Source organism: Girardinichthys multiradiatus, chromosome 2 (assembly GCF_021462225.1).
Source record: "Girardinichthys multiradiatus isolate DD_20200921_A chromosome 2, DD_fGirMul_XY1, whole genome shotgun sequence".
NCBI lineage: Eukaryota > Metazoa > Chordata > Actinopteri > Cyprinodontiformes > Goodeidae > Girardinichthys > Girardinichthys multiradiatus.
The window spans coordinates 18,664,716-18,728,379 of record NC_061795.1 but is presented as its reverse complement, the minus strand read 5'-3'; the positions used below and the strand labels follow the sequence as shown (position 1 = coordinate 18,728,379).

At 40.7% G+C, this 63,664-nt stretch overlaps 1 protein-coding gene across 2 annotated transcripts; it reads left to right on the top strand.

Moving 5' to 3' along the window:
• Positions 1 to 6,400: 6,400 nt before the first annotated feature.
• Positions 6,401 to 35,520, top strand: nuak1b (NUAK family, SNF1-like kinase, 1b). 2 transcript variants are annotated; one of them, XM_047346321.1, is made up of 7 exons: positions 6,401 to 7,612; positions 20,083 to 20,203; positions 25,633 to 25,784; positions 26,896 to 26,961; positions 27,059 to 27,178; positions 29,451 to 29,583; positions 31,237 to 35,520. In XM_047346321.1, the coding sequence occupies exons 1-7, from the start codon at positions 7,325 to 7,327 to the stop codon at positions 32,328 to 32,330; spliced, it is 1,974 nt and encodes a 657-aa protein (XP_047202277.1). In that variant the 5' UTR covers positions 6,401 to 7,324; the 3' UTR covers positions 32,331 to 35,520. The 2 variants fall into 2 exon arrangements, with proteins under 2 accessions (XP_047202277.1, XP_047202284.1); XM_047346328.1 differs by having other exon boundaries at positions 7,496 to 7,612; positions 20,087 to 20,203.
• The last annotated feature ends 28,144 nt before the right edge of the window (positions 35,521 to 63,664 follow it).

The window sequence follows — 63,664 nt, the reverse complement described above, 5'->3', positions numbered from 1 at the left end:
AGTACAGTTGCTAAACTTACACAGAGTCAAATGGTGGTAAATTTGTCTCAATATTATTCAAACAAAAAACTAATCTCAATCAAAAAAATTAATTGTGGTCAAAACCTTTGGAATATTCAATAAAAAAAACAATCTAATCTCAATCAAAAAATATTAAGTTGTGATCAAAACTTTCAGAGTTGTAACGATTCTTTTTTTTTTAATGGAATATTTTATGTTGGGGAGAAAAAAAAATTGTTTGAAAAAACCTCATGACCCATTTTTTCTCACGAAGAGAAAAAAGTTATTTGCAAAACATAAACTTTTATTTGCGCATGTCAACCATCTTTTTTTTAATTGATATTAGCTTTGTGTTTGATTGAATAATATTGAGACAAATTTACCTCCATACAGTCACAGCTCTGTTGAGCCATCCATTCCCTTAGCTCTCAGCTGTCATGACTTTATGGGATTCTTCTTAATAAAATTGATTCTATTAAAAATAAAATCTTTGACATACTCCCAAAGATGATTACTTCATCCTCAGCAAGTGAGACAACATTGGAAATAACTGCAGAACTTAATTTGTGTTTGGACTGTTTTGATCCTGTGGAGCTTCCTGAGTTATCAGAAATATTAGCTTCATCTAAACCTTCAACTTGTATGTTAGACCCAATCCCAACCAAATTATTTAAGGAAGTGTTCCCTCTGATTACCAGCCCCCTTTTAGATATGATTAATCCATCCTTAGTAAATGGATATGTACCACACGCTTTTAAAGTAGCTGCAATTAAACCTTTGCTTAAGAAACGTTCGCTTGATCGAGATGACTTGAAAAATTACAGACCTATATCCAATCTTCCATTCTTATCTAAAATTCTTGAGAAAATAGTTGCTAATCAAATGTGTGAGCATTTACACAGCTCACACATGACCTGTTTGAAAAGTTTCAGTCAGGCTTCAGAGCTCATCATAGCACTGAAACAGCTCCGCTGAAAGTCACTAATGATATTCTTATGGCCTCAGATAATGGACTTGTGTCTGTTCTGGTTCTGTTAGATCTCAGTGCTGCATTTGATACAGTCGATCACAATATTCTCTTAGAAAGGCTGGAATATGCTGTAGGGATCAGGGGAACAGCGCTAGGCTGGTTTAAATCTTATCTATCTGATAGATTCCAGTTTGTTCATGTAAATGATAAATCATCTTTAAACTCCAGGGTTAATTGTGGAGTACCACAGGGTTCAGTACTTGGACCAATTCTCTTTACTATATATATGCTTCCAATAGGTAAAATTATCAGGCAGCATAGAATAAATTTTCACTTATGCTGATGACACTCAGCTTTACTTATCCATAAATCCTGATGAGCCCAACCAGTTAGATAGACTACAAGCATGTCTTGAAGACATAAAAATTTGGATGACTTTAAAATTTCTGCTTCTAAATTCAGACAAGACAGAAGTTGTCGTCCGGACCGGAGTCTTTTTAAAAAAAAACTGCTTAGTTAGTCACTTAACCTGGATGGCATTAAATTGACCTCCGATAATAAAGTAAAAAACCATGGTGTTATTTTTGACCAGGACATGTCATTTAAATCCTATATTAAACAGGTTTCTAGGATTTCCTTCTTTCATCTCCGGAACATTGCCAAAATTAGAAATATTCTGTCCAGGAGTGACGCTGAAAAACTAGTCCATGCAATTTTTACTTCATGGCTGGACTATTGTAATTCTTTACTATCAGGATGTCCACAAAATGCAGTTAAAAGCCTTCAGCTGATTCAAAATGCTGCAGCAAGAGTTCTGATGAAAATTAAAAAGAGAGATCATATTTCCCCTATTTTAGCTTCCCTTCAATGGCTCCCTGTTAAATCCAGAATAGAATTTAAAATTCTCCTCCTCACATATAAAGCCCTTAATGATCTAGCTCCATCATACATCAGAGATCTGATTGTTCCATATGTTCCTAACAGAGCACTTCGTTCTCAGACTGCAGGTTTACTGGTGGTTCCTAGAGTCTCTAGAAGTAGAATGGGAGGCAGATCCTTTAGTTATCAGCTCCTCTCCTGTGGAACCAGCTCCCAGTTTTAGTCAGTGAGGCAGACACCCTGTCTACTTTTAAGGCTAGGCTTAAAACCTTCCTTTTTGATAAAGCTTATAGTTAGGGTGGCTTAGGTTATCCTGAGCTATCTCTGTAGTTATGCTGCTATAGGCTTAGGCTGCTGGAGAACATAATGACCACTTTCACTCTCTTCGCTACATTCTTACACTACTCTCCAATTTTACATTATTTGCTGTTATTTTAGCTTTTAACTTTGTTCTCTCTCTTTTCTCTTCCTAGAAGCTACAGCTGGCCTGACTCTGTGTCTACCTGTGACGCCTTTCTGGAGAGGGGCATCATCCAAGCTTCTGCTGGCAACAACTTAATGCTCACCCTCTACCGATGATCCACATGACCCTGTCTTTCAGAAGGCCGCTCACACTGAGCCTGGTTCTGCTCAGGTTTCTTCCTGTTAAAAGTGAGTTTTTCCTCTCCACTGTCGTTACATGCATGCTCAGTATGAGGGATTGCTGCAAAGTCAACGCCAGTGACTGTCCACTGTCTCTACATGCTCATCCAGGAGGAGGGAATGCTGTAAGTCACTGACTGGATGCAATCTGCTGGGTTTCCTTAGACAGAAACACTTTTTATCCAATTTGAATAAATAACTGAATCTGACTGCACTGTTCGATTGTTAGGATTAATTGGAATGTATGTACCTGACTGTTGTGAAGTGCCTTGAGACAACATGTGTTGTGAATTGGCGCTATATAAATAAACTGAATTGAATTCAAAGAGTTTTCTTTATTTTCATGACTGAATATTGTAGCTTCACAATGAAGGCATCAAAACTATGAATTAATACATGTGGAATCATATACTGAACAAAAAAAGTGTGAAACAACTGAAAATATGTCTTATATTCTTGGTTCTTCAAAGTAGCCACCTTTTGCTTTGATTACTGCTCCACACACTCTTGGCATTCTGTTGATGAGCTTCAAGAGGTAGTCACCTGAAATTGTTTTCCAACAGTCTGGAAGGAGTTCCCAAAGATGCTTAGCACTTGTTGGCCCTTTTGCCTTCACTCTGCGGTCCAGCTCTCCCCAAACCATCTCGATTGGGTTCAGGTCCGGTGACTGTGGAGGCCAGGTCATCTGGCGCAGCAACCCATCACTCTCCTTCTTGGTCAAATAGCCCTTACACAGCCTGGAGGTGTGTTTGGGGTCATTGTCCTGTTGAAAAATAAATGATGGTCCAACTAAACGCAAACCGGATGGAATAGCATGCCGCTGCAAGATGCTGTGGTAGCCATGCTGGTTCAGTATGCCTTCAATTTTGAATAAATCCCCAACAGTGTCACCAGCAAAGCAACCCACACCATCACACCTCCTCCTTCATGCTTCACGGTGGGAACCAGGCATGTAGAGTCCATCCGTTCACCTCTTCTGCGCCGCACAAAGACACGGTGGTTGGAACCAAAGATCTCAAAATTGGACTCATCAGACCAAAGCACAGATGTCCACTGGTCTAATGTCCATTCCTTGTGTTCTTTAGCCCAAACAAGTCTCTTCTGCTTGTTGCCTGTCCTCAGCAGTGGTTTCCTAGCAACTATTTTACCATGAAGACCTGATTCACACAGTCTCCTCTTAACAGTTGTTCTAGAGATGTGTCTGCTGCTAGAACTCTGTGTGGCATTGACCTGTTCTCTAATCTGAGCTGCTGTTAACCTGCGATTTCTGAGGCTGGTGACTCGGATGAACTTATCGTCCGCAGCAGAGGTGACGCTTGGTCTTCCTTTCCTGGGGCGGTCCTCATCTGAGGCAGTTTCTTTGTAGCGCTTGATGGTTTTTGCAACTGGACTTGGGGACACTTTCAAAGTTTTCCCAATTGTTCGGACTGACTGACCTTCATTTCTTAAAGTAATGATGGCCACTCATTTTTCTTTACTTAGCAGCTTTTTTCTTGCCATAATACAAATTCTGACAGTCTATTCAGTAGGACTATCAGCTGTGTACTGTATCCCCCTCCTGCACAACACAACTGATGGTCCCAACCCAATTTATAAGGCTTGAAATCCCACTTATTAAACCTGACAGGGCACACCTGTGAAGTGAAAACCATTTCAGGTGACTACCTCTTGAAGCTCATCAACAGAATGCCAAAAGTGTGCGGAGCAGTAATCAAAGCAAAAGGTGGTTACTTTGAAGAACCTATAATATAAAACATATTTTCAGTTGTTTCACACTTTCTTGTTCAGTATTTAATTCCACATGTGTTAATTCATAGTTTTGATGCCTTCAGTGTGAAGCTACAATATTCATAGTCATGAAAATAAAGACAACTCTTTGAATGTGAAGGTGTGTCCAAACTTTTGGTCTGTAAATATATATATATATATATATATATATATATATATATATATATATTTACATATATATATTCTCATTGAGAGCAAAGTGGAATGGAAGCCAAATTCCTTGTTTGTGTGAACAAACTTGGCAAATAAAACCGATTCTGATTGTGTATGTCAAATGTTTATTAATACCACAAGAGGGCAGTGGTGGCTGTCTTTGAGCACAGGACAGCAGTCTCGACAACACAGTCCGAATGAGGCCAAGAGAATAAAATAGAGCAGATACTCATCTCAGTCTGTTGCTATAAGTGGAAACTCCATTAGCCTTGTTTATTAAAGACAGATGCCATGTAAAAAAAGTCATGCCTATTTCATGTAAGAACCAGAGAAAAAAGCTTATAACCTGCTTAAACAGATGATGTACCGAAGCCTTAGGCTATTTCCTGTAGTTAGTGGCTGAATTATACAGTGTACACAACTACTTCAAAGGCATGTTGAGATTTGAAAAATAATCTATGCAATTCAGCTTCAAAATGACCTGAATGACCAACTATTGTTTTTTTTTTTTTTTTTTGCTGCATCAAAGGTTTAGGACTATGACATTAAAGTACCCTGTCTAGCAAATCAAACAGTGAGAGAGTGTATGTATATTGTGCAGAGATTGCAGAATGTTGCTTAATTGGATTCCTGAGGACTGTTTTGGTATATAATTTGAGCTCTGGGAAGCATAAAGAAAAAATAATACACATATTTGATTTTTATTTCATTAAAATAGATGTTGAGAAACATTGTTCTTAAGCTGTTTACTCACGCAATTGTTCACAAAGCGGTGAACCTCATCCCATCCTTGCTTTTGAACAACTGAGCCTTTCGGGATCCTCCTGCTCCCAGCCATGAAACTCACTTGTTTCCAGTTAAGCTGTTTACCTGTGGTATGCTCCAAACTAGTGTTTTGTGAGCATTCCTCAACTTGAGGTGCAGTGTGGAAAAGGGAAGACCTCACTCTGACTTGACTGAACAGCTAAAGAACTCAGTTTAGTGTCTGCTAGTCATTACACAAAGCAGCAGCTTCCAAAGTGGCATCCCATTCATCTCTCTGCCACACCCAGCAGTTCACCTATATATACTGTCAGACCCCATCTTCTCAATTCAAATCAGCCTATCACATCATCCTTCCAGGGAGGGAAAAGAAACAAAGATGATTTCATTTCAGATAAATATAGCCAACATTAACAATCATTTATCAATGAAGAAATGTAAACTAATCATGGTCATGTAAGTCATTTCATTCTTCTGTTACTTAGAATTTCTGCACTCCATGATCATCCAATCAAACTCTTGGTCTTTCAAGCTCACATAGTATAAAAGAGCTCAATTTCTTTACTTGCAATAAAAAATAGTTGCCACAGAGGAAAAACTCACATGGTAATGTTTGGCCTGAGTGACCTAAATTCAACAACCATACATTTTACCAGTACAATAGTGCACACTGGGATGTTCAGCACTCCATCCACAACACTCAAGAACCTCTATAAAATAGCAAGGAAAGGACTTAGTGCTTCCTAACAGGGGGGAAAAGCCTTTTCTGTCCTACCATCACAAATGTAAAAAAGAGTTTACTAAACGTTAACTGGAACCATTACTTTGGTTAGGTGAAAATGAGATTGAGCTGCTTCTTGCAAAACACTGCAGGTGGGTTTGGTGTTGAACACAGGATGAAGATATGGAAACGTGCAATCAATGCCAATTATGTGTTGATGGTCTTGATTTGGTATGGTCCAGGCTTTTTTATGGCTCTCGGTGTTTTTTTTTTTTGTTTTTTTTTTTGTGGACCTTGACTGTTTTCTCACGTATTCTCTGACCAGTTCTTGCTTCTGACAGTTTGTCCGTTTATTGTTCGGTATGTGCTTAAAACTGGATGGACATGAGGTGGGGTGGGGTTATGCGGCCGACACTGTAATACCTGGCTACGCCCCTGTGTTGGTCATAATCAGAAGGCAGCAATGTATATGGGACAAGACCGCTGGAAGGAAAGGCAGGAGAAAGCAGGAGGAGGTCTCTCTTAACTCCGCCTCCGGTCTCGGATCATCTCGCATTCCTTCCCCACGGCCCCTCACGCCGTGGATAGAGAGAGGAAGGGAAGGCGCAACACCAGAAGGGCACGCGAAGAAGGAGAAGAGAAAGAAGGGCGCAGCGGAACGATCATGGCAGTATCCACAACGCGTCAGCGTGAGACTGAGTCCGAGCACAGCGTACTCCCATCGCCGCCGAGCAGAGCCCGGAGCATGCAGACGCACAATAGACAGCCTCTTGATGAATGAAAGGAGCCGTGTACCTGGGCCGTGGACACAATGAGGGTCATCTTCACCCAAAACGCCGGTTTCGTCGCAGCTTTTTCGCCTTTCTTGTGATGTTGGCAACGTGTAGGACGACAGATGACGTGAACAACATAGAATTGACCACAGATAGATCGTGCCAATTTATTTGTTTTTTATTCTTCAATAGGACACAGAATGCAAACATAATACAGCCAGTATTTGTTTAAAACGAAAGCGTGGTCAGACTGCGACATGCAACCTGCGGTTTAAATCTGAACACAAAATAGTCTATGTTTTACTAGCTACATTATTGCCATTATAATTTAATTTGTATGCCTATTAGGTATTATAGTGATCCTCTTAGAACAGAGCGCTACATTAGTAACCGATTATTAAAACGCTATTAAAACGTAAATAGGTAAGAGAAATGTCTGTTTACTTTGATCAAAGCCAAATGATCAACCAAGACAATCAGTAAATAGTAGATTCTATATGTATTAATATCACTTGTAATTTATTTATTTATTATTACTAGTATTAGGTCTATAAGTATTATCGTATTGATTAGTTTAAGTTGATAGTTTAAAATATTTAACAGTGAGAAGCTTATTTAAAACGCCTCCCTACTGAAATGGAGACCGCTTATTTATCACCCCGTCGGGGGGGCACCCGTCCCGAGTCCCTGAGAGGTCCAAGCGCAGCGGGCAAACCGGGCGCGGGTGTCCCCTCCCCTCCAGCCTCACCTAACGGTGGCTCACCCGAGGAGACCCCGTCACAAGGTGAGGGACGGCGGAACTCGGGCGTGAAGAAACACCACCACAAACACAACCTCAAACACCGCTACGAGCTCCTGGAGACGCTGGGCAGAGGCACCTACGGCAAAGTCAAGAAGGCCATTGAACGGCACTCCGGCAGAGAGGTGAGCAACTGTAAATAACTTGTCAGTGCGGTTTTTTTTTTTTAGTGCGCCCCAGACGCCTGTTTTGCACTCATACCGTTAGAAGTCTCTGCAAACGATAGTGGCCTCAGAGGAAGTGCAGAGTTGCAGCCACAAGCGTGTGATTGTCCTCCTGCCATCCCGTTGGGAATTCCCCATACGCTCAAAAATAAGACCCATGGGGCCAGAAGTTGTGCAGCACACGCCTTGTCCTGTGCACTGCCTTCCGACCGGATGTTAGAGTTCAAATCCGGCTACTGACAGACTGATGAGACTGCTGTTAAGTTAACCTCAAAATGATACAACAGAGGTCATTTTCCTTTGTTCCAGTATGGTTTGGTCCAACGCAGGGGCGTTGCTTCAAATAAAGTAGTACTGGGGCACAAGATCTTAATATATATAAAGTCCAGATCCTTATTTCCAATTTAAATACTCTGGCTTTGTTACCAATGTGCTGCAAACAAATAAAGAATATGAAAAATGGAAACAAGAGGGGCAACACTTATAAAAAAAAAAAACCCTGCTTTACTACTAAATGATCTAGTAAAACTATATTCCCCTTTAGGAGCTGAAAGATACATTTTGTCTAATTTACTGCTTCCAGATTTGGACACTTATATGCAACATTTCTTAAATGTTGAGATAGCTCTTTTCTCACTGGCTTCACAATGCAATCTTGTCTGCACAAACAGTACAGTGCATAATTCATTAGTTTTTCCTTTTTCCTTTATTTTTTCCCTCATCAAACCAGACTTCTTTGTAACTGTTTCAAGTAGATTTTATAGGCACTTTGTTGTGTAACAGTGGCAACTTTTTTGTGGAAATCTGAATGCAAAGTTTTACTAGGCCACAGAAGATGCATCCTGGGGCAACTGCCCAAATGAAATGGGTCTGGCAACGCCTATGGGCTGGTGGTTGTCAAACACCACAGTAAACATCAAGCTTTCCAAGTTTCTCCGTACTATTTTTGAGTAGTATTGTAACAGGACTTGGACTTTTTCATTTTGTTGTATTAAGTCATAAAAACCTAAAAGGAGAAAAAAAGAAACATTCTTAACTGATTGGCATTGCAATGATGGTAAAAGGGCGCAATTAAATTAAACGTTCCATTTTTGCCTAGAGATTAAAATATTCCAAGTTGGAAAAATGTATGACAAAGTTCCCCTAAAGTCAGCATTCCAAATGGGAACGTTAAAGGTTTCCCACCAACCCTGACCCCAGAATCCAAAATGGCCTCCGTTGTATCTCAAGTGATGACTTCAGTGAACAAAGTTCATTTGCAGTTTTAAAGATTCATTATAGTTAATGTCAGTGCACACTCCTTCAGTGAACATGTGGCTACTTTATTTGAAAGTAAAACTTGCAGAGAAATATGTTGTTATTTAGCTTGTATAACAAGCTTTAGCAATTAGCAAATCCCATTGATTTTGAATTTAACTGAGACACTTTAGGTTAGATGTCATTCCCAGATTCAAGTTTAATTTAAGATTTTGAGGAATTTGTCTTTTTGGCTGTTGGTCCATTTAATCATTCGCATTCTTTGCTCTTGTTCACCTTGCAAATACTAGTGCCAAGTATCCATCTGAAGACCCATAAATGGTGCCCTGGTACCACAAATGGTACTTGTACCACAATTTATGAACCATGGGTTTAGTCAATGTCCAACATGTTTAAATATGGCAGAAATTAATTTTGCTGTCTAACAGTTGCAGATAATTAAAATTTTTGGAAACCTACTTGGTAATTCTTTAAAAAAAGAAAACTTGTGTCAGTGCACACTCACACACACACACACACACACACACACACACACACACACACACACACACACACACACACACTCTTGTTTTGCTATATGTAGTGAGGACCATGTGTTGACTCCCATTGACTTCCATTGATTTTCAGTCATTTTCAACCCTTTTTATGCCCTAACCCTGACAATAACCCTAAACCTAACCATTACCAGTGCATGCCTAACCCTAACCTTAACCTAAAGTCAATTCACACCTTAGTCCTAAACCTAACGGTTAGCAAAATAGGTCGTGACGACCAGCAAAATGTCCTCACTTTGGTACAAACGGTCCTCAATTTGATGGTGAAATCGGGAAAATGGTTCTCACTGTGATGCCAAGACAGGAACACACACACACACACACACACATTTAGGTCAGCTGGCCACTTTCTGTTTTCTTTTTTAAACCTGATAAGTTGTACGCATTATAGCAAACCCACCCATTGGTAATATATCCTTACAGGCTTGAACATCATGGCAAAATATGACCTCAACGCCCACTCTGGCAAGACATGTGGAACTTTCCATGAAACTCTGTATACAGGTCATTACTGGCATCCCACCTACCTCTCACTGGTTTCATAGGTCCTGGCAAATAAACATCATTTGACATGTATTTGACTTTGTTGACTATTTAACTGTAAAAACATGGGTTTGAATGGTTAGCTTTGAAAATTTCTTTCTACATCAGCTAAAAAAAAGTTCTAGTTTCATATTTTGTCATGTATTTCTAGTATGGGGTAGTAAGAGATTTTTGTGATGTGATACCTTGAGGAAAAATAATAGTTACATGGTATGATTGTTTAAAGCAAAGATCAGTCAGTCATTTTCTACCGCTTATTCCATAGTGGGTCGCAGGGGAGCTGGTGCCTATCTCCAGCAGTCTATGGGCGAGAGGCAGGTTGCACCCTGGACAGATTGCCAGTCCATTGCAGGGCAACACACAAACAACCATGCACACACTCATTCATACACCTAAGGTCAATTTAGAGTGACCAATTAACCTAACAGGCATGTCTTTGGACTGTGGGAGGAAGCCAGAGTACCTGGTGAGAACCCACGCATGCACAGGGAGAACATGCAAACTCCATGCAGAAAGACCCCAGGCTGGGAATTGAACCCAGGACCTTCTTGCTGCAAGGCAACAGTGCTACCAACTGCGCCATCATGCAGCCTGTTTAAATCATGCATCGTGTTTAAAGCAAAGATGTAAAACAAAATTCCTAACATAAGTTAATTGCTTTTATTGAACTTGAACACATTTAAATAGCATGTGTTATTGACTATTACAATTCTTAAAATATAAAATGTATTTGTTAAGATGATTTTGATACATAGATGCAAAACTATAGAACAAACACTTGATAAACTTAGAAGTTTTCAGATTCTAACTACAGAATAACATAGCTTATGGCCATTTTACTATTTATAGAGTAATACAAGAACTAGAAAATTTCGGAAGAAATTTAGACGGGGCCTGCCTCTTGGTGCGTTTTGCTCCGACCAGAGCTTGCTATTTTTTATTTATTTCATTGTCTATGCTATTATCAGCTTAAAATATTACTAGTAACTCTGGAAGACTGAGGCTTTTATTTTGAATTTTTCAGTAAGCCTTATTTTAAAAGGCCAACACTGGGTGAGTTCCAACATTAGTGTGAAGCCCAGTCCTGAAAAGATCTATTGTTTAAAATGCAAAGGCTTTTATTTTGTAGAGCATGTTTTGTCTTATTTTGAAAGTCCAGCATGGTTGTCCCTTCAGGTCTGGGTTAGTTCCATTAGTTATACAGAACCTGTTTGCTATTTAAAATAATTTTCTATGCTCTTTTCAGCTCTCAAAATCCATAGTAACTATGGGGGGTTGAGGCTTTTATTTTGAAAGTTTCAGTAACCCATATTTCAAAGGAGCAGCATAGTCCCATTTCCAACACTGGGTGAACTCCAACAGTAGTGTAATGCCCAGTTCTGCAATGATCTATTGTTTAAAGTGTAAAGGCTTTTATTTTGTAGAGCATGTTTTGTCTTATTCTGAAAACCTAGTATGGGTGTCCTTTCAGATCTGGGTTACTTCCATTAGTTACATAGAACCTGCTTGCTCTTCTAAAACCATTGTGTATGCCATTATCAGCTTTCAAAAATCATTAGTAAGTATGGAAGGTTGAGGCTTTTATTTTGAAAGTTTCAGTAAGCCTGTTTCAAAGGACCAGCATAGTCCCATTCCCATCACTGGGGGAGCTCCAACAGTAGTGTGAAGCCCACTCCTGCAATCATCTGTTGTTTAAAGGCTTTTATTTTGTAGAGCAGGTTTTGTCTTATTTTGAAAATCAAGCATGGTTGTCCTTTCAGGTCAGGGTTATTTCTATTAGTTATATAGAACCTGCTTGCTATTGTAAAACCATTGTGTATGTTATTATAAGCTTTAAATAATCATTAATAAGCATGGAGTGTTGATGAAAGAAATTGACCTTGATGAAAGAAATTGACCTTTAGGGTTAATCACTGTTGTGTGGATGTTGGAACAGCAGTACTTGCTGTTTAAGTTCCCCACACAACATGGCCGCCATGTAGTTGCCTCCTATGAAGATGGACAAAGGGTTAGGGGTCGGGTCAGGTCATGTTTAAGCCATAGAAATGACTGAAAATCAATGAAAGTCCGCCTCTGTTAATGCGCTACGGGCCGCATTAACGGAGGCGGAAGAAAAATAAAGATATAAAGAGTCCAGTTTAGAGGTGCATAGTAATAGGTGCCTCCTATGCATTGCTATGGCAGGCCCCAACTAGAAAATTTCGGAAGAAATTTAGACGGGGCCTGCCTCTTGGTGCGTGCTTCTGGGACGACAAAGTTTCTCTGGCCGTTATTTAAAAATCATTATGTATGCAATAATCACCTTAAAAAATTACTAGTAACTCTGGAAGACTGAGGCTTTTATTTTGAAATTTTCAGTAAGCCTTATTTTAAATGGCCAACATAGTCCCATTTCCAACACTGGATGAGCTCCAACATTAGTGTGAAGCCCAGTGCTGCAATCATCTATTGTTTAAAATGCAAAGGCTTTTATTTTGTAGAGCATGTTTTGTGTTATTTTGAAAGTCCAGCATGGTTCTCCCTTTAGGTCAGGGTTAGTTCCATTAGTTAAATAGAACCCGCTTGCAATTTAAAAATCATTTTCTATGCACTTGTCAGCTCACAAAATCCATAGTAACTGTGGAAGGTATGGGCTTTTATTTTGGAAGTTTCAGTAAGCCTGTTTCAAAGGACCAGCATAGTCCCATTCCCATCACTGGGGGAGCTCCAACAGTAGTGTGAAGCCCACTCCTGCAATCATCTATTGTTTAAAGGCTTTTATTTTATAGAGCATGTTTTGTCTTATTTTGAAAAATCTAGCTTGGTTCTCCTTTCAGGTCTGGGTTATTTCTATTAGTTATATAGAACATGCTTGCTATTGTAAAACCATTCTGTATGTTATTATAAGCTTTAAATAATCATTAATAAGCATGGAGGGTTGATGAAAGAAATTGCCCTTTAGGGTTAATCACTGTTGTCTGGGTGTTGGAACAGCAGTACATGCACAAAATGGCCACCATGTAGTTGCCTCCTATGAAGATGGTCAAAGGGTTAGGGGTCGGGTCAGGTTTAAGCCATAGAAATGAATGAAAATCAATTAAAGTCAATGCAAATTCCTCAGAAAGATAGTAATCCATGCATGTGTGTGTGGGTGTGTGTGTGTGGGTGTGTGTCCCAGTGTGAGACACAGAGAGGCAGAAAGAAAGACAGAATCCCATCCAGACATATACCGTAGGAGATACACAGAGCTATAAATAGAACAGTGAGGAATGAATCAGCCAATCAGCAAAGAGCGTCAGTGTAACTTGACACCTGCTGTTTCTCACTCACGCAGCACCTCTCTCTCTGTCTCCCCTGGTCTAGGCTTTATAACATGGAGGCGCATGCTCCCGAACGACTGGCCATAACTCGGAAACCGTAGGGGCGATCGATGTCATTCTTGGACCGTTTTTATCAGAACGGACAGGGGATCGAGAATATTAACACATTTTTGTCGAAAATCTAATAATAAAGGCACAACACTGGGTGAAAAGAGAGGGAAAATGGAGAAAAAGGCAAAAATTCCTGAACATGCTCCCGAACAAAGTCTAATATCTCGGAATCCGTACATGGTATTTGAAATTTTTTTAAACTGTGGGCGACAGCTATCCCTCGTCCCCAATCATGGAGATTTTCATAGCTCTATGTCTTTTACAGTATAAAATAGGAGGATGGAAAGACATGGTGTCACTCATGGATTACTGGTCAAACTGTCATTGAAAATACATGGGAGAAGGCCTACAGAAATCTGCTGACTCTTGGCGATCGAGGGGGTTTTGACAGAAAACAATGAGACCTAGAACAATGTTGAAGTTATTGTGTGAAAGCAGAGGCCCGGCCCTACAATCTGACTGAAAATTGTGACTTTAGAGCGAAATCTGTGGCCGCGAGTGCCAGTTAAAAATAATTTTTTCCTGAAAAAACCCCTTTGTACACTCTAGTTAAACTGCCATCTGCAGAGTGCGATTTTCTTGCAAACTTTGTGTCGCTTGGAGTGTAATTTTAGAGAAACCGTAGCAGTTATCAACAAACTGTTTTCACTTCCGAAAAGCCGGCAGATTTTTCTACAAACTGAAAGTCAAACTGTGTTTCTAGGCGAAAGTATGGCGATACAGTAGAGCCTCAAAAACAGTGAATTTTGAGGATTCCTCCGCCCCTGACTCCATTCATTCCTATGGGGATTTTGGGGGGGTGGTTTTTCGTTAATTACGTCGCCACAGTAACTCGAAACACCAATAAAAGTAATAGCACACCTCACGGGACCGAGCCGGACGTTTTGATGTATATATTGTGGGGGTGCGCGCTGCGGTTCGGGCCGCATTAACGGAGATAGGTTTTGACCAGGTGCCTGCCATGCATTGCATGGAGCTCTCCTATGCATTGCTATGGCAGGCCCCAATAACAACCTGGTTACATTGTAGCTTGCCAGCAGCAGATTTAAAGTTTTGAATGATGGGCAGGGCTCCTTTTAAGTTCCACACCATCACTGTCCATGTTTTTCACCACAATAAAGGTGCTGAAAATTGTGATGTTTACGATTTGGCCTCATTTTCCTGACTTTTCTTCTTTTACCAGTACACATTGTCGCCAGCACACTGTGAGCTTTACATCTCAGTCAGTAAAGATCTACATCAGGTATGGGCATTAAGAAAGCAGTTAGAGTCTATCCAACTGGCTAAAATATATTATCGTCATGCTGATCCTGAATGCCTGAAACTTGAATCCATTGCTATTTTAAAGATGATTGTAATTCCATTCCATTCCGTATAGAGTGGAGCTCTACCAGAAAAATTGTGTTTCTTGAAAGCGAGGAAAAAGTGTAGCAGCCTTATTTCAGCCAGCTGACTTACAGTGTGCAGCAACATAAGGGGTGAGGCACAGCTCCAGTCCCCTTGACCCATTGTCAAAAAACTTTAAAATGCAGAAGGATTATGTCAGAAGATTTTAGGAGTTCTGAAAATTTAACTTTTAAAAACTTTAATATACATAGGTATCAGGCTCATTCCAAATTCCTATTAACTACTAACACAAATAAAAAAACTTTAAGGTTTACAGTTCTGAATTATGTCCTGTGTGATGTGGTTTATAGTTTTTCTGACACATGCATAAAGGGTTTGCACATGCAACAATAACGAAGCATGACTTCCTCACAGGCCACACGCGTCTGACGTTACATGGTTAGAGTTTACTCGACCTTTAACCCAGAGGAAGTCACTTGTGTCCATATGGTAAATACAACAGCCCATTTTAAACTCGACTCATTCCTCAAATTCAATCACAGGAACAGACAGACAAGATAAATTGAGGAAGTTGTGCTTCTGGGTGCATCTGTGTGTGTGATGGAATTAACTGAAGGCTCTGGATGAAGATTGATTAGATGTGGGGCCATTCAGTGTATGAGCGAAAGTAGGACGGGAGTGTTTGCTTTAATCTGAAAAGCCGTATGTTGCCATGCTGGTTAGAATAGTTGGAATCCAACAACTATATGAAGTTGAACTCTTTCATCGTGTGAAAATGTGACAAGTTTGTTTGATTTAGGATGGTTGGTGAAGATTTGATGCTTGCATTTATACACTGAAACACACTGTTTGAGCCCCTATGTATTAAATGACATCTGTAGTAAAAAAGATGTGGTGACAGGCAGACCTGAAATGAACACAGACACATGAAAGGTCATCCTCAGCAGGAAATGAGATGGGAGGGAAGGTTAATATCCTGTGTAAAGGAATCATCAGAGACAGGAGGAGGTGAGCTGTTAGCACAAGGGATAGAGGGAACCCCAGCACAATAATAAGAGACGGACTGCCAGAGTTGAATGGAATAAAGAGTCAAATAAATGTGATCTTAAAGCACCAGATTACATCATTCTCCAATAATGGCTTCAATGGGGAGGTGCATAGAAGGGAAAGAAACTCTGACATTCCTCTGCTGTATGTTGTGCCGCCAATGAGGTATTATGATTCCTGGCTGTGTTTGAGAATAAAGTTCTCTGCAAAAGTGACGGGCCTCTTCCTCCCACTCCTGCTCCCTGTCCCATTCTCTCCTAATGACTCAGACGCGCAGTCAGCACAACAGATGATCAAGATCCTTAGGACGGGTCAGTTTATGATGAATACTTTATCTGTTTTAATAGCCTGAGAAAGCCCTGGAAGATGTCAGGCTCTACTGAAGCAAGGCGCGGACTTTCACTTCAAACAAACTCTGTTCGGAGTGTAGGTTGGGTAATGGCGGGGGGGCTTAGGTCTCCCCACACCTGGCATGGGCAGCAGAGCCGGACTGTTTACTGTGACTGATGGTAATAGGGGATCCACTTAAGAACAAGCGTAGCTGTGTCAGCCAACCTGGCAAGCAGTTGATCCACAATCCTGTTAAATGATCCACGTCGAGTTCTGGGCATGGGAACATGAGGAGCTCCATGATGGTAAAACCTGGCTTTGTCTCAAACCCAATGAGGGAGAGCAGGGTCATTCAATAAGTTACAATAAAATTGCAGCTGAAGATTGATTACTACCATTCTTGGAGGGAAAATTATAATGCTGTGAAAACTTATTTGCTCTGTTACAGATTTTTTGTTTTTGCTTTTTTGTCACGCTTAAATCTTACAGACCATACAAGTGGGGATGTCGGACTAGGATAACTTGAGTAAATACAAATAAAAAAAAGTTTTCAAATGATGATTTGGCCCTATGCAATATATAAAAAAATAAAAATAGTTACCCCCTAAACCTAACAATTGGTGCAACTGCCATGAAGCAGTTGCAATCTATGTAGATCTAGCTTCTTTTATTATTAACACTTACTTTCCAGACATTTTTTTTCTTTACTGTTACCCGATGTCTCTACCACTCTCCCAAGAGCTTTAGCATCTTAGCCACTATGAAAATATGTCTGATGTGGGCATTAAGGGAGGTTAGAGTTCCTTCAATTGGCCAGCTGTGTTATAGATATGCAGAGTGTGAATGTTTAACTCCTGAAACATAATAACTCACAAAATATTGAATCCAATCATTCCTTTGCGATTGAGATATTGCACACACTAATATTGCGATGACGATGGAGGTTCAATATATTATGCAGCACTACTGGGAAGGTACACCACTGTTTTGTGAGTGTCTCTCCCTGATGTTTGCTGAAGTTTCAACGTTTTAGAAATGGCTTTGTAACCCTTTCTAGACTGCTAGATGTCAATGACTTTGTTTATTATGTGTTCTTGAATTTCTTTAGATCAGGGCATGATGTGTTGCCTATTTCGATCTTTTAGCCTACTTCGTGTTTTTAGACGAGTTGTATTTAAGTGATTTCTTGATTCTACATGTTTGGTAGTAATCAGGCCTGGGTGGTGCTACTGAAACTGAATCAAATTAAATGCAGTATTAACTGTAAATTCATGATTTGAGAAGTTAGGTAAGTACCTTTTCACATCATAATTTGAAAACTGCCTTTTCTATTTATCCACGTAATCTTTGTTCAATTTTAACTTTTATGACGATCTGAAACATTTAAGTGCAAAAGAAAAGAATGCAAAAATTGACTTTTTACAGCGCTGTATTTAAAGCATTTTTGATGTTCATATAAAGTAGAGAATACATTTTGCACCTACTGTATGTAAGAAATGTGACTCATATTTTAGAAATAAGTGAGGTATAAAAAAGCCTAATTTAACAAAAAAAAAACCCGAAACAAATTAGGAACACAGCATGCAAATCTGATGCTGTGTTTTGTTATAGTTTAATGTCTTTAAATTCTGTGTAATCAAGGCATGGTCTGGAATGGAGTTATTCCGGATTGGGGTTATTTTTATTGATGTACATGGTAATTAGCTTGGCACTCGCTACCGCTTGTGGTTTTCCCTGCGTGGGCTCCCTCAGAGGCAGCAGCTTTGCAAGGAGAGGATAAAAGTTTAAACTAACAGTATTTAGAGTGAACAGACTCTATACTGGCCTGATCAAAGAAAACCCAGGACTTGATCCAGGATGTTTAGGCTGCAATTAGCGTGATGTGCTAGCCTGCATACTCTCAATCGGTCTATTTGAAGAGGGCCGCTAAATTGTCAATTATAAGGAGCAGAGGCTAGTGGTTTTTAGGTATATAGTTGCAGCTTTTGGCAGTCCAACCGCACTGAACAATCATCAAATCAAGTGTTGTTTGTAGCAGCTGTATTTCCGATTTAAGGCCCATTTAGCAAGCCAAATGAAATTAATCACTTTCTCAACCTCTGCTCATTCTCCTTATTCCTGTTGAAAACTCCCAACAGGACAGCTTCACTGGCTGCTATAAATTGAGGCCATGAGCTATTCTGAATAAGAATGACTAAAAGTGGGTTGCCATGTTGTAATTAATGTCCTGTCAAGGACTTTTTGAAAGGCAGAGAGGCTGTTCTGTTAATAGCAACACTTTTGGAGGCGCCCTCTTACTTTTAGCACATTAGCATGTTGGCCTCTCCTTTTATAGATTCAGTTGATGATAACCTTTTGATTTAGTGTGTAGTACATCCAAGCACAAGCAAACCCGGCAAAGCTTTGCAGTTGGATGGTGAACATCATACTTACTATCAGACAAGAGATGCACCAAGAGTTTTGTGGCCAATTTCAGATATTTATTTGTAAAGTGCTGACCCGCCGATGTTGATTTAAGCTGATTTGTATTTCTGTTTAAGAGGTACAAAATAAGATATATAAACATTGCAAATAATTTTTTTCCTGATGTCTGCAAGATAGTTGTACAGTTAAAAAAAAGAGAGAATGATCACAAGGCTGATGATTTAAACTGACTTTAGCATCTTATATTAGCAATTAGCATGATTAGCTCATTTTGCACTATCGACAATAAACTGTAGTCTGAAATGTCCAAAGGTATAAATACATTGCTTTTATTTTCTGAGTAAATTGACTCAAAGTAAATTCAACTCATCAGAAATTAGACAAAAATATCCCTAAGTCAGACGGCTCCTTTTTAATGTCGTGTACAAAATGACCAAAAGTGTAAAAGGAGCTCAATGAGCAGCACTTGCTAGTTTTCTGTTGCAGCATCTTGAATGATTAGCCGAGATGCCTCTGTAGAACAGTCTTTTACTGCTTTTACTACTTAAACCTTTCGTGCTTCTTCTGACTTCCCACAGTAACAACTTTCACACTGGAGAGTGTTGTGTTTAGGGGTACCTGCTGGTGCAGTCACCTCTAAGACAAAATGTGTGATTTTTCAGTTGTCATCAGGCTGATTTGCGTTTGGAGCACATCAAGCTGCAAATCATCCGACTCTGATCACCAAGTGATTTCTTGATGCATCTCTACATTCTCAGTATTTTCTTGCTATTGAAGACACCATACCCCTTCTCCAAGAGGTTTCATCAGGTCTTAGCTAACTGTTGTAGTATTTAAACATAGAAACCTATTAGAATCTGGAAGAATGATGATCTGCTGACATTAAATTCCAGGAGGATACTGAGATTATGATTATAAATTGACATTTCCATTTAGCAGCAAGCATTGCTCTGTGCCAGGATGGCTGTAAAACTGCATCTAAAATCAATCAGTAGTGCTATGAGTGAACTGCTCATTTTCAGTAGTATAAATTGAGCAGTAGATAAGTGAAGGAAGTTGTTTTTCATACAGCTTATTACCCAGATTGCTGATAAGGAATCCAATGTGCTTTTGCCTATAAATGTGCTCCTTAATGTTTTTGTTAGAAGGGGATTGGGATACTTATCATAGCCTCATTTGTAATGCTGATTGATATGTTTAAACATATAAGACAAGGTTCCATTACGATATATAGGACTATATGATTTATGGCTTCTTGGTTCACATATTTTGACTGAGAGTGTATGACTTTACATAGCGTGTAGCATGTGCTGTCAAATTGCTGTGTGCAAGATAAAGGTCACTGGCAATGCATTTGCTCTTATTTAGCAATTTCCTTGTAAAATTAAGCTTATTTACTAGGAAAACAGGAAATCTGTGTTTAACTGTTAGTAACACTGGAGCCGACAGATATGTCAATTTGAAGCTGCTTTAAGTTGTCTGATGAAAACGTTTTATTTATTTTTTTGTCTCTGTCCAGGTAGCGATCAAATCGATTCGAAAGGACAAGATCAAGGATGAGCAGGATATGGTGCACATCCGCAGAGAAATCGAAATCATGTCATCCCTTCGCCACCCACACATCATCTCCATATATGAAGGTGAGCGTCTGGAGCATGTCTGGAAAATATAAATGCTCTGTGAAAAAAAAAATAAATCATGTCCTGAACGCACACGGGAAAAGACGCACAAATCCAGCATTCATCCTTCCTCCAACATATGTAGCACTTGTGGCCAAGCTGCAGGACTGTCATTATTTTGACATGTATATGTCATAATAAGTCCCAGGTTACAGATCTGGGATGTTATTCATCTCCTCTGTCTGGCTGCGTGGACCAGTAAAAGTCAGGAAGGTTTTTGGTGGTGTGTGTCTGGATTTCTCGTAGCGTGCGTGTGAGTGTGTCGTGGGATGGGGGTGGGGATGGATTGCTGATATTCTAAGGGATCTCCTTTCCCACATCCAAGCGGTCTCATCCCTTGTCTTCTGTGGTCTTGATCTCAGAGCCAGACATCTGCTGATACTTAGAGACAACTGCAGCTGGTAGCCAGACTGTACACGGGCACGTGTGTGTTTACACATATGTGTGTCCCGGTGTAATTGTGTCAATGTTAGAGGCTTTGTGATTTGTGCGTGCATGTGTCTATGACTTGGAAATCACTAGAGTGACCTCAGTGACTTAGGCCCGCTCCCAGTTTGATTCTGGTCCAGTGCTATGCAGTGGGAAGAAAATCCCTAAGTCTTCCCTGGAGCAACGGCAACCATAAGTCTACTTCAGGAAGCAACTCTGTAAATACCAAAGCTTTCACATCAGGCCCAGACAGCAAGACTATTTATTTTTTGGGACTTCCGTTTTTCAAATGAGCCCTTTTGAATGACCTTAACCTCAAATTCTTTGAGGTCGCACTGAATTTTTGAGGTACTGTATTTTTTTAATTTTCATGAAGTCTGGGCCACGTGTTGGTATTAAAGGTTACTAGAGGGCACAGTTTGAGTTACTTGTTCATGATTTGTGACTTTTTCTCTGCCCGCATCGACCCACTTTAGGACAGTAGCACCAGTGCCAAAAGAGAAGTTAGGTGTCATTGCCCTATCAAAATTACCCACTGCCCTTTGTTCAAGTACAAAGTCGCTGGATCATTATCACTAATGTGTGTGTAAACAAGCAGTTCGCCATGGGAACTTGCCAGTAATCAGCTAATGGCAGCAGAGTTTTATGTTTCTTGTGAGGGAATGATTTAAAGAAGATGCTGCTTTGTAGACTCTGAGGAGCCCTTATAGAACTTTTTGTTAGTGTCATCCTCATTTATAAGCAACCAGCAACACTAGCAGTCTTGACCAGACATTGTTTTCACTCTTTGGTGTTTCTCCTCAAAGCCAGGGTTTACTGATGTGGCCTGGCCTCAACCCAGGGTTCGCTCACTTGCTGCAGATATATAGGAGGCCCAGAGATTTGTGTACCCGGCAACACCCTCTTACAACAGCCCCTGCTAACTGCCTTGTGTGAAGCCAAGCTGAACCAGATGTGTGTGTGAAGATGGATTTTTACCACTCCCTTAGATTTTGCATTTGTCAGCATGCTGAGTGGGGTATTTAGAAGCAAACGTTACTTCTTTACATGTGCCCTCCTTTTTAAACAGTCAGCAATAGACATGGGTGTAACTGAACAGTCTAAAACTAAGTAAAATTATTGTTTTAAAAACATTTGCTTACATAGAGATTGACATCTTCCTAGCTGTACAAAATATACGTTTTTAATGTGTTATTTTTACACTAAATATGAATAAGAGTTAGTTTTAGCGCTCTTTCCAAGGCTTACTACTACAACTACTACTACTAATAAAAATAAAATACTTTATTAATCCCCAAATGGGAAATTTGTGTGTCCGGCAGCATATAGAAATCACAAAACAATACACACAAATACACAAAAAATCACAATACCACAGTATTAGTCATCCTAATTATATGTATAAAGTGCACATGGTCAACATGAAGTGCTGCACAGTCTTATTGCAGCAGGAATGAAGGATCTCCTGAATGTCTCTGTTCTACAGGGCAAAGAGTTGAGGCTGTTACTGCAGCTGCTTCTCTGAGCTGCCAGAGTCTCATGCAGAGGGTGTCTGCTGTTGTTGAAGATGGCCTACATCACACTCCTCATCCTCTTTTTTTCACCAACTCCCCATCAGAGTCCACTATCCCACCCATTGCAGACACACATTTTCTGATCAGCTTATAAAGCCTGTTATGATCCTGCACAGCGATACTGTTCGCCTTACAAACAACGCCAAAGCATACAACATTGGCCACAACAGTTTGATAGAGAATGTACAGGAACTGACTTCATACATTAAAAGATCTTAGTGTTGTAAGAAAGAAAACTCTGCTCAGTCCTTTTTATATGCCAGATTTGGGTGTAAAGCCCAGTCCACTTGGTTGTTGAGGTGGACTCCCAGATATTTATAGGACTTAACCACCTCAATGTTCCCTCCATCAACTGTAACAGGCTGATGTTGAGGTTTCTTCCCACCAAAGTCCACAATCATCTCCTTGGTCTTCGAGGTGTTCAAATTGAGACCATTGCTTCTACTCCAAACTGTAAAAGCGTTGATTAGATTCCTGTACTCCATATCATCTGCCGGTTTTATGACTATGGAATTATGTAATAAACAAAAAGTGTGAAATAGCTGTAAACAATTTATATTTTAGTTTCTTCAAATAGTCACATTTTGCTTTAATTGCTGATTTGCTCTCTCAGCATTCTCACCATGAGCTTCATGAGGCGGTCATCTGAAATGGTTTTCCAAAGAGTCTTTAAAGAACTTCCTAGAGCTTCATTGAGAGACGGGCAAAGCTCAATGTTTCAGTCATCCCTGCTAAGGGTGGCTACTTTAAAGAAACTTTAGCTAAAATATAAAACATATTTAAAGTTCTTATATAATTTTACATTTTTTTATGTACAAAGTAAATAGTCAGAAACATAAAGAAAACCATTAAATGGGATGTGTCCAAAACTTTTGACAAGTTGTGTGCATGTGTATGTGTGTGTATGTAGAGACATTACCCCTTTACATACTGCAATCGCTCTGTTAGGTAGTCATGTATACAAACAAAGGATCAACCCCCATCCTCTCTATTTTGCCTCTTGGGATCAAAGGCTGGATTGTATTAAAAGTACTGGTGAAGTCATAGAACATCAGCTTTACATACCCCCCTGTATCATCTAAAAATGAGAGGGTTTTGTGTAGCATGTATAGGACTGGATCATTAACCCAAATGTAACTCCGACTGTAATGGGTCCATAGCCTGCTGTACTTGTGGTTTAAGCACCCGGAGTAAAAGCCTCTCAAAGGTCTTCATGTCAGGGTTACTAGTGTGTGGTATCAAATATCTTTATCTTATGTATAGGCCTTTATTTTTCATTTTTTGGCAGTAGTTAGACAGGAAAGAGGGCAAAGAGAGGTGGAGACATTTGGCAAAGGTCCCCATGCCCAGGACTCGAACCCGGGACAGTCCCATTGAGGACAATAGTCTCTGCACATGGTCGCGCGCTTATTACAAGGGATATTGGCAGCGTTGACATTTTGATGTTCTGTGTTGTGGAAGCTGGGTAAGATGCTTATGCATGGTGGCATTGGTCAGTCATGGTTGAATAATATCCAGAGTATGAACTGTACAATTTATGCTAATACCTTTTTATCTCTTTGAAATAAGCCTTTTATCAACAAAGTCATATGCACAACAGGTCCAAATTAGTTAGATGTGAGGGTCTGACATAAAAGCAAAGTTCAGTAGGTGACCAAGAAACTGTAATGTTGGCTGGCATTCCCAGCGAACCATAACAACCATACTTATGTAAGCCAGGTAATTACTTCACCACTAGGGGTTAAAGGTAAATGGGAGTGCAAGATGAGAATTGGCTCAACCAAGTACAAGCTCATCAAGGGTCAGTGCAAATGTCACCCCAGCTCCCCACTCTGTCCACCAATCAGACAGCTAGGTTGTCTGTGCCCTGCGGAATGCCATGGTTTAAAAGCGTCTGCTATTTCCCAAGCAGCCAGACATTCACAATCAGAGAACATTAACATCACTCAGCAACTGTGTGTTTTTGTAGAGGATTATATCTTTAAAAGGACCCTGGGAGGGGAATAAAGAGGGGGACATACTATGAAGGTGCTCACTCAAGGGTGTAGAAAGTAGAGGCCTTCATCCTCAGTGACCCTGCTGTGTGGGAAAATCAACATGCACAATACGCAGCAACATGACTGACTTTGCTGCTGTCACGTCCTCATTTTTTTCTTTCCCTACTTACCTAACCACTGTCATTCCTCTTTGACAAGTTATGTTTCCAAGCTGGAATCTTACACTGATAAGCCAAAAATATGACAGAGAATTATGTGGTTAATGATTTGCAGCTGGGTAACATGCTGTGCTGTCACAATTTTACGTTCATAAAATCTCAACTTAAGCTCCATTGATCCTCTTTTTTTAATTACTTTGATCATATGTACTCAGAAAGTCAGTAAAATAGCTAGGCTAGCTTTAGGGAACAGTACCCATACTGATATTAAGAGTGTAATATTTTCTGCAATTACCATGTGAATTTGTCTGTTAGGTTTGAGACTCTTATTAGGAATTGCAAAGGAAGTAGTTCTTGAATTGTGTTTACTGAGTTGACTAATACTTCTAACAGCTCGATTACATAAGCATTAACAAAGCCTACTCCAATTTTATATAGTTTTACCTGGCAGCAATTTAGGCACTTGGTAGAAAAAGGGAAATGATTTGTAAGCACTGCCAGAATACTGCCATTGGCTAACCATTAGCCGCTAACAGTGCTAACAATTGGTTCTAGCTTCCTACCTATGTTAAATAGAGGTAGTTCACAGTTTTCAAGTCTGGACTATATTTAATCATCTTTTGTACAAAACCTAAACTACTAAAGGAAAGTCTGTTGTGCAAAGTTCGTGAGTTGCCCTGGCATGTTAACAGAATTGACTAAATAAAACTACTCGTGAGGCTAGCTGAAGGCAAAGTGTCACATAAGAACTAAAGAAACCTTCGCCATTTTGGGATATTTTTGTGTATCTGCATTTGAGACACTCAGTAGAAAAACAAACTAAAACAAAGGGACACATAAAATCCATTTGACAGCACTGTGAGAGTCCAGATTCTAGCTAAGGGTTAGTTAGTCCAAAACATGGGCGTTCTTTGTTTTCCCAAAAATATGATTTCAATTTATAAAGAGGAAAGGAAAAGAAGAAAGAAAGATTTAGATAACATCATGGTTAAATCTTTCAAATACAAATGAAGTTGCTGATTTAATGTTAATATAGAAGATCTTATGTGTCATGTGCTAATTAGTGTTTGGAGCAGGAAACTATAAGGCTTTGTTTCAGTTTGGCTCATTATGACAGTTAGGAATATTAGACCTGATTGTAAAAAGTGGCGACATGATGTAAAGTTAGTGTCTTCAATCTATTATTTAAATAATAATATAAAAGTTCGCCCCTGCTTGATTTATTTTTGCAGTGTTTGAGAACAAGGACAAGATTGTGATTGTCATGGAGTATGCCAGTAAGGGAGAGCTGTACGACTACATCAGCGAGCGTCGCCGCCTGAGTGAGCGGGAGACACGACACTTCTTCAGACAAATAGTCTCCGCTGTGCACCACTGCCATAAGGTGAAAAAAGCACATTAACCAGCTTTTCATAGAGATAAATGCATACTTTTAGATCAAACTGCATGTGTCTTTACCTCTCAGATACCATACAGGCTTTGGTTTTCAGGTTTATTCTAACAGGAAGCATGCTGCACAAAGTCAGCCATTTAGTCAGACAATCTGCAGGCGCTGCACTGCATGCTTTTCTTGGCGCAAAGGTGTTAAATAGTCATCTGTTTTACTTAAGTGAAGAAAAAACATGGGCCATCTTAATTCAGGCTTATACTCCTTTTATAGGCCACACATTCGTTCTGTGCTCACACTGATAAGATGTCCCAGGACATCCTCTGAGCTTTTCCCCTGGAGATTTAGCACCAGCCACACCCATTTCAGACTGTGCTCCACACCTCACCAACTCCAGTAAAAAAAAACAAAAAACATAGGTCACAGGGCTTGTTTGGATGCCCCCAACGCTTGTCATGTTCGTCCCAGCTGGAGATGGGGGCTGACGTCATTGTCCTCAGATAGGAGAGTCCCAGACAGCCATAAATGATAAATCATCACCAGCGAGTGCAGCCTCCTGCTGGGTGGGATGGTGTGAGTCACCAACATGACAAGCAATCATTTCTCCCTCATATCCACCAATCAGAGTCATGTGAACATGAGCAGCATGCCCGACAACAACCAATGCTCAATGCCTCGCAGATCAGCGTGAGCTGGTGGGGGGTTGACGAATGAAGTCATTCCTCCACATCTGAGCTTGGCTCTGCGTACCACATGTTAATTCCTAGATGTTTCCTTAAACCCAGCCATTATCAGGGTTGTTATTTTAATACCAGGTTCTCTGAGTGCTGTGAGAACATCATTTGCACATGGCCCACAATTACAGGCTTATGTTTATGTGACACATGTGAGTTAATTTAAAGTGGAAATCACAGCAGATGTCAACAGAAGGACCCCAGAAGGCACAGTAGCAATTAAAATCAAACTAGACCAACCAGCTGCCTTGATTTCCCCAGAGAGTCACAAGCTATGTTAGTAAGAGTAAATCATTATGCAACACAATGGGCTGATTATGAATAATGAATATGTTGATGCATCACTCAGTTTGATTCCGCTCTTTGAATTTCAGAATGGGGTGGTGCACAGGGATCTGAAACTGGAAAATGTGCTACTGGATGAAAACTGTAATATTAAGGTGAGTTGGTCCCTTGTACACGCATCAAAGGTTCTTTAAAGGTTAATCCCTCACACAAGAATCATGCAAATCCTAACACGCTGCCATGTGTTCACAGATTGCTGATTTTGGGTTGTCCAACCTCTACCACAAGGACAAGCTGCTGCAAACCTTCTGTGGAAGCCCCCTTTATGCTTCACCAGAGATTGTCAATGGAAGACCATACCGTGGCCCAGAGGTGAGGCTAGCAATGATTCAGACAGTTATGATTTATGCTCAGTCATATAGTCACACACCTAAATATAGATTTTGGTTTGAAGTTTTCACACTGTCTCTCGCAGACGTTTCCATTCTCTCTAAACATTTAGCCATTTTGTCATGTTACACCCACAGTGTGGAATATATTTTAATAAGATTTTATGTAACGCAAAGTAGTGCATAATTAAAGTAATATGTAGTTTTAAAATTTTGTGTCCATTTTATACATTTGTAGTCAGCTGCTCTGAGTCAATACTTTGTAGAACAAGCTTTCAACTTTATGAATTACTGCTGCAAGTTTGTATTGGGTACGTCTATACCAGCTTTGAACATTTCCAAATAGAAATATTTATCTGTTTGCAAAGTATTGCAAAGTACCTGAGAAAGATTGGATAAGGAGTGTCCTTAGACTTTAATTCTCAAGCATAGAACCAGCTTCTCAATTAAATTTAGCTCTGGGCTTTGACTGGGTCATTCTGCGGGGTCCCCACATAGTCTGGAAAATTCTAGATGAAGTATGAATTTTGTTTTTAGAGTTTTCCAGGTCTTTATTGGTAAGGAAAAAAAAAATAACACTATGAAAAAAGAAATTGTATTTCCACACTTTATTCCCCATCCCATTGTCTTTATAAGGTTTGTATATTATATTCTTTAAATTAATATAAAGGACCAAGAACTCTGCAATTTTTACATGAAAGACTGGATCCCTGATTTTAACACATACAATGTGTTAAAACCATAACTCGTACAGGGACATTTCTTACTGTGATGTGATAAGATGTGAAAACGTTCTATGTTAATGAAAACACTGTATATGCAGTGTAGATTTTGGTTTGAAGCTCATATTCTGGATCTCTCTTATATCTTGTTACTGTTATTCCTGAACTCATTGTATCATGTTGTAGTCTATTCACAAAAGTGTGGGTAGGCTTCATTGTTAGCTTCTTTAATGAGATTAGTCCACAGCCAAAGGGAGGTCTCTCTTGAAACTATACAGTGAGTCTGTTTCCCTCCTCTGGACTCCCTCACTCCACCACTGAGGTCCTTTTGAAGTGAGGAGTTGGAGGGTGCTGTCAGCTTACATTACCTTAAGATAAATATGACTGGAATCAACAACAAAGCCTTATAGAGTCTTCAATTTGGAGTAAAATCTTTTGTAAAAAGATTTTAAAAAGCCTCACAATAGCACTAAAAACTATAACACTACTTATGTCTCAGTTGCGAGATCTATTCAAATCCAACTATCCAGATTAGTGTGAGTCATTATAATTTACTCAGGGTTGCGAAAGTCCATTTGTAGTCGAAATTACAGAACCACTGTTGGGGCAAGACCGCAAATTGCAGAAAACACAGGCATCAAAAATAGAACACAACAAAAGTATGCACCCGGTCTCGCCCTCCATAGTTGACCAATGGCAACCGAAGAGTGAAGCATTCTTGATGCAGGTCCAGAGCCTAACAGGAAGTACACCAGCTCTTTTACTGGTCTTATCTGATTTCCTCTTCCTCATCTATGTCTCAGAGGTTTAGTTACTGCCGGTGGAAGGCACACAAATGTGTGAGTGTTCGTTGCAATCTAAAGTCAAAGCACAGAATCTGTCAAATCCTGCCATATACACAGACGTCTAGAAACAGGTCATGAGCTTTTATCCAGTAAACCGTCAAGAATTCAAGATATCAGAGCACAGCTATCTCCTTGGTCTTATTATTTTTTAGCCCCCACCACTTTGCTGTGTGGCCCTGCACCTCTTAACGCCACAAAACATGAACTCTTATATAATGTCTTAGAATGTCACATTGCGTTAAGTTGGCGCTTCGAATGTTTTTGGTACTGCCTGACAGAGCAGGCGAGAGAGGGGGCGACTAATCTGTGAGGAAACAATTTTCCCACCGTATTACCTTTATTTGCCATCATTTCATCTGACAAATGTGTCAAAAGCTTTTAAGCAGTGATGTTGTTGTAGATTAATGTAAAAATAAAAGTGAATGGAGTGTTAAGTGTATTAAGCTCACTATAAATATCTAGACCATTACTCTGAGCCTTAATCAGATGTTGAGCAGACCTGAGCTCATTTCACGTTTTTATGCCATGAATCATTAAACAAAACACAGTTTGGAAGACTGCTCTTTGCTTGCATAACACATCTCAACTTCTTTGTGTATTTTTGGCCACATCCAACATACATACAGCACATGCTGAATTGCTTCTGACTAGCTGGACAGGTTTGTGACCAGGATTGTGTCCTCACCAGGTGGACAGCTGGGCTCTCGGAGTGCTGCTGTATACCCTGGTGTATGGAACCATGCCTTTTGATGGGGGAGACCACAAGAAGCTCATTCGCCAGATTAGCAATGGTGAATACAAAGAGCCCTCTCAGTCTTCAGGTAGTGTACAAACCACCTCAGATTTTATTGCACCAGTACCCAATTTTGTCGTTAATATTGAGAAAAATGTCCATCTAGTAATGTAAGTAATGTAAAATATTAACTTATTGATCTACAGTAGTTTTAAAAGTGCACAGACTTGTGGCTGATTTCCATTCTTCTGTGTTTTGTAAATGTTCTTGACAAGCTGACTCTGGCAGAATTATGAATATTTCTCTACAGCCTTCCCGCCTTGAGTCGTCATTACATATTTAAAAACAGGGTTTTACTAGAGAGAGAAAAATGATATGAAGATCACATTTTAAGATTTCTTTAGCAACTTATATTAGCAATTAGGACAATTAGCATGGCTAGTGTAACTAAAACTGCAGTCTCTGCATATATTCTAGACACTGTAAATCCTTACCTTAACCCTGTCATTTCCAAAAAGCTGGCAACATTTCCAAATACATGTTCCATGGCAGGTAGATTGAGATCTTAAAGGCATAGAACAGAGCAAATTTGCTGTGAAAAATTTAGACTTCCTGACATCTGCTCTGCTCTGTCCTGCTCTGTTTTGCTTTCTCGCAGCCTAAATGACATGTCTGGACACGCCAGAACTTTTGTTTCCTTTTAAAGTAGCTTCTCACATATCTGTTGCTTCCTCTGACTGCATAAACATTTCACTGATACTGAAAATAGCTAACTTTGAGTCTTTTTCCTACCGTAACTGTGCCCACAATGAAATGTGTTATTGTTACTGTGACTTGGTTACACATTCTCTAATTGGAAAAATATTGGATTTTTCAGTTTTAAAGGGGGTATATCATGCTTTTAAATTATTCCTTTTCCTATTTAAATCATTCAGATGTGGTGTATATAAAGTAGAACTGCAGTGCTTTGGTTTGAATTTGTTGTTATTTTAGCTCCTTAGGCATTCATTTTACAAATTTTTTAAGCTTCCTTTGTGACCCTCTCATTTTGCTGCGGTCTCTTTAAATGCAAATGAGGCACTTCAGATCCAGTACACACCCATCACTGTAGTAACAAAAGCTGTAATTCCATTACTAATGTTATTGATAAAAATTTTACACAAACTACATGTCAGATACCTTAAAATGTTAATGCTACCACAAATTGAATGAACACAACTTTTAAATAAGACCCCCACATAGTTAACAAGTTAGCTAACGCTAGCATAAAGAACATCAGTGAATGCATTTGGATGATGTGTTTCCAAAGTCCACTGCCAAGTCCACAGAAGTCCATTACCATCTTTAGAAGTTCCACAGAAAATATTGTGACATAATAGAGAACAAAACATAGCAGAAAATGGAAAAATCTGAACAGACTGACCAAATATAATGCAAAAAGCATCTAAATAGATCATCGCAAGATCTGGAGTGACTAAATTCAAATTTTTTAGACTTTCAGAGACTCCCAATACACAAAAAATATGTTTAAGAGCTAAAAAAGTGGATTTTGCATGATATGTCTCCTTTTCAAATTCAGTCAATGTTCAGCGCTGGTGAAAGTGAAAATCGGCTGTTTCGGTTACCAGCCAAAATCTCGATGGATCTCTAATTGAAATGCCTCCAGTATCACCTGAGGTCTTACATTTGTCTGTAATCTCAATGTTTTATACAATCTGATAAAATATTTTGTTGCTCATAGATGCCCGTGGACTGATCCGGTGGATGTTGATGGTGAACCCCGAGCGGCGAGCCACAGTTGAAGACATAGCCAATCACTGGTGGGTAAACTGGGGCTGGAAGAACAGCGTCTGTGACTGCGAGGCCCAGCACGACCACGGAGGCTCCCCCATGCTGGCCCGCTTCATCGACTGGCAGAATCGCACTGAGCCACGTAGTACTGGAGCCAAAGCTGCAGCTGTGCCCCAGGTCCTGCGCCAGAGGCCCAAGAAATCAAAGAAGGAAAACATTGAGGCTGGCCAGTCCCAGGAGGGAGCAGAGGACAAGCCAGGTTTGAAAAGACCCAAGGGCATTTTGAAGACCAGGGTTACCGAGGAACAAAGGTCGACTGGTCCTGAAGAAGTACATCTGAGTCAAGCGGTGCTGTCTCAACAAGTGGATGGTAGACAGGAGACTTCGAGCCCTGACAGAGCGGAAGAGGAACCAGTTTTGGGAGGTGGCTCGCCAGCTAAGATAGTACCATCTCTACCAAAGAAAGGCATCTTGAAAAACAACCAACAGCGGGAATCAGGGTACTACTCTTCCCCAGAGCGCAGTGAATCCTCTGAGCTTTTAGAAGGTGCCAGCATGTCTCTGTTAGCCACTTCCCCCCCTAAGCGGATGATGGGAAGAAAGGGCATTCTTAAGCGAAACGGCAAGTACTCTACCTACAGCGGACCGCCTTCATCCGCAGCAGTGGCTGGAGTCCTAGGTGAGCATCCTCCAACGACCGACTCCGGTCTGTCCCGCAGTCAGAGTCGGCCCTCCAGCATCGTGGGGGAGGACAGCTCTGTCCTGTCGCTGTCACCGAGTTCCCTTAGTGGAGCCGAATGGCATCCCTCCACATCACACCTCCGCCCCAATATCAGGGCTTGCGTCTCAGCAGAAAACCTGCTGCAGCTTGCCAGCTTCAAAGGTCTGCAGACCACGCCACCCATTCAGGGGTCCAAGTTTAGCCGTGGCTCCAAAATGAAAGGCTCCCCAGGGGACAATGGCAGCTTCTCCCTGCTGGGGGATTTGGAGGACATGACTCAGGTGTACCAGCAAGCCCTGGACATCAGCAACAATCTCACCTAATGAGCGGGTAGCAGAGTGAGATGAAGCAAAGGGATTTGATTGGGAGTCTGTGTGTGCATTAAAGAGTGTGTGCAGCATTAACGACCAGTGTGTTACTGGGATACCCCTTCAGGAGACTGGAGCTGAAATCTTGTTGCAAATGATATCCCTGTGCCTACACACTTGCACAGACAGATGCACACATTTAGGTGTACTTCTCCGGAAATTAAACCTTTAGGCTTCGTAAACAGGAGAGAGACTCCGAGCTGGCACTGGAGAGAGAGAGAATGCCACCCAATATGCTGTCCACGCTCGCCGTACACTCGGCTGTGTTCAAAATGTTTACATATTTAGAAAGAAGGCAAGTTAAAATCACAAACGCAGCAACCAGAAACTGGTTGGCTATCCTTTCTATACACCACCCATGTCTGAGTCTGAGTAAACAAAAGCACCTTAAAACTCACACAGAGCACATGCTTTTGTGATCTTTACTTCGTTTAAAAGAAGAAACAAACCAGGGTCTTGTTCTGAATTTTTTTAAAAAAGTCAGTGGTTATTTATTATTAATATTTTTAAGCTTTAGTTGTAGGTGCCAAACTGGTGGGTGGCTGGTTGATACAGGAATCTCCTTGTCTCCAACTCTTTGGGTGAAACTGACATATATAATTATGTTTGTCAGTAATAAACATATTTTTACTCAACATATATAACCATGCTTGTGTCTGTAACACACAGGCAAGTATACCTTCTTAAAAGTGTATATCCTATATATGCATATGATATGAGGAATATGTAGGAAGTGCCTTTTTTGATTAATAATAAGAAATATGTATGTTGTTTCCTTAAAGCAGAAGGAAAAGCCAGGCCACCCTGAAGCCAGTTTTATTTTTTTATGTTGGTGAATGTGGAGAAACCCATGGCCTTCAGAGCACACCTGTCTGACTTTCTTTAATGTGTGGTTTAAAGATTGATCTTAGGTAGTAGAGATCAAACAGTCTGGTTTTCTCCTTTTATTTCCTCCCACATATATCACACAGTTTAAATCCAAAAAGACAAAAGCTGCCTCCTTGTTCCTTTTCAGCGTTTAAGTTCATTGCTTGTTTCAGACAGCAGTCTAGACTCTACTGGACACACTTTTGCTAGAAGCACAAGGAATCTAGCGGTGCTTCTGTAGTCATTGATAGATATGCACCACTCGGAATTCTGGGGCCGCTGTCCGATACTAACGATAGCTAACATTGTCTACTTACCTTGGTAACATCATCCAAACCGAAGAGTGTTAAGGTTAGTGGAATCTTTGATATGGTGTGTTCACTAATAGGAAAAAGATCTGATTTCTGACATTCCGACCGGTCGGTCACTGGTCAGGGCTGATCCACCTAAAATTCTCAGATTCTGGTCTCGGTTCATCTTTAGGCCCTGTATCTCTTTGGATTGCTGTCAGATCGATGTGGTTTCAATTTAATTCATGTTTTACCAAAGATGTTTCAAGTGTTTTCCATTGTGGGACTGGTTAATATTTTACCCGCAGCTTTTAGAAAGAGCTAAGTCAAGCATTTTTTGTTTTTGCTTGTCGATGACACAGCAAATTCCTCAGACAAAATGCTGGAGACGTGTTTGTTCTAGAGATCTCTTATCACCCCACCCCCAACCTAACTCAGCACAGGTGGAATCTGCGGTCTGTTTCAGCCTCCCAGCTGTGTATGCTTGTTCATTGTGTCCACTGAGCACAATTAGCCCAACATTGTTTTTATTTGAGCGTGAGAGGGAGGCAGTGCATGGAGAATTATAGCTGCAGGCAGAAGAAAAGTGTGTGAAAGCGAGAGATGTGATGCAGAAGATAAGAGGGCTAAGAAGTCATTTTTGACGGACTTGCAACGTAGAATAGCAGGACAAAAGAAAGTGAGTAGAAAGAGTAGGTGGAAAGTTTTTGTTTTGTACCAAAGATCTGATGAGGCTTTGACAGGATTGGATGGGCTAAAATGAGTCCCTTTGGCTTGGGATTTCCCCTTTGGTGAATAAATCCATCCCCACCATGGCTGTACCTCATGTATGTTTTATTTGTGTTCATTTTTTATTGTTTGAGATGCTGGAGCCTGTTGATACTGCTTGTCTCAGAGGTTCATGGCATGACACGTTTCTTCTGTGTAACCGTAGAAAATATTTTACTCTTTTAACAGCAGCACAAATACTGGAGATTTCAGAGTATCAAATGATGTAGATGGAAAAAACATGCAGTCGGTGACCCCAAATAAAAGAACACATGTTGAATGTTTTCAGTGGTCAGCTCGCGTGAAGGAAAGATCCTGGGGTGCTGAGTTTAATGAAAGACCCACTGCTTATTATATTGTATTTTATTGCTTTTTTGTATTGCATTTTAATGTCAACTGGATTTACAGTGAAAAACTTATACTATGTTAGTATTTTGGTTTACTACGCTTCTGTTTTTGATTTTCCAAAATGTAAGAAATGTTAATTGCTTTATGTATGGCAGAAGAATAAATACTTCCTTCCTTGAAGTATTAGAATTTCTCTGAAACAGACGTACTAATATGACGTGAAATTAGTGTTGTAATTTCATTTCCCGCTGTTTTGACACACTGAAATGTCAGAGCAGCATTAAAGAGTGTGAAGAAAATCAACCTTTTTGGAAAAGGTGGGAAAAAATATAATTTTTTGAACTAGCCAAAGCGTGGGAGGTCCAAAATACTGAAAGAAAAATAAATCAATGGAAATTATTTGATAATGAAAGTTTAACTGCCCAACTGGAAAAAACTGGTGCAAATTTGTTAGTTAGCAGAAAGTCTAATCATAGGAAAACTTGACTGTATTGTTATGACAATAATAATAAATTTAGTATTATTATGTTATTTAAGTGTTTTTGTTACTGCTCATTATTTTTTAATGTTTTATTAATTTTGTTTGTGGGTAATCCTGGACTGCCAAGGTTTATTAAGTTGTGTGCCTTTGGTATATTTCATGATTAGTTTTTTTTTTATAATAAAATGATTGTCTTTTTTGTACTTATATTTATTGATCAAGCCATTTTAGACAGTGTGTTGAGATTCAGGCTGCACTGTATTCAAAAAGCTTCTATGAGTGGTTTCATCTCAATTGGTAAAACGTCTGTAAAACGTCGGAATTAATTTTTCAGGTCAACACAATGCCCTTGTTGTACTGTATAAATCCAAATTAAAGGATCTCAAAACTTTCCGTGGTTTGGTTTGTGTTCTCTTTACATTCATTCAATGACACAGGCAGGCATGAGATACAAAGGGTACAATAAGATTGAGCAAAACTATCGCAACTTCAGAAGAGATGCATCAAAAAGAGATCTCCAATCTCTGATTTTATTGATAATTATGATTATGAGAATCCCTCATGACGACTACAGAATCGAGGCACGTGACGTCGCCCGTTACGGCGGAGCCGGGGTCCCACCCTGGAGCCAGGCCTGGGGTCGGGACTCGTCGGAGAGCGCCTGGTGGCCGGGTTGCTCCTCGTGGGACCCGGCCGGGCCAAACCCGAACGAGAGATGCGAGACCATCCCCCCGTGAAGGACCGGTGCAAAGAGGATTGGGCGGCAGACGAAGGTGGAGACCTCGGCGGCCCAATCCCCGGATGCTTAGGCTGGCTCTAGGGACGTGGAATGTCACCTCGCTGGGGGGGAAGGAGCCTGAGCTGGTGCGGGAGGTCGAGAGATATCGACTAGAAATAGTTCGCCTCCACGCACAGCGTGGGCTCTGGAACCCATCTCCTCGAGAGGGGCTGGACTCTCCTCTACTCTGGAGTGGCCCGCGGGGAGAAGCGGCGGGCTGGGGTGGGTTTGCTTGTTGTCCCCCAGCTTAGCCGTCTCATGTTGGGGTTTACCCCAGTGGATGAGAGGGTCGCATCCCTGCGCCTTCGGGTTGAGGAGAGGTCTCTGACTATCATTTCGGCCTACGGGCCGAGTGGTAGTGCGGAGTACCCGGCCTTCTTGGCGTCCCTGTCGGGGGTGCTGGATAGTGCCCCTCCTGGGGACTCCATTATTCTGCTGGCGGACTTCAACGCCCACGTGGGAAACGACAGTGACACCTGGAGAGGCGTGATTGGGAGGAATGGCCTCCCCGATCTGAATCCAAGTGATGTTTTGTTATTGGACTTCTGTGCTAATCACGGATTGTCCATAATGAACACCATGTTCAAACATAAGGGTGTCCATCAGTGCACTTGGCACCAGAATACCCTAGGCAGGAGGTCAATGATCGACTTTGTTGTCATATCATCAGACCCCCGGCCGCATGTTTTGGACACTCGGGTCATGAGAGGGGCTGAGCTGTCCACTGATCACCAGCTGGTGGTGAGTTGGATCCGCTGGAGGAGGAGAAAGCCGGACAGACTTGGCAGAAAGCCGGACAGACTTGGCAGGCCCAAGCACATAGTGAGGGTCTGCTGGGAGCATCTGGCGGACCCCTTGGCCAGGGATGTATTCCACTCTCACCTCCAGAAGAGCTTTGACCAGATTCCGAGGGATGTTGGAGACATAGATGTTCTCCACATCTATTGTTGATGCTGCTGCCCGTAGTTGTGGCCGTAAGGTCTGTGTTGCCTGTCGTGGCGGCAATCCCCGAACCCGGTGGTGGACACCAGCAGTAAGGGACGCTGTCAAGCTGGGGCCAAGCTGGGGCCAAGCGTGCCGCGGCCCGGGCGGTGGCAGAGGCAAAAACTCTGACCTGGGAGGAGTTCGGTGAGGCCATGGAGAAGGACTACCGGTTGGCCCCTGGCAAACCGTCCGGCGCCTCAGGAGGGGGAAGCAGTGCTTCGCCAACACTGTTTACAGTGTGGGTGGGGAGCTGCTGACCTCGACTGGGGACATTATAGGCCGGTGGAAGGAGTACTTCGAGGATCTACTCAATCCTGCCATCACGCATTCCCTGGTGGAAACAGAGGCTGGGGACTCGGGGTTGGACTCATCACCCAGGCTGAAGTCACCGAGGTGGTTAAAAAGCTCCGCGATGGCAAGGCTTTGGGGTTGGATGAGATTCGCCCTGAGTACCTCAAGTCTTTGGATGTTGTGGGGCTGTCATGGTTGACACGCCTCTTCAACATTGCGTGGCGGACGGGGACAGTGCCTTGGGATTGGCAGACTGGGGTGGTGGTCCCCCTACATAAGAAGGGTGACCGGAGGGTGTGTCCCAACTACAGGGGGATCACACTCCTCAGCCTCCCTGGTAAGGCCTACGACAGGGTATTGGAGAGGAAAGTCCGGCCGATAGTCGAACCCCGGCATCACGAGGAGCAGTGTGGTTTTCGTCCCGGCCGTGGGACACTGGACCAGCTCTATACCCTCTACGGGGTACTCGAGGGTTCAGGGGAGTTTGCCCAACCGGTCCACATGTGTTTTGTGGACCTGGAGAAAGCATTCGACTGTGTCCCTCGTGATGCCCTGTGGGGGGTGCTCCAGGAGTATGGAATCAGTGGCTCTTTACTAGGGGCCATCTGTACGAGCAGAGCAGGAGTTTGGTTCGCATTGCCGGCACTAAGTCGGACTTGTTCCCGGTGCATGTTGGACTCCGGCAGGGCTGCCCTTTGTCACCGGTCCTGTTCATAACTTTTATGGACAGGATTTCTAGGCCCAGCCAAGGGCCGGAAAGGGTCTGGTTTGGGGACCGGAGGATTTCCTCTCTTCTTTTTGCAGATGACGTGGTCCTGCTGGCCCCATCTAGCCAAGACCTACAGCATGCACTGGGGCGGTTCGCAGCCAAGTGTGAAGCAGCTGGGATGAAGATCAGCTCCTCCAAGTCCGAGGCCATGGTTCTCGACCGGAAAAGGGTGGCTTGTCCTCTTCAGGTTGGAGGGGAGTTCCTGCCTCAAGTGGAGGGGTTTAAGTATCTCGGGATCTTGGTGAGGGAAGAATGGAGCGGGAGATTGACCGACGGATCGGTGCGGCTGCCACAGTAATGGGGGCGCTGTGCCGGTCCGTTGTGGTGAAGAGAGAGCTGAGCCGAGAAGTGAAGCTCTCAATTTACTGGTCGGTCTACGTTCCTACCCTCACCTATGGCCATGAACTTTGGGTCATGACCGAAAGAACGAGATCCCGGATACAAGCGGCTGAAATGAGCTTCCTCCATAGGGTGGCCGGGCACTCCCTTAAAGATAGGGTGAGGAGCTCGGCCATCAGGGAGGGGCTCGGATTAGAGCCGCTGCTCCTCCACATCGAGAGGAGCCAGTTGAGGTGGCTCGGGCATCTGTACCGGATGCCTCCTGGACGCCTTCCTCGGGAGGTGTTCCAGGCACGTCCCACCGGGCGGAGGCCCAGGGGACGGCCCAGGACACGCTGGAGGGACTATGTCTCTCGGCTGGCCGGGGCTCCCCCCGGAGGAGCTGGAGGAGGTGTCTGGGGAGAGGGACGTCTGGGCGTCTCTGCTGAGTCTGCTGCCCCCGCGACCCGGTCCCGGATAAGCGGAAGACGACGAGTACGAGTACAAATATGATTTCTCCTTAAGAACTAAAGCTTGATACCATTGACGATATTTGTATTACTTTGTTGTTGAATTTAAATAGAAATGTCTTTATAATAAAAAAAAAAAAATACACTGTCTTGTGAAAGCATTCACATCCTTTTAACTTTTCCACACTGTGATGTTACAACCACTAATTTCTGTGTATTTTGGTGGCACTTTATATGATAGGCTGGCAGTAAGTAGTGCTTCATTTAGAAGTAGAAGAAAAATGTTTTTCAAAACTAATTACAAAAAAAATCAGAAAAATATGGCAGGCATATATGTATTCAGCCCCCTTTACTCTGATACCCTAACATGAGAACCAAAGCAACCAATTGTCTTTGAATACTTAAAGTCCTGGGTGTGGCATAGCGGTAGAGTGTATTACCCAGAGGCTTCAGTCCTTGACACTGCCGTCCCTGGTTCGATTCTCGACCCTGGTGACCTGTGCTGTATGCCTTCTCCGTCTCTTTACCCCACTTCCTGTCAGACTACTTTAAAAAAATTAAAGGCCACTAGTGCCGTGAAAGAAAATTTTTGTAGTTAAGGCCAAAGAGGTTTATTGGAGCACACAACTGAAAAAACAGCATTATGAAAACCAAAAGGAACAAAGCAGAAAGGTCAGAAGTTGTGGAGAAGTTTAAAGTGGGGTTTGGTTTTAAAACAACCCAAACTATGAGTAAATACAGTTCAACACATGCAAAAATAGTGTGGCACAATCTAAAAAACTACCAAGACCTGGTGGTCCAGATGAACTGACAGGCAGGGTTAGGTGAGAATTAAGAAAAAAAAATATCTCAAAACTGAGGAGTTTTTTGTCTAAAATTGAACTTGAGATGACTATTCATGCTGCTATTTCTTCTCATTTGGGCAACTGTAACAGCTTATTCATATGTGTAAACAAGAAGGAGCTTGCTCATCTTCCAAGTGTTCAAAACAAATAAACAGCCCACATCACACTTGTTTGAGCTTCCCTTCACTGGTTCCCAGCTCACTTTAGAATTTACTTATTTTAACTTTTAGAGCCTTGCACATGCCATGAGTTAAGATCATTGGGTCAGATAGCCTATTACTAGTGCTATCACACACACATTTAATATCTTGACCTTGGAATGCCCTGCCCCCATTTTTACACAGTCTAGACTCTGTTGATGCATTTCAAAAGCACCTTAAGACATAATTTTAATTTGATGATAGTCTGCTTCAGACTTTTATTTTGCTTATGTTTAACGTATGTTTGCACTAATGTGTTTTATGTAATTATGGAAGGTTTCATTATATAACTATATGTACAATTTTTCTTTTCATTTATTCTATTGTGAAGCACTTTGTGATGCTATGTCTGTGAAATGTGCTATATAAATAAACTTTACTTACCTTCTTAGGATTATTAATGCATTTCTCAAATTTGGTCTGCAGGGAGCACAGTAAAGATGTGTAAGATGGTGTTCTGGTCAGATGAGATAAAAAACAAAACCTTTACCCCGCTTGCAGAAACTATGTGTGGTGGAAAACTAACACATTGAACAAACCATCCTCAGATAAACTTTGATAAACTGATTTTTACCCCAATTTGGTGAATGGTTCATTGTTAGGCCTGACAAGTAGTTAGCTAGTTATTTAGCTAGGTTAGCCTCCTAGACAGCCAACATGCATTAGACTGTTTATTTTACCTACAGTCATGCTAACTCGTGTAGCAGGTTCGAAATCCAAACCTAAGATCGACAGATGGATCAGTGTGGCTGCCGCAGTAATGGGGGCGCTGTGCCGGTCTGTTGTGGTGAAGAGAGAGCTGAGCCGAAAAGTGAAGCTCTCGATTAACCGGTCGGTCTACGTTCCTACCCTCACATATGGCCATTAAATTTGGGTCATGACCGAAAGAACGAGATCCCGGATACAAGCGGTTGAAATGAGCCTCCTCTGTAGGGTGGCACTCCCTTAGTGATAGGGCGAGGAGCTCGGCCATCCGGGAGGGGCTCAGAGTAGAGCCGCTGCTCCTCCACATTGAGAGGAGCCAGTTGAGGTGGCTCGGGTATCTATGTCGGATGCCTCCTGGACGCCTTCCTCGGGAGGTGTTGCAGGCACGTCCCACCGGGAGGAGGCCCATAGGACGGCCCAGGACACACTGGAAGAACTATGTCTCTCGTCTGGGAACGTCTTGTGCTCCCCCCGGAGGAACTGGAGGAGGTGTCTGGGGAGAGGGACGTCTGGGTGTTTCTGCTGAGTCTGCTGCCCCCGGTAAAGCGGAAGATGGAGAGTACAAGTACGAGTACAATATATTTGTCTAGTTGATGGCTCTTTTTTGAAAGTGACATGGCTAGTGAGCTATATGGAATCTATGAAACATGTTAGGATATTTAGTTTTATTCAGTAGTGCATCTATGTTAAACAAATTGGCCTAGAAATTAGACCAAACAGTTTCCCCTTCTTACAGTAGGGAATGTGGGAAGCTATAGTTAGATCGATGCCCTGATTTCCTTTCCATAATAAGAACAAATGACCCAGAAGCTCACTAAAACTTAGAAGAGGTGCACAGTGGTGTCCTTGTTTCATCCGCAGTTCAAAGTGGACAAATTGCATCCTTGGGGAAACTGTTTCTATAAGAGTGCATGTCAGTTTGATGTATTAAAAAATGTTATTTCAATATCTGGGTTTGTTAAAAGTAGACCAACCTATGAAAATGGACCGGGTTTCACGGCTGAAATTGTCAATTTTTCCACACAGCTTTAGCCAATGTAGTTAAAGTGAAATTAACTTGATGGAGGTTAAAGTGTTACTCCACCCACATGGTTTTATTTAAGTATTTACAAGTCATTCAATGTCGTCTTGAAAGGTGGCTGTGAAATAGCTCAGTGGTTATGGTCAATTTACAATGAATTCCAGTAATAACTAATGTATACATTTAAAAACATCTGGGAAAAATCAAAACACATCACATATCTTACAAACACATTTCCACTTTTAAAGTATCCCCTAGGTGGCTCACTGACAGATACCCTATATCAGCATATTACAATGCATGCCTCCTGGTCATTTACTGGTTAAAAGTTATAAAGACTGCAGCAGTGTGATTGTTTAATTATCAGAGTTGTATTTTTAAGGGACAGAGTTAACGACATTGTGAACAACAAATGACAGATTCAGGAAGAAAATCTCTGTCCTGTTTTGTCTGATATCTTATAAAAATCGGTGGAAGTAAAAGGAATACCTTTTAAACATGTACATAGAAATACACAATGCAGTCAAAAGAATGTTTTATGCTCCATAACACATTTGCATATTTGCACTGTGTTTCTGTGGTTTATGAAGACACGCGGCTTTAAAATAGAAATGGTTATACAGAATAACTTCCTACATAGAGGGGTTGGATAATGAAACTGAAACCTGGTTTTAGACCACAATAATTTATTAGTATGGTGTAGGGCCTCCTTTTGTGGCCAATACAGCGTCAATTCGTCTTGGGAATGACATATACAAGTCCTGCACAGTGGTCAGAGGGATTTTAAGCCATTCTTCTTGCAGGATAGTGGCCAGGTCACTACGTGATACTGGTGGAGGAAAACGTTTCCTGACTCGCTCCTCCAAAACACCCCAAAGTGGCTCAATAATATTTAGATCTGGTGACTGTGCAGACCATGGGAGATGTTCAACTTCACTTTCATGTTCATCAAACCAATCTTTCACCAGTCTTGCTGTGTGTATTGGTGCATTGTCATCCTGATACATGGCACCGCCTTCAAGATACAATGTTTGAACCATTGGATGCACATGGTCCTCAAGAATGGTTCGGTAGTCCTTGGCAGTGCCCATCTAGCACAAGTATTGGGCCAAAGGAATGCCATGATATGGCAGCCCAAACCATCACTGATCCACCCCCATGCTTCACTCTGGGCATGCAACAGTCTGGGTGGTACGCTTCTTTGGGGTTTCTCCACACCGTAACTCTCCCGGATGTGGGGAAAACAGTAAAGGTGGACTCATCAGAGAACAATACATGTTTCACATTGTCCACAGCCCAAGATTTGCGCTCCTTGCACCTTTGAAACCGACATTTGGCATTGGCATGAGTGACCAACGGTTTGGCTATAGCAGCCCGGCCGTGTATATTGACCCTGTGGAGCTCCCGATGGACAGTTCTGGTGGAAACATGAGAGTTGAGGTGCACATTTAATTCTGCTGTGAATTGGGCAGCCGGGGTTTTATGTTTTTTGGATACAATCCGGGTTAGCACCCGAACATCCCTTTCAGACAGCTTCCTCTTGCGTCCACAGTTAATCCTGTTGGATGTGGTTGGTCCTTTTTGGTGGTATGCTGACATTACCCTGGATACCGTGACTCTTGATACATCACAAAGACTTGCTGTCTTGGTCACAGATGCGCCAGCAAGACGTGCACCAACAATTTGTCCTCTTTTGAACTCTGGTATGTCACCCATAATGTTGTGTGCATTTCAACATTTTGAGCAAAACTGTGCTCTTACCCTGCTAATTGAACCTTCACACTCTGCTCTTACTGGTACAATGTGCAATCAATGAAGACTGGCTCCCAGGCTGGTCCAATTTAGCCATGAAACCTCCCACACTAAAATGACAGGTGTTTCAGTTTCATTGTCCAACCCCTGTATATGACAGTCTAGCATATGCAACATTAAAACCAGTTTATATAAAGATGCAACTTTTTGTTTCACCCTGTCAGACCAAACATTTTCTGTTTTAGGTCAGTTAAAATATGATCTATTTGCTAAATGCCAAAATAGTGAGGGTAGATTTATTTTTCTTTTTTCTGAGTTAGAAATGTACATTAATTTCCTTAACATTTGTCTTTAAGCTGTATGGCTTTAGTCATTTAACAGGCTTTTCTCACTAGTTTGCTGGAATTTCACCCCATTGCTCTTGACCGAACTGTCAGTCAGTCAGTCATTTTCTACCGCTTATTCCATAGTGGGTCACGGGGTGAGCTGTTGCCTATCTCCAGCAGTCTATGGGTAAGAGGCAGGGTAGACCCTGGACAGGTCGCCAGTCCATCGCAGGGCCCTGACCGAACTGACATAACTTAATAAGGTTTGTAGGTCACCTTGCTCACACAGACATTTTCAGTTGTCTCCACAAATATTCTATGGGATGTCCATCAAGGCTTTGTGATGGCAGTTTCAAATTGTTGACTTTGTTATCCTTAACTTGCTTTGTAACTCATTTGGCTGTGTGCCTATAGTGAAGGTTCATTTGGATGATGCATTTGTGCGAAGCTTTAACTTCCTGGCTGATGTGTTGAAATGTTGCTTGAGTGTTTCCACAAGTTATTCATTTCTCATGATGTCATCTATTTTGTTAGAGCACCTGTCCCTCTTACATACAAATACCCACACGTCATGATGCTGCCACCTTCATACTTCACAGTTGGGATGGTGTTCTCTGGTCTTCAAGCTTCCCCCTTTTCTCTCCAAATATAACAATGGTAAGTTTGGCCAAACGCTTAAATTTTAGGTTGAACAAACCACAGAACATTTCTTCAGAAATGACAAGCTTTGTCTTAGTGTAAATCTTCAACACTTTTTGGCCAGGAAAATCTCAGAATGAAGGGTATTCAGAAGGCATCATGATCACATACCAGAACCACCTGACAGCCAGATGTGCACACTATGACAATGCAATACTTATGCTAAAATGTGTATTTGTGTCTCAGCCACAACTTACATAAAGTGCTCAGTTGTGTTGTTACCTGTGTAGATAATCATGTCAGTTAAGTCTCAAGTGATGAATGCAGTTCTGTAGATGGACCTTAAGTGATCATTTCAGGGTAAGGCGAGCATTAATTAGAGAAGCAACCAAGAGGCCCATGGGGACTCTGGAGGAGCTGCAGAGATCCAAAGCTCAGAAGGCCAAATATGTTGACAGGACAACTCAGGAATATCTCAAAACTGAGTAGTTTTCTGTCTAAACCTGAACTGAACAATGAACCAAGAGCTTGTCTCCCACTTATAACAAGGCAAATGAAATTTTGATTCTATGGACAAGAACTGTGAAAACCTTGATACAATAACTCTAAAGTAAGTAGCTTTTTTATTGCATTTAGCCCACCTGTTGGTAATTACCTGAAAACAAAACAGACTCTATGAATATTTTCTGTTCTCCGGACAAATGCAATTTAGCAGTAATTAGAAAATGGACAGACTCAAGCAAACAGCAGCAGACAACATGGACGTCTGGCTCCGGAAAGAAACATAAGTGTCTGTTTTTTAGGAGTTGGAGAGTCAACTGATTGTCGATTGAGAACACTGCCGCTGCCGGGTTAATTTGATCCACATTTGTTTGGGGGCGGGGGGCGGGGGGGGGTGTGTGTGTGTGTGTGTGTGTGTGTGTGGGGGGGGGGAGTGGGTTGATGGCTGTAAGTTCTGTGAGCTGTTCAAGGCTTTGGTTCTGATGAGGGGGAAAAGCATTCCCAGGCTTAGCAGGCCAGACATAAGCAGCAGACAGCAAACCTTTCTGCTGCACACTGCACTAAAGAATCAAGGTGACTTCAAACACACAGAGAAACACCAGTCTTGGTCTACAGTACATCATTTCTTCACGGTTCATCCGCAAATCTTTTACGTTAAATAAAAAACTCATGTTACCCAAGATAAGTTTATGTAATACATCTAGTTGGAAATGAACAACAGCAAAGCAATTATGCAAACGCTTTGATGCTTACAGTAATTAACTTTCATTGCAAAAGCTATAACAGAGTGCAATAAAAAGGAAGAATAAAAAAGCCTCTTTTGAAATTTTAGCTGCTGCACCCTTGATACTGATATGATCTTGGTTTCAAAGGGACTTTTTATGCCTTCAGAACAATTTCTGCAACACTTTTTGACCCTTAAATAAAGTCCAGCTGCTACACCCTCTGAACTATTTCCCTCCCTCACTCTCCTCCCTCCAGTCTCCAGAAGGTGAGCACATTTGCCCCTGGAGGTGGGGGCCGTGTGCGCTCAGTTACAGAGCCCAAAACCGCCAAAGATTATATCCCCTCTTTTGGCGTGACCCTTCTCCATGCCCTGCAGATATGGAAGTCTGCATAATGTTAAAGGATATAACCTATTCTTTGCTTTTAGCTTGACTTGGAGAGATGCCTTTCTCCCTCTCTCTGCATCTTCCCTCGAGCGGCAAAAAAACCCCCCAAAAAAACAAAAGAAAGTCATCACTCGCAGGGGAGTTTGGGACATAAAAGCTGAAATATTTACATGCACTCCAAAACGGTTTAGAACTTGTTTTGGCTTCATGGGTTCATATAAAGAAAAAAGGAAGGGATATTCTTCAAATTGAGCAGAAAGCTGTGAAGGATTTGGCAAGGCCAATGCTGTCTTGGCGTGTCTTAGTGCTGTTGCAGGCAGGATGTTTCACAGTGAAGGTTTAGGGTGGCTGTTGCAAAGTGAGCTACATTTTTATTGCAGAAAAAATAAACAGAAGCCAAGGCATGAAGAAAGTCCTTAGTACAGTGAACATGTGTTCATTCTGTTATAGTTGACACACTGTTTTAGGAAAAACAGTCTGAGAGGTCGCTTTCCATGCATTATAGCTTTTGCATACACACTCTTACATGTGCACCTATTTTATTTCAGTTTTATGTGCTTTCATTCTTTCTGACTCAAGCAGATTTTTTAACTATTGTGCCTGCAGGACTCCTTTTCCTCTTGCACAACTGTGATAACATTGTGACTGGATGCGGAATGGAATAAACCGCTCTCCTTTCCTGCTCAGCTTCCCACTCCCTCTATCATTCATCCTCCATCCAGCAGACCCCTCTACTCGCCCGGCTCTTCAGCCCTGTCCTGTCCAGATGACTATTTTTAGCAGCAGCACTGCTATTCTGGAATTTGTTGCTGACTGGCTGCCTCTGGGTGTCTGGGCGGCGATCTCTTCAGGAATGTCTGGCCCACTCTCAAAACCACTCCAGAGTCCCAGAGTAGGGAGGATGGCTCAGGGCTCTGATTACAGCTTTAAGCCCACTGTAGCTCGAGCTCATTCTTCCTCCAGCAGAAACTTGCAAAGCTGAAACAGGAGAAGACATTGTTTTAGTTGCATGCCAATAAAAAATAGAGATACTTCGTTGAGATTTGTGGCCGGTTTCCGATTTTTGCAAAGCTTTAACCTACTGATACCAATTCCTATTTAGGAACTGTTATATAAGAAGAGCATTCAATATGAGTTTCATGTTATGTGTAAGTAAAAGAAAATGTATTTTTTAGAACAAAGAAGACATGATTTCAGAGTTTAAAGAGTCTTTAGCATCTTTAAATATCTTTCTCTATATGCATTCCTTTGTAAATGTAGATCTTTACCTTAACTAAGAATGTTAAAAGTTGCCACCATTTTTAAATTTAACAAGTTCCATGATACATAGAGGTTAAAAGTTCATAATAATTGTTCTGTTTGTCTGCTGAAAATCTTTCTCTGTCTCTCTCTCTCTTTCTAGCAGTCTGAATGACCAGCAGAGATGTAGCATTGCAAATTCCTCAGTAAGGAAAGTAGCTATGGGCTGTCCCAGAAGTCACAAAATATCTAATTTAGACCATAGCCCATTTGCATATGATCGTAATGGATTGTGTAGTAAAGTGGAATAATGTGCAGTGACAAAAAGTGATCGATAAAAAATCCACCCTTAATATGTGTAGAAACAAATGTACAAATTATCTTTCTTCGTTTTTATGTCACTATTCCAACTTTTCTCCTTTATCCGAGCTTGGGGCTGGTAAAAGGGACCCAGAAGAGTTACCCTGTGTATCCTTTTTAAATAAATAATTAACTAACCTTAGTTTTTCTGGTTAAGCTTTCTTTCCTCTGATTTGGATTGTAACGGTATGGTCTATTTAGGAGCCTACAAGCTACACTAAAACATGAACCTTCTTGTGGATCTTCTGTATACAGTCTCCATTAGTAATCTAAACGGACTAAAAAGTTAATGCTCTAACTGTAACTGGAAGTGGCTCCTGCGTGAGGACTGAGCTGCCTGTGAGTGATTGTAGACCATTGAGGCCTCAATGGCAGCAACTGCTGCTTAGTGAAAAAAGTAAAGACAACATTTGCTTTAATTTCAGAGTCTCCAGGATTCTCCAATAACATCAGAAAAAGTCAGATTTGTCACTTGTTTTGTTTTTTTAAGTTTTTCCAGAAACGTTTGCTATAAGGTTCTCAACAGATGGCAACACTGCACACGTCAAGACATGAAGAAAATATACTTTTCTTTTTAAACTATTTAAGCTATTTACATCTCTGTGCTTCCTCTGACTTTATTTATAAACACTCCATTTGATACTGAAAATAGACTAACTTTGAGTCTTCACTCAGCAAGAGTGAAGACTCAGTTAGTCTAATGTTTTGGGAAAATGCTCCATCTTTGGCAAAGAGTTGGATAATTGTCATATTGCCATTTACCTTGCCAAAAGGTGTAATCATAATACCCCAAAAAATGTCTGAGACAACAACTGAGATTATGTGACTGAACTGACAGCAATGTTATATCAACATTATTTATTGAGTTCTTTATTATGAATTTGGTCTGCCCTAGATTAACTTACTCTTATTTTGACGTTGCCGTGCTAAGGAAAATGAACTGGTTTCAGTAATCTCAACTTTAGTGGACATGAACAAAAATCATAGCCACAAGAGAGAAAAAAACTGCTCTCCCAAATTGTTGAACTTTTCTCTCTTCCTTTAAGGTTAAATTGGTTAGTTGCTAAATGTCTGGTTAAATCTCCAGGGATTGAGGGAAAAATAGGCAATGTTTCCTTACTTAGACATTTTTGTGTGTGCTTGTGTGTGTGGTCCAAGAAGAGAAAATAAGCAGCACTAATGGGAAGTTTTTCCTGTCTTGAATTAGGCTTAAGGGGTTTTAAAGCGAAATTGTTTGCAGTGAAGGGATTGCCTCCAAGCCCACCTGTTCATGATTGCAGAGAGATCTGTCAGAGGCTGGGCCTTCTCAAGTGACAGGCTGCTCTGTGGCACTTAGAAACATCAACGAAGTAGACTAGCCCGTACATTCCTTAAGGCTACCCAAGCAGAGACAATGTACTACACTGATATATGCACATTTCAGGCATGCCTAACCTGTCAAGCGATGGAAGTTAAACAATTAGTAGTCATGTACACCCTTCTTTATCACCAAAACATGAGATATGTAGAAGAACACTGCTGCCAGTCATTCCATTGAATCATAGATGTTTAAATTTTTTCCCTCGGGTCAAAATTTGAATCCAAAGAGGGTTTTAGTTAAACACTTAACGAAAAATTGAAGAAGTCAATCCCTTCTAAAGGGTAATCTGTAATTGTAAATTAGTGCGAATAGTGGTGGACCTAATGCTACCGATAATAATTTCCTTGGCAGTCACCTTGTTTCTTCTAGCTGTAGGTTGTACACAAGCATGTGAAAAGTAGGTATTATCTGTGTTATCTCACACATATATAACTGCTCTGTGCTCTAAACAAGGGGATGTGGGTTTAGCTTCAGTTTGGTGGAGACAACTCAAGGCTGTGCAGAGGCAAAAAACTGACCACAAGGAAGTCCACAAGAAACCATAGCCGAGATGTCCCGCACCATTCAAGTAATTAAAAGACTGGATGAGAACTCTGTGTTCACTAAAGGCAGAGGCGAAAGTTGGAGAGCAAAGTAATTCTTGGCTGAAGCTCAGAGATGTGCGGCCTGGCTGCTCCAGGACCCAATTCCACGGTTTTAGCACCGCTGGTTTAATGCATCCTTCAATTTGGCTTTTGTCTGAGAGAGATTATTTTACCAACCCCCACCCGAATCAAATTCACCCAAAACTTTAAGTAGAAATGCAGCAGAAAGAGCCGGGTGGATGGATGTATCCTCCAGCTGGCTTACATTCCTCTGGTATTCCACTTGTGTCTGCTTCTTTTACTTTATGGGGTCAGTGTTTCTATGATTAAACTTTCTCTCTCTCATCCTTCTTTTCACTTTAAGCTGTCTTTCCATTCATAGTTGTTTCCTCTTAAACAATTTTGCCTATATGATTTTGTTTGAATTGAAATTGACCCAGAATTTTAACAGGGAAACTCCCATTCAGTTTTGGAGCAACAGTCAAGTGTGCGAGTGTGCTGTGTTGTCTTGTAATTCTTCTTCGACAAAGTCTTCAACAATATTGTGGTATAGGGTGTGGTGATCTTGCACAAGTACAATGTTGTGACATTAAACTTTCTCACAGTCTGTCACCTTTTAACTTTTCCCATGACTTTATCACCATACCAGCTTACTGGCCATCCTCAAAGCGACTTAACAGTGATTGATACAAGCACGGCCGGTGAATCCTTATCCTGTTTCCTCTTGCTTTAGAAGTGGCTGTTTTATACAAAGTTGGAGCTTCATGAGATTCCCATCTAAAATAGACTGTTCAAAGTCTCTTTATCATGTTTGGCATTTGCTGAACATGTATTTGTCTCATATTTGTATGCAATATAATAAGTTGTGCTAGATAAGAAAAAAAAAATAATTTATTTTGCCTATCAAAAAATTATTCATAAGAGAAATTGGGCACAATTTTTATGTTGCAATTTATATAAAGATGTTCATCATATAGGTGTCGTGGTCTGATGTATGGGTGTATTCACACCTGCAACGTTTGGTCTGGTATAAACAGACCAGAGTTTATTTACCCCACCTGGTCCAGACAGTTTGTACAAGTCAAGTCAAGTTTATTTAAATAGCGCTTTTCAGTAACAAGTCACTCAAAGCGCTGTACATGAGGAAAGACATTACAATGATACAGAAAATCAAACACAGAAAAACAAATCAAATGACATTAATATTCCTTGGGAGTTTACTGGTAAGAGCTGGTTCTAATCCAATCTTTCTAATAGAGGTAATTAGCTCATTAAGTCCTCTTTGGTAAGGAATTCATCCTGTGCTAGAAGAAAAATGATAATATTAATCCTTGAGGTCGCTGGTATGAGGCAGCTCTGGTCCCATTATTCAGATAGTAACAGTCATGGGCTTCACTGAAGTCTAAGTAGAGAAGCTGGGTCACTGGTAGGTCCGAACTTTTTAAATACTAACAATGTTTGGCTTTCACTGGTATGAAACTGTTGTAATACAATCCTTTTAAGAAATCTAAAAATCTCTGGTCATTGGTGTAAAAACAGCTGTAGTCAAATTTTCAAATACTAATAATATTTGGCTTTTGCTGGTAATCCTTCTGAGAAATCTGAAAATCTATGAAAAGTAATGAAATCACACATTTAGGTAAAGTAAGATAGGAGGGGGGAAACAAATCATATATAGGTGTGAATACACTCAAGCAAACTCTTGTCCATACCAAACAACGGGACCGAGACCCTCTTTTTGAGGTGGCAGCTGATATATACTACCAATTCCTGTTGATGCATGTTAAAAAAATACCGTGAACCATAAGAGAAACACTTTGCCACCATCTATTGTTATGTCCAATTATGCCTAATGTTGCTAATTTGCTACACTACATTTATTATGCAAACTAGATTTATACCTATTATATGTGCTATGTTCAAATTGATAATGTCTACTTAATTTAAAACAAGTTTGAAAGCAAAAACATAAATAATTTATCTTTTTTATATACAACTGCAAATAATTTCAGTCAGAAATTAAGCTTTTTAACCTAGCTAACCCAATGTTAGATCAGTAAATTAAGACTGTCCTGTTAGAACAAAATGTCTTTGCATCTGTAGAAAATAAAAGACTGCGGGACCATATCGAGATTCTGTATGGACAAATCTGAAAAAAAGAACAAAAAATCTGGATTAAACAATATCTACTTTAGTGAAGGCCTATTATTCTACCCTTTCCATGTAACTTACAGTACTATTTCATTCTAATAACAACCAAGATTTAATGTAACTTCTAAAAAGGATTTTATACGTATCCACTGTTTTTTTAACCACTCTACTTGTTGCATTGATGTCCATTTCCTTGAGGCCGGAGGACTACGTTGCCATCACTCAGTGTTCTGGTTTAATTTCACAGACTCTTCATGGGATTCAAGAAAGTTGAATCTTAAACACAGCCAACTGATTTAGCAGACTATTAGATTACTTCAGATACCATTTACTTAAAACTGTGCACATATATTTATATTATATTGTAGATATGTTTATACTGTTTAATTTGTATTGTATTGCACTGACTACGCCAAAACAAATTCCTTGTATGTCCAAAAACGTACTTGGCAATAAAGCTTTTCTGATTCTGATTCTGATTTACTTTGTTTTAACCCTTATTTAACTAGGAAATTTTAACTTTTCAGAAATAAAAGTCAGCAGTCCAGTTCATCTTAATAACTTTTCACACTGTCAGATATTGCAGACACTATAGATAAATATATTTTTTTATATTGATATCAAACAAGAGAACAAAAAAAATGTATAATAATTCTGTGATGTGTTCCTGCATACAGTCATATTCCATACGTTTAAATATCATTGAAAGGTTCATTTATTCCAGTAAAATGTTTTTAGACATTCCAGTCAGGCTTTCTTGTCCTTTTGTCCCTCACTTTCAGAGTTAGCTGTGTGAACTTGTATTTGGATGTTTAGCATGTTATCCACCACTTAAAGAAGTACCAGAAAAGTTTGCTGATGACAAATGAACTGCTTTCATGTTGTGTATTAAAACAGTTCACAAATTCAGATAGGTTAGCAACCCTAGTTAGGACATTTTATGGCAACTGCATTTGGTATTATTAACAGAAAACCACTCTGAGAAGAAGTTGGGTGCAGTCAGCTCATCGAGTACCAATCATCGAAGATGCTTTGATTGACATCCAGTTCTTGGGGTTGGACCAGGACTCTTGCATAAAAAATTTTACTGTATCACCATGATATCTCCAACACATTTATTCCCAATTGTTTATGCTGTTTCCAATTGGAAGTAAAGATGTGGTCAAATAAATAATGTCTATGAATCCAACATGGCATGCTGGCTGTGAACAAGTTAAGGATTTGTGTTGTCATTTTAAGCTTGCTTATCTAGGCAGTAACTCAACTCGGTGGCGTGTTTGCGAAAATAAATTTACATTTGATCTTAGAGCATCTGTAATATTTTTCTTAGCTGACCTTCACAACATTTGACCAAATTGGTAATTAAACCAAAGAACTGCCTTTACAACAACTCCATCAAGGTGGTCTTTTTACCGTTGTCCTTTTGTAACAGGAAGAAGGAAGGAAAAACTTCCCAGAAGTATGTGTGGCCTGACATTTGCTATCCCATTACAGCCCACCTAAGACATGGCAGTTCACATAAAACAACATGAGACAGGAGGTAATGAAGTGCTAAGCACTGAGGTAATCATTCTTGAAGCAGTGACCCTTTCCCTTCTCATCCTGACACCACGGTTGCTTCTTTTTTTATTCCGCACTCCTTGTCTGCAAGAATAACAAGATATTCCAACAGAGATATGAAAATGCCTTTTCATCCTAGGTGTGTTTGCAAGATCGTAGACAACTAAATGAGGCAATCTTGTGGGATTAAAAGCTCCCTCAGGGAGATGAATACATTTGATCGCTTTAGGAAAAGAGGAGCAACCCAGGCAGATATTAACGCCTGTGTTACCTGCCAAGAATTCGGTGAGGAAATTCTTTTGGGAAGGGGTTGAGTTTCAAGTAAAACCAAGTGTTTTGTAGCTACAGATGAGTTCTGTTTGATGCTCACTTAAGGTGTCATTTGGATGGCTCTGTGCTTTTTCTCCTCAGCAAAGATACCAATCTCCTTTTGGCAGCTGTGGTTTAGTTGGGTGGGGGTTTGCTGAGGGTGTCTTTCATTGAAGCTAGACCGATGAGTTGTCCCCCAAAGATTCTTTTTATGAGCGGCAGCCATCTGTGGCCGCCACTCGGCAATATGTGTATACTTTCCCTTCTTTCTTCTTTTTTCTCTTACCATGCTCTTAACCCCAAATAGCAATGGAATGAAGAAGGAAAACAAATGAAAAGATAATGCTTTGAAAATGGATCCGACCCAGCAGTCTTTTCCCACCTCCCACTTTACTTCTGACCCTCTTCTTCCATCCACATGTGCCAGCTTGAACAAAAAGGAAAGCATCCCACTTTTTGTCGCACGCAATGAGGATTGGAGAGAAGTTGCTAAAATGTTGAGGAAAAAACTAAGGGAGAATGAATAAATAATAACACAAGACACGAGAAGAAAGGGGTTGTTGAAAGAACGTTTATCTGTGAAGCCTGCTGATGGAAACTGTAGAACAGCTGGGGAGAAGATAGCAAGACTGAACTGAATGAGTAAATGCAGAAGTTATTTAAAGTGTACAAGTACAAGGGGAGAGGCTTAGAGTTATTGTTTTGGACAAATAGTTTGAAAAGGGGGTTTAAAGGTTGGACTTCCATGCAAAGGGAAATGGGCGGAGGAGCTTTGAAGAGCATTGCAGTGGTTCACCACAACACTAAATGGAAAGAAAAAAATGACTAGTGGTCAAAAAGGGTAAAATAATGAGAAGGCCAGAATAATTTGTCTGAAGTGCAAGTCAAAGAAAACACACTAAAGTGCAATGGAATATAAAAAAAAAACACTTAAAACAATATAAAAACATAACTTAGACTAATCACATAGAAATATGTGAACCAAGTTTGTCTTGTTCACAAATATTCCATATTAAAGCCGTTTCCTCTTAGGTTTTAGAAAGGCCCAAGGCCCAACATTTCCTTCCATCAGAGCTCTAAAGATGTTGAGCAATTTTACTTATCTTAACCATCAGATTGATGAGTGAAAAAGGAAATAGTTCTCACTGTTGTTGTTTAGTAGACACACTAGAACTGGCAGACAACACTCAGTAAAAAAACAAAACAAAAAACAGAAGAAGCCTCCAACACTTTTAAATTGTTCATCTGGCAACATTTTGGTCCTCTATAGAAGAACCACCATGACAGAGTGACAGACAAGATAAAAACTATACTGAAGCACTGTTAGAATAGCTAACCGTTAGCTGCTAACGATGATAAAGATAACATCTGCTTCGCAACTTTGTTTCATGACTTAACTAAAGGGCTATTTTGCAGTTTTTCCAGTCTGGACTTCATTTGATCCTCTCTAGTTCAAAATCTAAAATACTTAGACAGAAAAAAAGTATACACTGGACTTGTATTTGTGTGAACACAAAACAGTTAGACTGGCCAAACCTGGATGGGAATATTCTACTCTGATTCCAGATTCTTTAAACACCTTCTACAAGCTGTAACTTGCTTACGAGCTGTTTATTTGTGATAACAAAAAATGCAATTTGTTTTTCAAATATTGCTAAAATCTCATTTTGTTCTCATGAATCCAGTGCTGTGTTGTCATGTTTTGTCTTGTAAGCTGAATGAATCATTACTCAGAATCTGCATGCATGCAAACCAACAGCCAAGCTGCAAATAGTCACTATCCCTACAAAAACACACAGCAAAAGGTCACAATTCACCTAAGTAATGATTGCAGCTTAAAATCCTCATTGAATTAGAATAAACAACACAAAAATGACAACTGATGTGTTTCTGGGACAGATAACAACTAGGCTTGCATAGATACACAGGCTGAAGATGTCTTTTCAACCTGAACACCATCATGGGATGGCAGATGTTAAAGTCAACCACAAAAATGTTTTAGTTCATGCTTCCACAACTCTAAAACACTCATTTCAATACACCAACTGTCTCAATTTATGTAGAGGAAAATAATCATTAAACAAAATGTAAATTAGGTAGTTGTTTAAAATCAGAATAAGTAAAATAATAAAGAGGACATTTTTTACTTTTCTACAAAAAAGGACATCGGCATTACATTACATCATTACATTACAGAAGAGAAGTTGTACAACTCAAGTAAAAGAAAACTGAAAAACCAGACCTCAACCTACTGTGAATGTACACTCGCCGACCACTTTATTAGGTATGTCACTAGGCTTGGCTGATTTGCTTGTTAACACAAATAGCATTTCAACCAATCAAATTACAGCACCTCAATGCATTGAGGCATCTGGACGTGGTAACAACAACCTCCTGAAATTCAAACCAAACATCAGAATGAAGAAGAAAGGGGATTTAAGAGACTTTGAAAGTGACATTTTTGTTGGTGTCTGGTTGGCTGGTCTGAGTATTACAGAAACTGCTGATGTAGGTGAAATTGTAAGCACAAATAACATATCCAGTGAAAATAAAACCGCATTGGAAATGTGAGAGGTAAGAGGAAAAATGGCAGACTGCTTTGAGAGGATAAAGACAAAAGTAGCTTAACAACACTCATTAAGGTGCAAATTAATATATTGGCTGGTCCAAAAGGTCTGCAACATGAAGATGGTAGGCTCAGAAATGTATGTAAACAACATGAAGTCCTGGATTTATACTGCTAAGTATTAACAGCTAAAGGCTGTGGGGGTGGTGTAATGGTGTGGAGGAATAAGCATTGTTTAAATGTCACAGGCTACCTAAACATTGTTGCTCACCATTTCCATCTCATCTTCTGAGGGCTGCTTCCACCAGCATAATGCACCAGAGCACCTTTAAGATGTAGTATAGTGGAACAGGAGAACTGCATTATGTACATTGAGCAGATAAATCTGCAGCCACTATGTGATGCTATCATATAAGTTTAGACCATAATTTCTGAGAAATATTTCAAACACCTTATTGAATCTATTCCACAAAGAACTAAGGCTCTTCTGAAGCCCAAAGGAGGTCCAACCAATTTCTATAGCAAGGTGATTCTAATACAGTATAGTGCCCAATGAGTGCAGAATGCATAGACTGTTACATTCATTCATTTGTTTTCTATCTCCCCAAACATATGGTAAATGGCCTGCACTTGTATCAAGTCTGAGGACCCCAAAGTGCTTTACACTACAATCAGTCATCCGCCCATTCAAACACATATTCACACACTGACAGTGGTAAGCTATTGTAGCCACAGCTGCCCTGGGGCAGACTGACAGAAGCCATAACTTACAACAGGTTTAGATGATCTCATGTAGCGCCTTTTTTAGCTTTAAATACTAAAAACCCACTTACATAAAGCTTTCACTTATAGACAGTTTTGTCTTGCATTGTTTCATTCACACGCCATGATAAATTAGCACCTCATTGCTATAGGGGACTTCAGTATCTTCCTCAACAAAAAACTTCGGGTGGAGGAAGAGGTGCACTGATTAAAAACAAACACTCTTCCAGTAGGCCATAACTTGAAAATATGATGCTCAATTGACTATGAACATCTTTTCCCTTAGATTCTATGCAGCAACAAACAAACCAGGCATTTTTTAGAAGATAATTTTCATATGATACATCGACCGGAAAAGGGTGGCTTGTCCTCTTCAGGTTGAAGGGGAGTTCCTGCCTCAAGTGGAGGAGATATGTGATAAGCTCTGGTCACAAATCTTGGCATGAGTACATAAGACCTGTATCTGGTCCAAACATAGTCTTATTCAATGCAAACTGGTACACTGTGTTTATTACACCACAGCTCGACTATCAGGTTGGAGGGGAGTTCCTGCCTCAAATAGAGGAGTTCAAATATCTCAGGGTCTTGTTCACTAGTGGGGGAAGAAAGACGGATCGGTGCGGCTGCCGCAGTAATGGGGGCGCTGTGCCGGTCCGTTGTGGTGAAGAGAGAGCTGAGCCGAAAAGCGAAGCTCTCGATTTACCGGTCGCTCTACGTTCCTGCCGTCACATATGGCCATAAACCTTGTGTCATGACCTAATTAACGAGATTCCGGATACAAGCGGCTGAAATGAGCTTCCTCCGTAGGGTGGCTGGGCACTCCCTTAGAGATAGGGTGGGGAGCTCGGCCATCTGGGAGGGAGGGGCTCGGAGTAGAGCCACTGCTCCTCCACATCGGATGCCTCCTGGACGCCTTCCTCGGGAGGTGTTCCAGGCACGTCCCACCAGAAGGAGGCCCAGGGGACGGCCCAGGACACGCTGGAGGGACCATGTCTCTTGGCTGGCCTGGGAACGCCTTGGGTTCCCCCCGGAGGAGCTGGAGGAGGTGTCAGGAGAGAGGGATGTCTGGGCGTCTCTGCTGAGTCTGCTGCCCCCGCAATCCGGTCCCGGATAAAGCGGAAGACGACGAGTACGAATCATTTTCATATTGCACTTTGTCTTTAATACCACTACCATCTCAAAGTAAATATTTTTGTGTTTATCAGGGAGCTGTCATCAATTGTCCCTCTGATCACTAAAACAATTTCACCCTGAGAAACTCAGCACTTATAAACATCAAAGAGAGTATAAAGGCATTTATCCTCCCAAAAGCCCTCTTCTAACAACACACATCTTTTACACTTAAATGACACACTTCAATAGTGAACTATCCACTGAGCAGGGTGGGAAAGATCAGTAAACCGATAGGATTCCTCGCAGCTTATGTCATCTCACTATGACAAAACATTCTCAATTGGATGTTAAAAATCAAAATAAGGACTCCTTGGACAATGTGAGAGCTGATATGTTTGGACAAGGGTGGTCCCCAACTGGCTGACCCAGAGGTCAGAATCATAACTCCTGAGGTAGAAATTTCTCGGGACTGGTTCAAGTGGGACGTTTCAGAGGTGAGAGATGGACCCGGGTGCCTTTATCACTAACTCTGAGAGCAAACTAGCCAAAATAACTGGTTTATGGACCTGCTGACCACAAGGGCACATTCCAAGAATTCCGCCTGTAGACAATGATGTCCTACTGAGATTTCAGAGGACAGATATCCTTCACACAACCTGTGTGGTAAAAAAGAGTGAGCAAAGTACATTCTTAAGCAAATGTCTTTAAATCACTGTTCTTTTCCACTTCCCAGGCCTACTGGGGTTTGAACTCTTGTGAGTCACTCTGTTTAATTCCCTGTGAAGCTCAACTATCTAAATGGAGGCAGAAGTTTATTTAGACACCTATGTTGGACCAGAAAAAAAAAACTATTTACCTCAAAGGGTTTGCTCTTTATAGTGTCAAGAGTGTCAAGATCAGGTCAGCTGAATTACAGAACAAAGCTCAAACTCAAAAAGTAAAGGAAAAACCTTTATAACGAAAGAGTCCAGGTATGGCAGAGAGTTTGGTGGAGTCTTCCCAAAATCTAGAATTTTTAGCTCTGATATTATTGCCGCCAGCCATAATAATATAAATAAATAAAAATTAATTGTCTACTGTGTATCTGCTGAAAAGTCACAAATATCTCACTGGAAGTGCTTAAATTGTTGAAATAAAACCTAAATGTGTTCTTTTTTGTAGGATGATAAAGTTAAACACCTAAAACACGAGTGATCAACTTCTTTATTCATACTTTTTGGGCTGATTCCAAACTGAACCACATCCAAATATGTTAAAGCATATACTAAAAACTGCAGATTATAGTGTTAAACCTCTACATGGTCACTTTGACATTTGTGTTTTTTTCCTGTCACTCTACAGTCATGGTAAAAAGTTAAAAAAAGATCCCTCATATTGTATTTCAGGAATTTACATATTGTACATAAGGGTTTTCAGGGTTTACAGTTGTGTCCAAAGGTTTTGAAACTAGCAGAAATTTGTGTTTTAACAATTTGTTTCTTATATGTTTCTATGCTAACTTGAACATTTGTAATAAACATTTAATAAGTCACCAAAATGTTGGTCAGTCAGTCAGTCATTTTCTACCGCTTATTCCATAGGGGGTCGCGGGGGAGTTGGTGCCTATCTCCAGCAGTCAAAGGGCGAGAGGTAGGGTACACCCTGAACAGGTCGCCAGTCCATTGCAGGGCAACACACAAACAACCATGCACACACTCATTCATACACCTAAGGGCAATTTAGAGTTACCAATTAACCTAACAGGCATGTCTTTGGACTGTGGGAGGAAGCCAGAGTACCCGGTGAGAACCCACACATGCACAGGGAGAACATGCAAACTCTATGCAGAAAGACCCCAGGCTGGGAATCAAACCCAGGACCTTCTTGCTGCAAGGCAACAGTGCTACCAACTGCGCCACCATGCAGCCCATCCCCAAAATGTTGGCATATTCTTTATTTATAGCAGATTGGGCCTTTTCATCTCTAGAGAATACCTTTTTCTTATGTGTCAAAAAGTTTTAAAGGGTCTTCTTATAACAAAAATACCTTTACCACAGTCCTTTGTTGTCCCATAATCCTGGTACCTCCTGCAGAATGTCAGTCTGACTTTGATATTATGCTTTTGTTTTGGAGAGAAATTTGTTTTTTGCTGCCGCTCCTAACATCAGGCCTGCTATTACAAGTATGCACCTCAGTGTGAATGTGGAAACACTCATACTTCCTGTTACCATTCCAGAGCAAGCTCTCCACTGGTAGCTACCCAATGCCAAAGACTCCTCTTTGGAAGACGATTCTTGCTGGAGGTACTTGGGCAACCAGAACATTTCTTTACAGCAGTTGAATCTCTCTGATTTAAGCTCTCAATGATTTGAGAAATAGTTGATTTGGGTGCAATCTGTATAGCAGCAATATCCCATTTTGATGCAAATGATGACAGTTGCACATTTTCCTGGGGGTAACCATTGAGGTTTTACGCCTCACTTCCATTTAAAGCAGTTACTTTGTGGTAAGAGTTTCTTACAAAATGGGCAAAACATCCCATAAACATACTCCTTAACCTTGAGCAAAGGCTTACCAGATGAGTTTATGATGTTAGCTGGAACTGGTGGGCTGACATTAAATTAAACCCTATAGATTAACAATGGGTTCTTATGCATGTGAAAGGAGACAACTGAATACTCTTTTACTCTTTTAATACTGAGATGCTATTGAATTTCATAGCTTCACTGATAAAGTGTGTATTTATAAATGCTTTTGTGTACTTTTGTCTGGATATTGATGTACAGGTGCTTCTCAAAAAATTAGCATATTGTGATAAAGTTCATTATTTTCCATAATGTAATGATGAAAATTTAACATTCATATATTTTAGAGTCATTGCACACTAACTGAAATATTTCAGGTCTTTTATTGTCTTAATACAGATGATTTTGGCATACAGCTCATGAAAACCCAAAATTCCTATCTCACAAAATTAGCATATCATTAAAAGGGTCTCTAAACGAGCTATGAACCTAATCATCTGAATCAACGAGTTAACTCTAAACACCTGCAAAAGATTCCTGAGGTCTTTAAAACTCCCAGCCTGGATCATCACTCAAAACCCCAATCATGGGTAAGACTGCTGACCTGACTGCTGTCCAGAAGGCCACTATTGACACCCTCAAGCAAGAGAGTAAGACACAGAAAGAAATTTCTGAACGAATAGGCTGTTCCCAGAGTGCTGTATCAAGGCACCTCAGTGGGAAGTCTGTGGGAAGGAAAAAGTGTGACAGAAAACGCTGCACAACGATAAGAGGTGACCGGACCCTGAGGAAGATTGTGGAGAAGGGCCGATTCCAGACCTTGGGGGACCTGCGGAAGCAGTGGACTGAGTCTAGAGTAGAAACATCCAGAGCCACCGTGCACAGGCGTGTGCAGGAAATGGGCTACAGGTGCCGCATTCCCCAGGTCAAGCCACTTTTGAACCAGAAACAGCAGCAGAAGCGCCTGACCTGGGCTACAGAGAAGCAGCACTGGACTGTTGCTCAGTGGTCCAAAGTACTTTTTTCGGATGAAAGCAAATTCTGCATGTCATTCGGAAATCAAGGTGCCAGAGTCTGGAGGAAGACTGGGGAGAAGGAAATGCCAAAATGCCAGAAGTCCAGTGTCAAGTACCCACAGTCAGTGATGGTCTGGGGTGCCGTGTCAGCTGCTGGTGTTGGTCCACTGTGTTTTATCAAGGGCAGGGTCAATGCAGCTAGCTATCAGGAGATTTTGGAGCACTTCATGCTTCCATCTGCTGAAAAGCTTTATGGAGATGAGGATTTTATTTTTCAGCACGACCTGGCACCTGCTCATAGTGCCAAAACCTCTGGTAAATGGTTTACTGACCATGGTATCACTGTGCTCAATTGGCCTGCCAACTCTCCTGACTTGAATCCCATAGAGAATCTGTGGGATATTGTGAAGAGAACGTTGAGAGACTCAAGACCCAACACTCTGGATGAGCTAAAGGCTGCTATCGAAGCATCCTGGGCCTCCATAAGACCTCAGCAGTGCCACAGGCTGATTGCCTCCATGCCACGCCGCATTGAAGCAGTCATTTCTGCAAAAGGATTCCCAACCAAGTATTGAGTGCATAACTGTACATGATTATTTGAAGGTTGACGTTTTTTGTATTAAAAACACTTTTCTTTTATTGGTCGGATGAAATATGCTAATTTTGTGAGATAGGAATTTTGGGTTTTCATGAGCTGTATGCCACAATCATCCATATTAAGACAATAAAAGACCTGAAATATTTCAGTTACTGTGCAATGACTCTAAAATATATGAATGTTAAATTTTCATCATTATATTATAGAAAATAATGAACTTTATCACAATATGCTAATTTTTTGAGAAGGACCTGTAGATAAATTGATTGTTAATTTCCAAAGGAAAAATGCAAAAAATATATCAAGATTCTTATTGAGAAATGAGCAGTGTAGTTTATGAGTTAGGTAGAATTTTAACATCTGATGTGCAGAACATATGATTTTGTCAGCCGGCCTTGCTCCTAATGCTAGTATTCAAGCATAAAGATGAGGAAACAGATCAGTCAGCTCCTTTAGGCATTCATAACAGGCGATGACTCACAGTAAACTTAATGTCTTGCCATTCAAGATGAAGGAACAAAAATATCAACACATCTTCAATATTTGTAATTATTGTCTCTACATGCAACACAGACACCGTTGTCTGGGTGGAGCACAATGTCAAAACAGTTTTCCTATCTTCATATTTATGTATTTAATATACAATGCCATGCAAAACTCTTCATACCCCTTTACTTCACACATTTTTCTATGTTACAATCACAAGATTCTATCTATGTTATTGGGATTAGAGGTAAAAGAGTATCACACAATTGTAAAGTAATAGAAAAATGGCAGATTTGTTTTATTTTTTTGCAAATAAAGAATCTTAAAAAAGTGTATAATGCATTTGTATTCAGCCCTCAAGCCTCTGACACCCTAAATTAAAACACAGTCAAGTGAAATGTGCAGTATATGTCTCCAAACTGGTGAGTTAAGAAGTTTTTGGTTCAACAATTAAAAATTTTAAAAGAAATCACAGACAGACATACAGTTGCTATGGTTGATCTTCACTTGTTCAGTGAGAGCCCCGTGAGAAAAGACTTTGTTTTAATGGCTTACTTCGTATTGTGCTGTATCGAAAGAAAAAAAATCCAAAGACCCAGATGCACCAACAAACATAATTATTGTCTACAATGTAGTTTTTCCAGGAACAAATCAGAGCCAATTTGAAACCCTCATCCAGGTCTGGTTTCAGCACCAATTTGCTAGTTGTACTCATGCTCTGTGTTCACAGCTGTACACCAATCTAGGAAAATAAAGACCAATTTATTTTAATTCAGGGAAGATTACTAGGACAGACATTATTTTAGCATACGGGTCAGGGAGAAAATAATTTTGGTAATGACTGTTTTAAAATGTATTTTGAACTTTCTTGGTTAAGTATGAAATACACACTAAGAATTTAAACTTTCATTTTGTTTTGTTTTATTTTATTTTTCTTCCAAATATCAATAAAATAAAATCCCAATAAGCTTACTTTTACTAAACTTTTGAACAAAGCCTATAAACTCGTCTTTTTTTCCCAATTTTGTTTATTTAAATTTTCCAAAGAAATTGAACAAAGTCACATGTTCATCTTGACATGGAATGTATATCTCCATACAAAAAGCAATACAATTCGTAAAAAAACGTACAAAAAAAAAAAAAAAAAAGACTCCACTCTTCCACTCACCTCAAGTGATGAAAAAAAAAAATCTAAATAAGATCATTCAGATCCAAT

Bases quoted from the DNA above. Each gene is read 5' to 3' on its own strand.
- nuak1b (XM_047346321.1), top strand. From the start codon at position 7,325: ATGGAGACCGCTTATTTATCACCCCGTCGGGGGGGCACCCGTCCCGAG. The intron at 27,179-29,450 runs GTGAGGCTAGCA...TGTCCTCACCAG, and splicing joins GACCATACCGTGGCCCAGAG to GTGGACAGCTGGGCTCTCGG. The intron at 29,584-31,236 runs GTAGTGTACAAA...TGTTGCTCATAG, and splicing joins AGAGCCCTCTCAGTCTTCAG to ATGCCCGTGGACTGATCCGG.